The sequence below is a fragment of the Chiloscyllium punctatum genome, chromosome 8, assembly GCF_047496795.1.
Source record: "Chiloscyllium punctatum isolate Juve2018m chromosome 8, sChiPun1.3, whole genome shotgun sequence".
Classification (NCBI taxonomy): Eukaryota; Metazoa; Chordata; class Chondrichthyes; order Orectolobiformes; family Hemiscylliidae; genus Chiloscyllium; species Chiloscyllium punctatum.
In genome coordinates, this window is record NC_092746.1 from 68307969 (window position 1) to 68380057 (window position 72089).

A 72089-nucleotide genomic window follows, 5' to 3' on the forward strand; every position below is an offset into this window, starting at 1 on the left:
TGTGAGGTCAGGTCCTTGAGGAAAATCTATTGCTCAACATAGATGAGGGGTTAAACTTGACGACCTCCTGGTCTCTAGCTTATTTTTGCATCATACACTATATTTAACATGGCGAATTCCAGACACCAGATATGTCTGAAAATAAGGTAAAACAGAATGAAAGTGGCTTGTTTGGAAGGCAAAGAACAAAATTCAAGGGGAAGTCACTGGGGGCAAAATTAAAGTACTGTTATCAATGCAGGCAGATCAACATTGCCGGCAGGAGGGCAATTTTACACTGCCTGTATTTCTGAAGGCAAGGCACATAGTTGCTGCAGTGGTCTTGTGATTATTCTGAATATTATGCTGTGGCAGAATCACTGATACCTAACCATGAACGAGTACAGAAAACAAGGTTTTCAAAATCCACAAGTGGAGATCTTGATGGAAGAGGTGGAAAGGAGAGATTTCTTTTATTCTTAGGGACTGGTAGCAGAGGTGCTGCAGAAACATGTCAATGCTGAGAAGATAATGGGAAGCGAGAAGGTCAATGCCAGGATTGTTACCCCCAAGGACCTGGATGCAGTGAAGGAAGAAGTTTTTAATGTGAGTTGTTGAGGTCAGGAAAGCATCTTTAAGTGCCATATTTTAACAACAGCACCATTAACTTCATCCATTACTCAATTCACTGCACCTCCATCACTCAGCCACCAGAAAACTGTAGCACTTCTCAAAACCTTAAGTTCATATGCTTTATTTCACCCACACACACCTAGAACTGTTGCTACCTCACATCTCACAGCTTGTACACACTGGCAACTATTCAATCAGAATCGTCACATCACTCAACCATTCTCCATTGATGGGAGAAGTTGGAACTGTCTTTCTTGCAGAAAAATAGAGATTTGACTGAGGTATTTAAAATCATGGGGAACCTGGACACAACAGAAAGTGCTAGGGATAAATATTTATATTTAATAACCGTGTGAAAGACAGGAAGATGTAGAATTATTTGGGCATTTTCTGGAAAGTAAAGTGGTTTTGGAAATGAAGTCAACATTTTAATGTGTGGTGCAAGCTATCTGTTGTTTACAGAATTCAGGCAAATTTGGAGAAAAGGAGAGTAATGTATTAAATGTGATAAGAGGTTGTGTTCATGGTCCTTACTGTAAAGACTGGTTTTGAAAAGACTATGCATCCCCATGCTAATAAGAGTATAAAAACGTAGAGCAGGAATAGGCAAGCAGCCCCTTGAGTCTGCACCGCCACTTGATATGATGCACGGCGGCACGGTGGCACAGTGGTTAGCACTGCTGCCTCACAGCGCCAGAGACCTGGGTTCAATTCTTGCCTCAGGCGACTGACTGTGTGGAGTTTGCACATTCTCCCCGTGTCTGCGTGGGTTTCCTCCGGGTGCTCGGGTTTCCTCCCACAGTCCAAAGATGTGCAGGTCAGGTGAATTGGCCATGCTAAATTGCCCATAGTGTTAGGTAAGGGGTATGGGTGGGTTGCGCTTCGGTGGGGCGGTGTGGACTTGTTGGGCCGAAGGGCCTGTTTCCACACTGTAAGTAATCTAATCTAATCTAATGATCATAGTTGTTTCCATCTCAGCCACAACTCCACTTTCTTGCCAACTCTTCAACTCACTACTAATTAAAAATATCTCTATCTCTTCCTTAAATTGACTCAATGTTCCAGTATCCACACACTCTCCAGTCGTGATTTTCACAGATTCACAACCCTTTCAGAGAGGTAATTTCTCCTCATCTCTGTTTTAAATCTGCTACCCCTTATCCTAAAGCTATATCTTCTCATTCTAGATTTCCCAACATGAGGAAACATCCGTTCTATTTCTACTTTGTTAATCCCCTTTAGCATCTTACACACCACAAATAGACCTCCACTCATTATTCTAAGCTCCAGACAGTATAGGCCTAAACATCTCAAACTCTGTTCTTAAAACAAACCCCTTATTTCTGGAATCAATCTAGTGAACCTTATCTAAACTGCCTCCAATAAAATTACATCCCTCCTCAAGTACAGGAACCAAAATTTTATGTATGGGGACCACAATTATATCTCTTCAGATGCGGTTCTCGCGAGTGCCTTGTACAATTGCAACAACAGTTCCCTACTCTGTTACTTTAACAATGAATGCCAAAATTCATTCACCTTCCTTATGACCTGCTGTACTTGCATACTAGTTTCAGCAATGCACGCATGAGGACACCTGAATCCATCTGCACCTAAGCACTCTGTTTTTCTCTATTTAGATAATAGAATTTTCTCCATTTAGTTGCCTTTCCAAAAGTTGCCAAGAAAGCCCTTTTGAACTTAATCAGTCAGTAATGAAGACAGCCTAGAATCTGCAAGTCTCTCACCTTCTCTCCACACAAATGCCTGGAATTCTGATAAAATTTTCAAATACAGTAGTTTGACTACATCAGAAAACCTTAAACAATGCACAGTGACTGTCTTTAAAGACTTGCATCCAGGTTGGTTGCAATCAGAACTGAAATTGTTCCATCAGTCTACATTTCTCAAATTCATCAACAGGAGATCTGATGGACCACAGGAAATCATCCTTTATTAGAAAACCATTGACGAACAGGAGTGGATCACCATCCACCCCCCCCCCGCCCTCCCCCGCCCCCCCCCCCCCCCCCCCACCCCCGGCCCACGTTTGAAATCATCACCTGTAAAAATACTGTTGTCTTTTGTGTTGTGCAAATGTATCTGCTTGGAAATAAGGGACTATAATTTTAATTCTGGATTATAGCTTAGATGTTAGCCAGTGTTTGCCACTTATTTTAAGAATATTATCTTAAATTGATTGTTTTAAGTCTCTTTTAAAAAGCATGGTGGGAGTCTCTTTAATTCTGGATAGTATTCAGAGAGTAGCAGATAATCCTTTTATTTATTGGATCAAAGCTCAGCAGATCTCGCAGTATCTATGGAAAGAAATCAAAAGAGTTAACGTTTCAGGTGGAGTGACCCTTCCTCAGTGATTTAAGGTAGTTGGCAAAAGAAGCAATCGGACAAACGTCACATGTGGCAAGTGATTGAATTCTAGAATGCATTGCCTGAGAATCTACTGAAAGCAGGCTGAATCCAGGTATTCAAGAGAGTCATTATTTGAAACAGCAGAATGTGCAGGGTTCCAGGGAGAAGGGAGGGCAAATGACAAATGATGCATAGCTTGTTAGGAGAGCTGCTGCAGGCACAATGGCCTGGATGCCTCCTTATATGCTGTCCAATTCTGTATGAATTGCACCACCCACCAACATACTTCCATCTTTCTTGCAACTAGAACATGGCATACAATAAGTGACAACAGAAATTAATGGAAGAGGGAGAGACATGCCTTTATATCTTAACTTCTGGAATGAAAAGTACTGATCTTTTATAGGGATGAGAATTGTTGTGAAGCTTCCTTATCCTCTTCCTTCTTCTGGCAACTTGCTGTCTTGTGCGTGGCCTCTGCTCATTCTTACAGTCATCCTCAGTTCCAAAGGCAAGCCTACTGCACCCATGTCTGGACACAATTGTTCGGGCAAAAACCAGGAAGGCAGCAAAAAAATATTTCAGTACCTGCCAAGCCACACACTGTAGACTCCTGCATCTTGAAAGAATGAAAACCACAAAACATTTATACAAAATAGCAAGTGCCAAAATAAAAGAAATTCAATAACTAACCTCCAAGTCATTCATGGTTCCTTTAAATAGTATTCATTTGGGGTTGGTGCAGTAGACCTTCACTCTTTTGAATGTGTTCAGTTGTTTGAGGTTCCAAGAATATTAGCTGGAGTTTTGAACTCCAAAATGGCATTTCTAATGTCAAATGTGAAGGAGCTGATAACCTACCAGTATTATCACTAGATTATTAACCCAGTTAATGTTCTGGAGACCTGGGTTTGATCCTTCTCCAGTAGATGCTTGAATTTGAGTTAAATAAAATATGTCTGGAATTAAGCATCTATTGATGATCATAAAACCATTGTCAATTGTTGGGAAAACCCATCTGGCTCACTGTTGTTCTTTAGGGAAGGAAATCTGCCATCCTCACCTGGTCTGGCCAACAATTGTGGTTGCCTCTCAATTGCTGGATGAAATGGTCTCGCAAGCCATTCAGTTGTATCAATCGCTACAAAGTCTCGAAGAAACTTGAAAGGGTTCAGAAAAGACTTACAAGGATGTTGCCAGGGTTGGAGGATCTGAACTACAGGGAGAGGCTGAACAGACTGGGGCTGTTTTCCTTGGAGCGTCGGAGGCTGAGGGGTGACCTTATAGAGGTTTATAGAGGGGCATGGATAGGATAAATAGACAAAGTCTTTTCCCTGGGGTCGGGGAGTCCAGAACTAGAGGGCATAGGTTTAGGGTGAGAGGGGAAAGACATAAAAGAGACCTAAGGGGCAACTTTTTCACGCAGAGGGTGGTACGTGTATGGAATGAGCTGCCAGAGGATGTGGTGGAGTCTGGTACAATTGCAACATTTGAGAGGCATTTGGATGGGTATATGAATAGGAAGGGTTTGGAGGGATATGGGCCGGGTGCTGGCAGATGGGACTAGATTGGATTGGGATACTGGTCGGCACGCAGTACATCTCTATGACTCTATGATTCTAAATGAAACCGGACAGATCACCTGGTAACGATTTAGGCACCAGAAAAGACAATAATAGAAACGGCCCTATTGACCCTGCAAAACCCTCCTTATTAACATGTGGGGCTGGTGCCAACATTGGGAGAGCTGTCTCACAGACTAGATTCAAGATTAGAATGGTGCTGGAAAGGCGCAGCAGACCAGGCAGCATCATCCGCTTTTTGCAAAGACCGTTCCCTCCGTGACTACCTGGTCAGGTCCACGCCCCCCAACAACCCACCCTCCCCTCCCTGGCACCTTCCCCTGCCACCGCAGGAATTGCAAAACCTGCACCCACACCTCCTCCCTCACTTCCGTCCAAGGTCCCAAAGGAGCCTTCCATATCCATCAAAGTTTCACCTGCACTTCCACACACGTCATTTACTGTATCCGTTGCTCCCTTTTATACTAGGGAGACTGGATGCCTTCTCGTAGAGCACTTTAGGGAACATCTCCGGGACAAATGCACCAATCAACCCCACCCTCCCGTGGCCGAACATTTCAACTCCCCCTCCCACTCTGCCGAGGCCTCGCAGGTCCTCCATCACCAATTCCTCACCACTTGATACCTGGGGGAAGAACACCTCATCTTCCGCCTTGGAATCCTTCAACCCCAGGGCATCAATGTGGACTTCACCAGTTTCCTTATTTACCCTGCCCCCACCTTACTCCAGTTAACCTTCTAGCTCGGCACCATTCTCATGACCTGTCCTACCTGCCAATCTTCCTTCCCACCTATCCGCTCCACCGTCCTCTCTGACCTATCACCTTTACCCCCACCTCCATCCACCTATTGCACTCTTAGCTACCTTCTCCACAGCGCCACCGCACCCCTCCGCCCATTTATGTCTCCACCCCAGAGGCTCCCAGCCTCATTCCTGATGAAGGAATCTTGCCCGAAATGTCAATTTTCCTGCTCCTCAGATGCTGCCTGACCTGATGTGCTTTTCCAGCACCACTCTAATATTGACTCTGATCTCTAGCATCTGCAGTCCTCACTTTCGCCTGTCTCACAGACTAGTCAAGTAACAGCCTGACAAAGTCATACTCACAGAATCCCACTTTACAGACAATGTCCCAGCCACCACCATCACCATCCCTGGGTATGTCTTGTCTCACTGGCAGGACAGACCCAGCAGAGATGGTGGCACAGTGAGGGAGTCCTCAACATTGACTCTAGACACCATGAAGTCTCATGGTTTCAAGTTAGACATGGGCAAGGAAATTTCTTTCTAATTACCACGTACCATCTTCCCTCAGCTGATGAATCAGTACTCCTTCATGTTGAACAGCACTTGGAAGTCAGAACTAAGTGTGGCAAGGGGGCAAGATGAAGTCTGCGTGGGGGTGGGGGTGGGGGTGGGGGTGCAGATTTCAATGTCTACCACCAAAAGCAGCTTGGCAGCAGCACGACTGATTGAGCTGGTCAGCTGCTAAAGGATATAATTGCTAGACTAGGTCTGTGGCAAATGGTGAGGGAAACATTAAGAGGGGAAACACATACTTGACCACATCCTTATTAATCTGCTGGCTGCAGATGCATAAGTCCATGGCAATATTGGTAAGAGTGATCACTGTACAGTCCTTGTGAAGGCAAAATCCTGTCTTTACATTGAGGATATCCGGCATTGCGTTGTGTGGCACAATCACCATGCTAAATGGCTCAGGCTTCGAACAGAATGAGCAACTCAAGTCTGGGCATCGATGCGATGCTGTGAGCCATTAATAGCAGCAGAATTGTACACCAGCACAATCTGAAACCTCATGGTCCAGCATACCGCCCATCCAAACATTAGCATCAAGCCAAGGGATCGACTGTGGTTCAATCGAAAATTCGGGAGGGAATGCTAGAACCAGCACCTACATACCCGAAGATAAGCTGTCAACCTGGTGAAGCTATAAAGCAGGACTACTTGCATGCTGAACAGCATAAGCAGCAAATAATAGTCAGAGCTAAGCAATCCCACAACCAATGGATCAGACTGAAGCTCTGCAGGCCTGTACATCCAGTTGTAAATGGTGGTGGACAATTATAAAACTCACAGGAGGAGGAGGGTCCACAATATCCCCATTCTCAATGATGGAAGAGCCCAACACAAGTCCAAAAGGTAAGGTTGAAGCATTCACAGTAATTTTCACCAAAGCTACTGAATGCATGATCTATCTGAGCCTCCTCCAGTTGGCCCCAGCATTACAGACACCAGTCTTCAGCCAATTTGATATACTCTATGTGACATCAAGAAACGGTTGGAGACACTGGATACTGCAAAGGCTGTGGGCCCTGACAACATTCTGGCAATAGTGCTGAAGACTTGTGATCCAGAACTTGCCCCTTGCCAGGTATAGTTACAACACTAGCACCTAACCAACAAAGTGGCATATTGCCAAGTATATCCTGAAGACAAAAAAAAAGAACAAATCTAACCAAGCCAATTACTGCCCCATCAGACTACTCTTGATCATCAGTAATGTGATGGAAGGTGTCATCACCATTGATATCATGCAGCACCTGTTCAGCAATAACCTACTCAGTGATACCCAGTTTGTGTTAGACCACTCAGCTCCTGACCCCATTACAGCCTTGGTTCAAACATGGAGAAAAGTGATGAATTCCAGAGGTGAGGTGAGAGTGGCTTCCCCTGCCATCAAGGCTGCATTCGATCAAGTGTGACATCAAGGAGCCTGAGCAAAACTGGAATCAATGAGTATTAGGAGGCAAACTCTTGATTGGTTGGAGTCATACCTGACACACAGGAAGATGGTTACGGTGTTGACAGTCATTTCAGGTCCAGGACACCTCGGCAGGAGTTCCTCAGGATAGTGCCTAAGGCTCAACCATCTTCAACTGCTTCATCAATAACCTTCCGTCCATCCACCTTTTCAGGAATTAAGGTTAGACTTTCTTCTGAGAACATGGTTGTTGAATTGGGTTCAAATTGTAGCTCTTTTGAAAAGTATTTTCATTCTGTAAGGTTCTGATCCAACTATTTGCACAGTATCTGCAAATGCACAGAGTAAGCACAGAATTGTCATATGGGGAGCGCATCATAAATAGATTGCAGAACTTTGGTATCTGGTAAGAATAAGCATTTTCTAATAAGCGATGAGTAAATCTGAAACTAAAATTTGGTTTAGTAATTTACTTAAATAGAATTTTAAAATATTCAGAAGGAACTTCAAAGTAGTCCATAGAAGCTGCCAGTAGGTTATTGTTAGTCAGCTGTGATTGCCTGAATAGAAATGAATTACTTTGTACAGAAATTAGAGAGATGAGAAAGAGAAGGTATAAAATACAGAGTATCTGCTGATACATGTGGTAAATAGAGCACAAAAGAAGTGAAGCAAAATGCTGTGATTGGAGATTTGAAGAGAAAAAAAGGCAAGTGTTGGAGAAACTCATCAGGTCTGGCAGAACCTGTGGAGAGAGAAATAATTAATGTTTTAACATGGTGACTCTTCTTCAGAATGATTCTATTCAAAACTTTAACCCTGTTTCTATTTTTTCATTTCAGATTTCCAGCATCAACAGTGTTTTGTGTTTAAGGAAATGGATTCTTCGGTTACTTTAAGAAACTAAACTGAATGAAGTCTCTGTCACATTCTGTTTGTATTGCAAGAGAAGGGAATGTCACACTTCATGTAAACTTGAGACAGAATGTATTAAAAATCTGTGTTCTGGTGTTTCTGTGCCTAGTGCAAATTTGTGTAGGAAAATAAAGAAAAATTACAAACAAATAATATAGATGAAGGCAATAAAATTGCTCTGGACAAAGATATGGTTGAGCAGGTGGTGTGGCTGGACCACAGCAGAAGGTGTTGGACAGAGAGATTGTTCTGAACAAACAAACCTGCACTTGGCATCTCTATCTCAAAGTTTGAGTGGTCATGATACCATAAGAAATAGGAACAGAACCAAGTCATTGAGGCGATTGGGTCTGCTCTGCCATTCAAGGAGATTGTGGCTGATCTGATTATTCTCAATTTCACTTTCCTGCCTTTGCCCCATAACCTTTGATTCCTTTCTGATTAATCGTTTGTCTGACTCCTTTTTCATATTTCTTCTGGAATTTCTTCTAGAATCCCGACAGTGTGGAAACTCAGCCTTCAATGTACTTAACAACCCAACCTCCTCTGGTGGTATTGAATTCCGCAGATTCACTTAGGTAAATGCAAAATACTGTAAATGCTGGAAATCTGAAATGTACACAGAGAATGTTGGAGAATCACAGCAGGTCTGGCTGCATCTGTGGAGACAGAACCAGAAATAATGTTTTGAGTCCAGGATGACAGGGTCAGGGCCATGGATCTAGGTTCGATTCTGGCATCAGCCGATTGTCTGTGTGGAGTTTGCACATTATCTCAATGTCTGTGTGGGTTTCCACTCGGTGCTCCAGTTTCATCCCACAGTCCAAAGATGCGCAGGTTAGATGGATTGGCCATGCTAAATTGTCCATTGTTGGTAGGCATTACAGGCTAGGTGGGTTAATCACAATAGAAGTGGAGTTACAGGGCTAAAGTTGGGGGCTGGGTCTGGGTGGGATGTTCCTCAGAGAGTTGATGCTCTACTCAATGGGCTGAATGGCAACTTTCTGCACTATAGGGATTCTATAATTCTATGATATTGTTGGTCACTGCATAAGGTGCACAAGCAGAATTTTAAGTTTGCAGATGTGTGTAATTTCTGGTCTATGAGTACCTGATTAATATAATCACTACTAGAAGATGCTTACATGGCCCACATCTGGAGCACAGTTCAAGTCCAAACAGACAATGAAATGCCACTCAGGGAGCTGCACAGAAATCAGCCAGGGGGCTGATAGGAGGATAACCCCAACTGAAGACCTAAGTGAGTCCAGGATGTGGCTTATGGTCAGTCTTGGGGGTTTGTACACATGACATCCAGGGGATTAACATGGGGCAGTGCTATGTTGGAAAAGTCAGGGAAATTAAGTGTGGGGATTGAAGCTCTGTGACACAGAGAGGATAATCACTGTGAAAGATGACAACTTTATATCGAAGGATGGGAGCAAATATAACATAGCAAGTTTGAGGTACTGCAAGAGATGGGTATCAAATGTTACTACCGCTCGGTTTCAAAGAGGGGACACTGCATTATGATTATGGATATGGCTACACATGAGGCCTGGAGCACTGGGTGACAATTAGAGATATTAATAAGAGGATGGGGTGGGAACACGGGAAGCTCAAACTAGATGGGGTTGACAGGGACACTTTAGAATCTTTGACCAGTTTAATGTATCGAAAATACTTTACCCAGGTGTACTTGTCAGTGAAGTGGACAAAGGGACACTGAATTCAGTTTGTGGTTCAACTCCATTTTATTAACAGAACATTTCTTATTAAAACACTATGCAAATTTCCATTATCTTTCCTCTGTTTCTAGTTCTATCTGCATGAGAAATGATATTACCTACAATAACTCATGTGTCAGAGTTGGAATCTCCTTCCTCTCTAATGTAGAGCTGGCTGGCTTCCAAGAAGGTGCGTCGCTCAGGTCAGGTCTCCTGGGTCTTCCTGGCCTTCTGCCATGAGTTTTGCTGCAAATCCTCACTGTGAGTCTTCACTGAGGGGTTGGTTTCCAAGTGTGTTTATGCCCTTCGCCCTAGACCTTCTAGAATATCCTGTAGCCTTTGACAATAGAGTAATGGAGTTCAAAAAATCCAATGAGGTCGGACTAACACCCTTCACTGTTGCCATGCTGGGAGGTGTAAAGTCCATTTCCTCAGGTGCTGATTGGAAGGCAAGGTGTCAGAAAGTCTGATCAACATGCCTCCAATGCACATCCTTTCAGCTGGTTGTTGCTGGTTCTGCCTGAATCGTTTTGACCTCTTTGACCTTGATTTTCACTGTTCTCTGTAGCTGACAGCTGCTGGCTACTGAATAGTTTAGTTAATTTTCAGTGAGGCCTGATTTCTCCAGCCGTCGATCAATTCGAATGCTCAATTTTGGATTCATGGTCATTTGATCTCAGACTGCAATGTAGAAAGGAGCATTAAAGTTAGTAGGAGGACACCTAGAATACTTGGTGAAGACTGTGACACAATCACTCAAGCATGATCTGGCAAGCCTTCCATCTTCATCCAAGTCACAGCAGTACAATGACAGGAAGAGTGGCTGCATGACAAGCCTCATCAGCACAATGTTTTCCACTCGTTCAATATATCGTGTTAATGATAATATTGATCACTCACTGGAGAATTATTAATTCCACGTTTTAGTTTATTCAAAACAGTAAAACAAATGATAAGTTCTGAAGCAGACATTACAGACAATTAACTGATTTCATGTGAGCAAGGAGCTTGTCGACCTATAGCAAACTAACTGCAAGGCAGAGTATACCCATGGCACATTGAGTTATTAAAGGTGAATTCTCTTGAATGGGAGGTACTCTTACAACAGCAATCAGTATGGATGTAAGCACTATATCACAAAACATTGTAGATTAAGTGAATGTACAGACTGAGGCAAATGGATTTCAATGTCGGTAAATATGAGTTCTTTTTATTTGCTCTCAGAATGAGGATGCCAATGGCTAAGCCAGCGTTTATTGACCATACCTCATTACACAGGAAAAGGTGAAGGTGATGTGGTTCTGTTCGCCGAGCTGGAAATTTGTGTTGCAGATGTTTCGTCCCCTGTCTAGGTGACATCCTCAGTGCTTGGGAGGCTCCTGTGAAGCACTTCTGTGATGTTTCCTCCGGCATTTATAGTGGTTTGTCTCTGCCGCTTCCGGTTGTCAGTTCCAGCTGTCCGCTGCAATGGCTGGTATATTGGGTCCAGGTCGATGTGTTTGTTGATAGAATCTGTGGATGAGTGCCATGCCTCTAGGAACTCCCTGGCTGCTCTCTGTTTGGCTTGTCCCATAATAGTAGTGTTGTCCCAGTCAAACTCATGTTGCTTGTCATCTGTGTGTGTGGCTACTAAGGGTAGCTGGTCGTGTCGTTTCATGGCTAGTTGGTGTTCATGGATACGGATCATTAGCTGTCTTCCTGTTTGTCCTATGTAGTGTTTTGTAGGTTTGCTTTTGGATATAGGTTTCCTGAACATTATAAAATTAGCATTGCTAAACTAACTAAAGTGACTATCTTCATGGATTTCATTCACATCAAACTTGCTAAGATAAAGGAAGAGAAAAAGCTTGATTCCTGACCCCCATCCTGAATGTCTTCTAGTGAAGGAAGTCCCTTTGAGCTCCCAAATAAAGATAGCATTTTGAATGAAAAACATCCAATTTTGATGTGGCAGCCTCGGTGTCAAAATAATACATTGTGGCAAAGTGCAGATAAAATAGAGAACTTTTTTCAAATATCATGTTTAAATTATCCACAACCCTGATTTTGCGATTAGATTAGAATTTAATTCTCCTTTATCACAGATGCCACCAGTCTGCATATTTTGCAGTTTGTTTCCAATTATTTAATCCATACAGGATGGTACTCCTATTACTTTCTGGTTTAGGAGACACATATGCCAACAGACTTCCATTATTTGGTAATAGCTCTGAATATTCAGTCTGTGACACTTCAGAGACCAAATCAAAACCAAGATGTTGCAGCCGTGCTCCTAACTATTGTACCTTATAGCTCACTAAAGTCCATAAAGGGATATTGAAGCAGCAAGTGGAGCAACCATAAGGCAGTAATTGTGGAACTTTACTGCTTCAATTCAACAAGAAAAAGAAGCATTTATTTTCTGAACAATAAAGGTACTTACTCATGGGTCTGAAGAATTTGGTTTTACATACGGCATTGTAACTGGAATGGTCCTCAGCATCATTCTAATGATGGTGGGGAATCAGGATCTCTTTATTTGTTTATTTCTGTAACCATCGTTAAATTTAGATGCTGAACTAGCTTCAAATTTTATTCTTTATTGTTTTTGTCAATTAATCATATTCCTCATATGATTTGTAAAATGGAAAAAAAATAGCAGAAATAAACAAAAGTAGTCTGTTATGTGAGAATGGAAACTTCCAAAATACAGTAACTTTCTGCAAATGTGCAAAAACTGCACCAGTTGACGCTCTTCAGAAAGGATGGCTAAATCATCTGATCCATTCTGAAAAATATTTGATTTAGTAAGCTAAACATTATTAGCAATTTCTAAATAATTGTTCATTCTTCTCAAATGTACACACCTTAAACATTCACTGGATGAAGTCTACATGGAAAGGTAAGTCCACTTTATCCCTAAAGAGCATGTGGAACAGAACTCTGGTATTTCTATAAAATGCAATCTTCCTCACTTGTATGTTTGCCAACTTGCATCACACTGTGTTTTGGAAGATAATATGGTTTGAGTCAGACAAACTCATAACTGCTAATAAAATGATTTAAATGCTGGATAATAGCACAGTAATAACCTGATTTGTGCTAAGGCCCTTGTTAGATTTCCATCCTCCCCATCCAGTTATTTACATATAATATTGGAATCGGAGTGCCTTTGATGTCAATAAAAGCATCTCATATCAGCAGGTTTCTGTAATTTCATTTTCTCATTCTAAATGTTGTGCTGCCTCTTATACTAACTGCAAAAATTTGTTTGCAAAAAATTAAAACAATTACTGTTAAGCTAGAAAATGTAACAGGTGCAGACTCACCCACTCTGCACATATCAGATATAATCTTTGGCAGACATCAGAAGACAGATGCACTTGACAAGTCTGCACATAACTAAAGCTTATGATGGGAGAAACCAAGATAAAGACCCTAACCTCTTTTAGGGACCCACTTGAGAGAAGAGTGTGTCTTATAACTGCAATTCTCAGTACAACAAACAGTTGACAGAGTGATGAATTTTCTAATGTTGTAGTGTCATGATATGTGTTAAACAACATGCATGATCTTTTATAAATAACAAGAACAAAGAATAGCTTTAGAAGTGCAATACAAGACTACATAAAATCCTTGGATGGCGGCAGTTAGAATATTTCTTTGTTTTTTTTTTGTCCTGTCAACACCAGAAACGTAAAGAGAATGAAATAAGCTGCAAACATTTTTTTGAACTGCATACATATGGTGAAATATCTTAAACTACAAAAATAAACAATCAGCATTCTTTATTCCTTCGTTTCAACCCAAAGATGTGCAAAGCAAATTGGTTCACAGGCAAGGTTAAAAAATGTGAAAAACACATGGTTTAGTGGCTCAGAATTTATCTTGGTGAATGCAAGTTTGGGGATTCACATCAGTCACAAAGGATGAGAATGGCAGCAACGGAAGTAATCTCAAATCAGCTCCTAATGAATTTAATTCCTGTGCACAATTCCACACAAAATAAGCAAACTAACTTTGAAAAGGCTGTCGGATTATGTCGGAAGTTTGTAAAAAATCATGTGAATGATGTGGAGGTGCATTTCTGAGGTTGGAGCGAATATATGTTCCTGGGATAGAGAAAGGATTGCCTTGCTTTGCCTTTACCTTGTATTATCAATCATCACATCAAACAAATGTGAAATTAACTGGGTGAATAAAAAACTAAAACTATTTAAGAAATAAAATTAACTTACACACAACCTTAGGAAAACTATAGGTAGGGGTTCAAAGGAATAAGATAATAAGCAGAAACATATTAAACAGACAATCAAGGGTTAATAAGGGAATTGAGAAATAATATAGCAACAGAAGGGAAACATGATAAGGTATTATTTCCATTTTATGTTTATTACAGGATTGTTTCCATGGTACAAAAATTAAATGAAAGTCCAAGAAGGTGTATAATGTTAAAAGATGACAGTATACTTAAATGCAAAACTAAATGTTTTAATTCATTATTGTCTGACTATTTGCAGGGAAAAGCATGAAGAACCTTCTATTCCAAATCAAAAATAACCTGAGCAAAATGAATTCCTCTGGAATTAATGAGGATAAGAACCTAGACAGGCTCCAACAACTCAACAAAATCAATACATGTTGATAACAATTATACTAGAGTTTGGAAAAGACTAAGGAAGAGTTTTGCAAAGCACTGACAAGCTTTATGACAGTCAAAGGAAACCGGAGAGGTATCAGTAGAATAGGAAATCTAACATGGAGGTGATGAGTGTCTGAGTGACCTGCATTGCCTCTTTTTGGCAAGGCTTGCTGGTATTATGTGTCAATAAAGCAGTTGAGAGATCATTGTCTTTGGGATCAGTGCCATGGGGGTGTGTCATCATGCCTACTGAGAACTGCTGGCCAATCAGAGACTGGCAGCTCTTCTGCTCAAGATGTCCAATCAGGGAAGGCAGAGGCTATTTAAGGAAAGACACCCCCTGAAGCCTGGAACATTGCTCTAGCCTTGGACTCAAGTGAGTGATGGCAGGCAAAGCTTTACAGAGGACCGGCCTCTAGGAGGTTCAGCAGTGAGAACAGGGTGATTAATCTCAGTGTCCTTTCATCCCTTCAATATATATTGTTCAGGCACTCAATGCTTTTTAATGAGGGACACCTCCTAGAACATAAATCATCTGCACTGACTTGTTAATTGTGCTTTAATGTGATGACAGGCTGCCTCTACAGATTTAATGCCACAATTGGTGTGATGAGGTCCCTAACTGGGTGTTAATTGCCTTTGAGGATGTCAATTAACACAATGTAAGAAGAATAGCCATGAGCCTTGCCCCCCCCAAGAATTTAACTGGGATGGAGCCATGAAAGTGGTGGTGTCTCTGCTTGCCATTATTCTGCCAAATTAAATGCACTCCTTGCCTTCCAATGTGCCACAGGAATGTTCCAAGTGATGTGTATTTGATGGCTGCTACTGACTGCATACAAAGGCATTTACAGGAAATGTAGGAGTCACGTAAATACAGCAAGCTTGTATACAATAAACTAAAGACTGTTAAGGATATAAAAACTGAAAGAATTGCAGATGCTGTAAATAAGAAACAAAAAAACTTGCTGCAAAAGCTCAGCACGTCTGGCAGCATCTGTGAAGAGAAAGCAGAGTTGATATTTTGGTCCAGTCACTCTCAGAATTTCCACCTCCCTCCCCTTCTTTACAATCAATCTCTAAATCCATTTTTAAAGCACTTTAGTTCTACTTCAAATTGTTTATTTTCTCTGTTAACAGCACTGTGCAGATTTGTTAAGATTCAGAAAACTGAAATCATTCCTTAAAGGAAAAACATGCACAGCACAAATGTCAACAAACAGAAGATAACTCAGAAGGGTAGGGGTGAAGGGGTTTTTTTAGGGAGGGAAGAAATTTGTTCATGTAATGGCTGACTTGGCTCACATCAAAGTCTTCAAAAAAGGCCTTGTGGAATTCATGTCCACAAAATTTGGATTGATTTTCATTCTTCATCTTGTGTAAGACCAAAAGAACTAAATATTTATTTGCATTTAAATAGAAATGTGCATGACTTCAGAACATCTTTACACTTCCTTTTACAACTAATAAAGTAGCTTTCAAAGTGTGGTAATTCATCCAGTGAAGGAAATGAAGAAATCAATTTGTGCACGGAAAGCTCCCACAAACAACAGTATGGAAAAGACCAATTAATCTTTTTGTGATGTTGATTGTTGGATAAATAATGACCTATAGCAGGGAATGTAGCATCAAAGGTAATCAATGATCTTCAGCGTGCTGCTTGTTAATTTGATCTGGCATGTAGAGTGTTTAATTTTTATAATCTTAAACTGATAAGGGATACTGATTTATCCAATTCAAGGTTCTGTTCAGAGTTACTGGCAAGGTTTTGGACTACGTTCTTGTTATCACCAATCTCATTATCATAAGTAGCAGAGCACATATACATTGGTTCTAACAGTGCAGAATCAGATCTTCATTAAATTTACTTTGGAATTGTAATCGGCACAAACAGCTCAGGATGTTCAGAACGTGGCTAATTTGAACTTGCCTTCCCACACAGCAACATTGGCAGATTCATGGCTGTGGTAATGATTTAAATTTCCCTCCCTCAGGGATTTAATTGGAATTGAGTCACAGGGAGGATAAAGTAGCAAGAGGATGTCCAGCACAATGCATCATTGCACTGATAAGATATGATTTGGAGAAAGAGCTGAAACCAACATGGTCATTCTAAAAGATGAGAGACTTAACAAACAATCCAGGTCTTTTTCAATTTATAATTTCAGTTACATCACTCTGTAAACTTTTGCTATAAATTCTGTGTCTTACAATCTTAGTCTCCACAACTACCTGATGAAGGAACAGCGCTCTGAAAGCTAGTGCTTCCAAATAAACCTGTTGAACTATAACCTGGTGTTGTGTAATTTTTAGCTGATAAGACATGTAGTGGCCTTAGTCTAATTAATACTTTTCTTGTCAATGGCACAAATGAAAATGGCACAGAATCACAGAATTATTACAACACAGAAGGAGGCCAATTGGTCCGTCATGTCAGCACTAGCTCTTCAAATAAACATCATTATTTAGTGCCAATCTCTGGCAAGCCCTTGCACACTATTTCTATCCAAATAATCTTCCAAGGCTTTCTTGAATGCTTCAAGTGAACAAATGTGATTAAATATAAGTTGATTTCAGAGTAAGGTTTAAGTGTAATTTAGTTATTTTTCAACGATGCTGCACAAATGGTACTGCTGTTGTCAGGAGACTCATATATCCTCATGTATATTTTGTAGCATGCTTGAACAGTAATATTTTATTGTCACCTTTGTAGGACTGGTGTTTAATTTGCTATAATAAGTCCTGGGGAAAGACAGGTTGGAAAGAAAGGAGTTGAAATGAAACTGTTTCCTGGTGTAAAGTTAAAATGATCTAATCCATACTAATAAATGCAACTTTCATAAACTTGGAAACAAAACTGAATTGGCAACAATACAAAGTGCTAATTGGCTCTCATCATTCTGGTTGATCTACTAAATATTGCAGTTAAAACTGAAAAACCACTGGGGGTATTTTTATGAAAGGTGGAAAATGTTAAGAAGTGCTGTGGTGCAACATGAATCATGAATAGGTATTTGATGCTGTCGATGTTAATAAGGTGGTCATAAGTTGTCTAATTCTTCAGGAACTATCAATCGGAGGTTCACTTTGTGCTGTCATATTGGGAATAGAGTTCTAGCTGGTGAAGTTGTGAAATAAGAGCTGGAATGACTCACTGGCCAACTTATGGTTGTGAAGCAGAGAACATTAGAGGAGTAAAAGTATGTTTGAACTCCTGGCTACCAGAAAACCTGACTCCCTGCCAAACCTCACCATGCACTAACCCCCTGTACCTCAGCTAATCCTCAATGGTAATCTAAACCCTGTCAACATTACAGCCCAGCTACCGATTCCTGCCTGAGCTTCCTTCAACCTAACCCAGTTCCCATGACATGACCTCCTCTGAACGTTTATCCCTCCCATTTCACCCCCACTTAACCCAACTTCTCAAATCTCCCTGAGCTGTCACTGAACTGACACACTAATCCCTGTGACTGAACCCCTAGATGGATCCAATGGGTCCCCTGACTCACAACTCCCTCCTTAAGCCCTCCCCAACTCCCTACAAACCCAATTTGCCCCACAGATTGTCACCAGATCCCTTTCCTGATCATCTAGGACACAACAATCCCTGACTGTCGGTACTCTCCAACCCTGTTAAGGCTGAACTGCTCCCTTGACCTCTCACCCTTTGTCACCTGCCATGGACACATGCCCTTCCCCCAGTGACTCCCTTCTTTGACATCCATCACCCGACACCTCCTGCTTCCTTCCTAATCAAACCATACCACTCCCACCCATCCATCTCTCCTTCCCTCTCCACTCACTCCATGACTTGTTAAGTATGTCCAAGAAAACTTTCTGAATCAGTAGGTGGATGTACCTACCAGAGAAAGTGCAAAACTAGACCTACTCTTGGAAAATAAAGCTGGGCAGGTGACTGAAGTTTCAGTGGGGGAACACTTATGGGCCAGTGACCAGAATTCTATTAGTTTTAAAATAGTGATGGAAAAGGATAGACCAGATCTAAAAGTTGTAGTTTTAAATTGCAGGAAGGCCAATTTTAACTGTATTATGCAAGAACTTTCAAAAGTTGTTTTGGGACAGATGTTCATAGGTAAAGGGACAGCTGGAAAATGGGAAGCTTTCAGAAAAGAGATAATGAGAGTCCAGAGACAGTATATTCCTGTTAGGGTGAAAGGAAAGGCTGGTATTGGAGGGAATGCTGGATGACTAAAGAAATTGAGGGTTTGATTAAGAAAAAGAAGGAAGCATATGTCAGGTATTGACAACAAATCAAGTGAGTCCTTAGAAGAGTATAAAGACAGTAGGAGTATACTTGAGAGAGAAATCAGGAGGGCAAAAAGAGGACATGTGTTAGCTTTGGCAAATAGAGTTAAGGAGATTCCAAAAAGATTTTATAAATACATTAAGGACAAAAAGGTAACTAGGGAGAAAATAGCTTTGGGAAGAACACTTCACCTTCTGCCTTAAGACCCTGCAACCACATGGGATTAATGTGGATTTCACCAGCTTCTTCAATTCCTGTCCCCCCACCTTATCCCAGTACCATGCCTCCAACTTGGCACCACCCTCTTGACCTAACCACTGTCTTTCCCATCTATCCGCTCCACCCTCCTCTCCAACCTATCACCTTCTCCCCCATCTTTGTCCACCTATTGCATTTCCAACTACTTCCCCCCCAGCCCCACACCCCTCCCATTTATCTATCAGCCCCACCCTCACCACCCCGGCCCACAAGCCTCATTCCTGATGAGGGGCTCATGCCCAAAACATCAATTCTTATGCTCCTCAGATGCTGCCTGACTTGCCGTGCTTTCCAGCACCCCACTCTCGACATTCAAAGATCAACAAGGCAGTCTATGTGTGGGACCGCAGGAGATGGAGGAGATACTAAATGAGTATTTTGCATCAGTGTTTACTGTGCAGAAGGATATGGAAGATACAGAATGTGGGGAAATAGATGATAACGTCTTGAAAAATGTCCATATTACAAAGGAGGAGGTGCTGGATGTCTTCAAATGCTTAAAAGTGGATAAATCCCCAGGATTTGATCAGGTGTATCCTAGAATTCTGTGGGAAGCTACAGAAGTGATTGCTTGGCACCTTCCTGAGATATTTGTATCATCAATAGTCACAGGTGAGGTGCTGGAAGACTGGACATTGACAAATGTTGTGCCACTATTTAAGAAGGGTGGTAAGGAAAAGCCAGGGAACTATTCACCAGTGATATTGGTGGTGGGCAAGTTGTTGGAGAGAATCCTGAGGGACAGGATTTACATATATTTGGAAAGGCAAAGACTGATTAGGGATAGTCAACATGGCTTTGTGCATGGAAAATCATGTCTCATGAATTTAATTGAGTTTTTTGAAGAAGTAACAAGAGGATTGATGAGGACAGAGCAGTGGACGTGATCTATATCAGTAGGGCATTCGATAAGGCTCCCCATGGGAGACTGGTTCGCAAGGTTAGATCTCATGAAACACAGGGAGAACTAGACATTTGGATACAGAACTGGCTCAAAGGTAGAAGACAGAGGATGGTGGCGGAGAGTTTCTTTTCAGTGGTAACCAGTGGTGTGCACAAGGATTAGTGCTGGGTCCACTGCTTTTTGTCATTAATGTAAATGACTGGGATGTGAACATAGGAGGTATGCAGATGACACCAAAATTGGAGGTGTAATAGATGGCAAAGAAGGTACAATGGGATCTTGATCAGATGGGCCAATGGGCTGAGGAGTGGCAGATGGAGTTTAATTTAAATAAATGCGAGGTGCTACATTTTGGAAAGAGAAATCAGAGCAGGACTTATACATTAATGGTAAGGTCCTGGGGAGTGTTGCTGAACAAAGAGACCTTGGAGTGCAGGTTCATAGCTCCTTGGAGGTGGAGTTGCAGGCAGATAGGATAGTGAAGAAGGTGTTTGGTATGCTTTCCTTTATTGTCTGAGCACTGAGCATGGGAGTTGAGAGGTCATATTGCAGCTGTACAGGGCATTGGTTCAGCCACTTTTGGAATATTGCGTGTAATTCTGGTCTCCTTCCTAACGGAAGGTTGTTGTGAAACTTGAAAGGGTTCAGAAAAGGTTTACAAGGATGTTGCCAGCGTTGGAGGATTTGAGTTATTGGGAGAGACTGAATAAACAGGCTCTACTTTCCCATGAGCTTCGGAGGCTGAGGGGTGACTGTATAGAGGTTTATAAAATCATGAGGGGCATGGATAAGGTAAATAGACAAGGTATTTTCCCTGGACTGAGGGAGTCCAGAACCAGAGGGTATAGGTCTAAGGTGAGAGGGGAAAGATATAAAAGGGACCTAAGGGGCAATTTTTTCACACAGATGGTGGTGCATGTACAGAATGAGCTGCCAGAGGAAGTGGTATGGGTGGATAGGTATATGAACAGGAGAGATTTAGAGGGATATGGGCCAAGTGCTGGCAAAAGGAACTAGATTTGGTCGGCCTGGACGAGTTGGACTGAAGGGTCTGTTTCCATGCTGTACATCTCTATGACTCTATGACTGGAGTTGTCCATTGACCTAACCTCAGCCCTCACCCACGTACCTGACATCCTAACTGTTCAGCCACCTGGCATCTGCACCCATCACCCACCTGACACCCTATCTCTACACACAAATGCAAATCAACATTCCCACTCATCTGACACCCAATCCTCAACCCCACTTTATGCCCTCACCCAACTAACACCCTCCCCCCACCTACCTGCCCTATCATTTACCTTCCACACTTACTGTATCAGTAGCTGTCAAAGTGGCTTTAAGACTTCTTAACCATAGATTACATTAGTTATTGCTGAAAAAGGGATGTGTAGTTTCATCGCTGATACTCTCAGCTGCTTTCTGCTGTTTTCATCCCAACTTCTGGTTATGCTGGATTAGTCAGATTCCATAATGGAACCTGGCTTGTTGGATCTTTATTTTTCTGTTTAGTTAATTAACTTGGTGGTTAGTAACTGAAAAGTATTCATATGAGGCTGCAGAACAACGAAACTAAAGTTTATTCACAAACAAAAAATAAAATACCCAAGTTACTTAAACATACAAGATACTTGGAATGATTTTAAAACCTATACTGCAAACCAAAGTTTCAACCTGTTTACCAACACTATCTGTAATGCTAAACTAACATGACATTTGCCTACTTAGAAGGATGTAAAATATCCCATGGCAATATTGCAATATTCCTGGTGAATAATTATCCATTGACCAACATCCCTAAACAGATTATCTGATCATTACAATATTGTTTGTGGGATATTGCTGTGTTTAAATTAGCTGCATTTCCGATATTACAATGGTGACTAAACTTCAAAGGTACAGTATTAACTGTTCAGTGCTTTGCAATTTTGATTTGTTGCAAGTCTTAAAACAAATGCAAGTCTTTTCTGATTTACCATTTTCAGGAGTTGTCACGCAATTTCAGCTGTGCAGAAAATTGGAAATGCTCTCCTATTGAGCTTCTAATCTTAGCTCTGCTCTGCAGGAAGTATCTGCTATTGGCAATCATGGGTCACTCCATTGTGAACAAGGGAGGAAAGCTAATACTGAGTCTTCTTTCATACCTACTGTTGATAGCTTTCACAAGCACATTAAAAAGTGATGGCAAGCAATGGAGCAATTTAATCTACCCAACATTATCAATTTAATTACTGGCTTCAGAATGTGCCCAGTCTGCAACTTTGGAGTAATCCTTCATTGTGGTGCCTACTTGTTCTGGTGGCAGTACTGGAACTAGGCTGTAAGAAATTTCTTCTCACTTTTTCAGCTTGGACTAATGGACCACTTTAAAGATTCTCTAGTCCACTAGGTCATTAAGCTTTACTCTCAGAATTTCTGATGCCTGTGCATTCACCTCTGAACTCCACCTTGGATCACTTCCACAGACCAATGCAGCTTACATCAGCGTTGGAGTTGCAAATTTTACAGAGAGTTGCTAATATTCCTGTTGCAATGTATCTCCTAACAAGTCTGAATGGCTTTTAGCATTCACTGGAGAATTCTTCCATCTTGAGGATTGCCAAGAAGGTTTCTTTGGTAGGATTCTTAAATCTTCAGCTCCTCCCTGCTGCTGAATGAGATAGAATAATAAGTAATGGGATGTCCTACTTGGAACAAAAGATAGAGACAGGAAAATTACATAGCAACAAATGGGGGTGGGAATAAGTCACCTTCGGTGTATTTCAATGGAATATGGAAGGAAAATGTAGATGTGACCAGTTAACTGCCTGTTTTCTCCAGGGGGAATGTGTCCTATAACTTTTTTTAAAAATTGGACAATCTAATTGGGATGTTTCCGGTGGTGGCCATTGATGGTGTGGCTTGGACATGTATAAATGGAGCATTTCAGTCCAAACCGAAATCTTCATTACTTTTGAAGGTTATCCAAATGTTCACATGAACATATTTAAGAGAATTAGGACCACGTTTTCCATTTAATGGCGCATATATGTTACACAATTAAAACATTAGGTAATATGATTCATCCATACCATTTTGGTTACAAGTTGGCATGTTTATTTGTCAGATAAACCACATGTACTACTTACCAAATTAGAAGGCATTGGTCCCAAGCCAGGATTTGAGGGTTTACTTATCACTAGGTGTCTTTAATATCTTAGTCAGAAGTAGTATGCCTAATACAAGACCCATTGTTGAAATTAATCAGCACTTGGTCCCCATTGCAGGACAATATAGAAGCTCCCTGTTGTTGAAAAAATTTATGGAAACCTTTAAATTTATTTCTTAAGAATCTCTTCCTGTTGAGCCAGTAGAGGTATGAGTGCACATTGACCGACAACTTCATGAATAAAAACCTTCCATCACTATACCACTCTAAACCTCTCACAGGGCTTCTCAATGAACATCCACCTGCCAGTGCAGACATGACCAGTACTAACAGCTTTCTCTCAGTATGTTGATGAGTGACAAGGATCAATTCTCAGTATTTCTCAGGCTTCTTGATTTTGGCATGCAGACTTGTGCAGAACTGGGGTTGAGAGTGTGGTGCTGGAAAAACACAGCAGGTCAGGCACCATCCGAGGGGCAGGAGAATCTATGTTTCGGGCAAAAGCCCTTCATCAGTTGTGCAGAACTGGGTCCATTTTTTTTTACCTGTTTTGCTCTAAATGTGAACTTGACTGCGTCTTTTGACTGGCTGTAGTTGAGCACTTCTGAGAGGGAAGAAGAGAAACGAAAAGTGGTGTTTGATTGCCTTTACCATAAAATGTTTCAGCATTTAGGAAATGGCCTTATTCTCTTTCAGGAGAAGGAGGTGGTTAATTGGTGAGTATCTGGTAAGTGATTAAGGATTATTCTATTCTGAATGCTCAATATTTTGAGTGAGAAGTGAACGAGAGAGGATAAAAGTCTCAGAGCGAGAGGCCTTGCAGCGAGATCAATGGCAAAGTGACTTCATGTACAGCAGGGAAAACAGTTGATGGGACAGGGGAATTGGTAAATATTTCTAGTCTTTAAACTAAAAGTAAAGTCTTTAGTTCATGTTTTTGACTTTTCTCTTTTCCTTAAATCTTGATGAAGTATGGGATTAATATTGGTGTAAAGAAATTAACTACAATACAAATGTAAAGAGTGAGAGATTCTTCAAGTGTCAAGATGCTGATGCAATTAATGAATAAATTAAATAAGGTACAATAGTTTTGGCACGATCTGTTGCTGCTGCAGCATGTGGGAACTGCTAGACACCAAGGTGATCTAGGGCGAGCACATCTGTTGTAAATGTTTACAGCTTAAGGAACTTTGGATCTGAGTTGTGGAGCTGGACTCCAAGTTGCAGATTTTGTGCCACATTTGGGAAGATGAAAGTTACCTGGGGAGGGGGGGGTGTGGAGCACACCCCTCAAATTAGGCAATTCAAATTGGGGCTGTGATCAGGATTGGGAAGGTGGGGCTGCAGGTGAAGTGGGTATAGGGACCCTCTCGATGAGCCTCAGATCTCTTTAGTTATTACTCAGCCCTGCAACTAACCAACATTTGCAAGGTTCTTGCAAGCTGTGTGGATGAGACCGAGGATTGGAGGGAGTATGAGTAAACCAACAATGGCATGGCGGTACAGGGAGTCATTCAAGTGAGAAGAGAGGAAATAGGAACACTGTATAATTAGTGCTGTGTTTTCTGCCTGGTTCCAGAGTTAAGGACATCTCCTCAGGGCTGGAGAGGTACTTGGAGTGGGAGGAAACAGATCCAGTTTATGTCAACCATGTGGGTACCAATGACACTGATGGGACTAGAAAGTTTAGGAACAATTAGGAGTCAAAGATCAGAGGGCCAATGATTTAAGATAGAAATCAGGAGGTTTTTTTTTTCTCAGAGAGTAGTGATTCTGTGAAATTATTTACCATAGACAGCTGTTAAGGCTGGTTTGTTAAGTACAGAGGAACCTCGATTATCTGAATATCAATTATCCAAATATCAGATTATGCGAAGGGGATCTCAAGCTCCTGACAGAAACATTACATCAAAGAACTGTTTCAACCCTGACTGCGTCTTTTGTTTACAGGTACAATGATTAAAAACAAACTCGACTCACTGAAATGCTGCTGGGAACGGTCCTGGACAGTCCAGGGACCGTCTGCAAATGACTGGACTCCTGCCCTCTCTCTCTCTCTCTCCCCCCAACACTTTCCCTGGAGTTCTACACAGGGGTGAACCCTGAACCCCACTTCCCCAGATAATCTCTCCAACATTGTGTTGTACGGGGCACAAGTGAAACCTGTTCAAAAGTTGCAGTAAAAGTGTGTGTGTGTGTGTGAAAAAGGCAGCAGCAGTCTTACTGTTGTCCACTCCACTGCCTGGGTGGGGGTGGGGGGGGGGTAGGTTTGGGGTAGGCAGAGGTTGAGGGGCAGGGTTGGGGTTGGGGGCAGACAGGGGTTGGTTTGGAGTGTGATGGGGGCGGACTGGGTTGGGGGCAGACAGGGGTTTGGAGTGTGATGGGGGCGGACTGGGTTGGGGGCAGACAGGAGTTTGGGGTGGGGTTGGGGGCCAGGGTTGGTGAGGGTGGGATGGGGGTGGGGGCAGACTGGGTTGGGGGCAGGATTGGGGAGAGTGAGGTTGGGGGCAGACAGGGGCTTGGGGTGTGGTTGGGGTGGATGGGGTTGGGGGCAGTCTGGGCGGGGTTGGGAGTGGGGGTCTGGGATCTCACATGCGGTATGCTGCTACCTAGTCTCTTGAACGGGGAACAGACTTCATAGAAAACTCCGAGCCCCAAAGGAAATCAATTAAGTGAATAATCAATTATCTGAATGAAATAGTGCCCACCCATCTCGTTCGGATAATCAAGTTCCTCTGTATATTCAAGGCTGAGAAGAAAAGATTTTTAATCTTGAAGGGAATCAAAGGTTATGGGGAAAAGGCTGGAAAGTGGAAATGAAGATGATCAGATCAGCCCTGATCTCATGGAATGGTGGAGCAGATCCAATGGGCCAAATGGTCTACTTATGTTCCTATGTCTTATGGTCTTATGTTCTGTTTAAAGAGGTTTCTGGTAGATGCCAAAGATGCACAGCAGAATAGTGATGCATATTGTCACCTCGCCTCCTGTTCCTGATCTCTGTGCCTGCTGAACAGTAGAACAGAAACATCCAAGCCTGACTTGCTGATTCTCCCAGCTGATGAAGCATGGAATGAAAAGTCTATGGGGAGCAAAGAGTTTGTGGAGTGGGAAAAATCTAAATAGTAAAACAAAGATGCTAGTGCATTGTGGGAATTTGATACCATGCCCAGTCATTTGTTGCTATGGAGAGAGTAAATTCCCATAAGGCTTAGCATCAGTTGAATATGATCTGTTGAATAATAAAATAATTCTTATGCATCATTACTGCACCTGCATGTGTAGTTTAGAAAACTGATGAAATAAGTAGTGTCAAGGCTCCTATTACACGTATGTGGAAGTAAGTATACAAATCTGCCTTTGCGGATATAACAACTACTTTGCTCAGTATCGCATTTAACCCATTCCTTCCCACAAATTTTGAGCATTTTCTGTACTTTTCAATAAGAATTGATTAAGTATAATGGGCTGCTTCAGTGACCTTGGAATTGAAATTGCACTGAACACTGCACTTGTATAAAATTTGTATCTGCTATACAGTAATGGATTCAGGTCTTTGCTAAAAGAATACAGATAGGAATTCTCTACAAGTACTGAAATGAGTGGGATTTTAAACTTGAAAGAGTGTATAATGGCACATTTTGATGTGATCTTTGTTCTTCGTGACTATTATATAACCTTGGAGATGGAATACCGGTAATAACTTTGCTCTAAGGTTTGTTGTTGCAGGTTCCATCTGGTTTCCTAGTCTGATATGCTTTTTTTTTGCCTTTTTTAACCAGCCCACTCCAACTCCTCCTCGATTTGCATTTAATTGGTGTTCGGTGCCTGACTCCTTCTTACACAGCAGATCACCTCTCACTGTGAAACCACCGCCTGTCACCTGCCGGGAGTGGTCATAACAGATAAACCATGCACCGTCTGTATGCTCATATCACAGGGAATATATATACAGGTAAATTGCCCTTGTAACAGCCCTAATAGCCCACCTGCTTCTACTGGACAGGTAGCCACTGCCACTGGGAATGCATCTCTGGCAAAAGCACATGTAGGCAGGAACTTGTCAAAGAGTCAATCCAGAAAGCAACTATCTCTAAATGTCTCTGGCCTCCCTGCAACCCTCTGAGCCACCTCCGACAGTCCATAATGGTCACCTTCAAATATTTTTGTCATCTTCTATTTCCAAAATACTCATTGTATGGTCTAAAAAAAAATTCCCAACTATTTTGAAGAACAAACTGAGATTAAGATTGGCCCTTAATCAATTATTGGCTATGAGTGAGCAAAGGATTCACCTCCCCCGTATTAGCTTCCAACTCTGTTCACTTCCCAGTTTTGCTCTTGAAATTCCTGTTTCAAACAAAATTGCTTGCTTGGAGCAGAGTGGAACTTCAGCAATGAGCTGCATTTCTCAGCTCTATTCACCAGTGGAGGGACATCCCAGAAAATAAGAAAAGGGTAAACATGATGACAAGTTTTAATATGATGACTGTTATTCTGAACTTTTTAATTTCTTTATTTTTCTAATTTATTCTAATGATCGGTCATATTGGACTTCTTATTTCTTTAATTTTCTCATTTTTTCCCCTAAGGATCCGTACTTAAGAATCTGTAACTAGGTACCTTTGTACCTAAGATGGCATTGTAGGTGGCGACTTATAAACTTTTCATTCATTTGGGTACATGTGACAATAAAGCTAATTCTAATTCTAAATGTTGTTGGTCTGCTGAAGTGCCTGAGGGCAAGTCATAGAAATGAATGAGAACATATTGGAGGGAAAACCCATTGAATTGAATTTGTTCAGATGTTAGAGATCCCTAATTGTGGTGCCATTTCTGCTCTAGTAAACATGTGGCACCCAGTGAGTTAAAGAATGGGAAGCAAGGAAATAGTCATTTTAAATACCGAAGGCTGATAACAAGTGAAAGCAAAACATATGCAGATGCTAGAAGTCTGAAACAAACACAGAAAATGCTGGAGAAACCCCAGTGGCACAGTGGCTTAGTAGTTAGCACTGCTACCTCACAGGGCCAGGCACTCAGGTTCAATTACAGCCTCAGCTGACTGTCTGTGTGGAATTTGCACGTTCTGTCTGTGTTTGCATGGGTTTCCTCTGGGTGCTCCAGTTTCCTCCCACAATCCAAAGATGTGCAGGTCAGTTGAACTGGCCGCGCTAAATTGCCCATAGTGTTCAGGATGTGTATGTTAGGCGCATTAGTCAGGGGTAAATCTAGGGTAGGGGAATGGGTCTGGGTGGGTTACACTTCAGAGTTGGTGTGGACTCATTGGGCTGAAGGATGTGTTTCCACACTGTAGGGATTCTATTTCTATGAAGTCAGCATGTCTAGCAGCATCTGTGGACAGAGAAACAGAGTTAATGCTTCAGGTCTGATACAACTCCTCTTTAGAACTAACATATATTGGAAATTTGATTTAAAAAAAACTACTTTGGACAGAGGAGGAGGTCCCATGTAAAAGACAAAAGGGTTGTCAATGGTCGAGAAAAAAAATGTCAAATGGGTGTAAATTAAGGAGTGAAAGGGAGAGAATTGGTCCTCTCTACTAAGTGCAACTAAGATGCAAAATAGACAAAGCATGAACTGGGGGTTGGGGCCAAGGGTTGGGAGTGAGCTAGGTGGGGAGGGAGGGAGGGACCACCCAATCAATAGCAGGGCATTGAGGCTGCAGCTTATCCTGTTAGAATCTTGATGATTGCACCCACTGCCTGGCCCTGGGGACACACATATGGAGGCAGCTTTCGGGAAACCCCATCATTTGCCAAAGGGCTGACACCTCCATTAATGCTGCTAGTCTTTGGGAAGCACTAACTGTGTTCCTCTTGGTTCTTGCAGGAGGCCTATAATAATAAACAAAAAGCCAAGACCAGTGGAGGCCTGCCAGACTTTCCTATTCTAACTGCAGCAGAGAATGGGGCCCTAAGATTCACTAACCAGGCAATGGCATTGTTGAGCAAATGCTAATGAAATAGGAATATCATGGCAAGACAGCGGTTGAATGACTGCGGGGCTATGAAGGTGCATCTGGGCCAGACATGCAGCACAGACATGTATCCACCAATGAGCAAATAGAAGTCCATGTCACACATGGTTGGGATGTGACAGCCTTAACTCTGTTTGTGTTCTCTCTTGCACGTTGGGATCATCACAAAAGATGCATGACTGGACATGCCAAGCTCCAAACAGCTAGCTTTGAGGAGAATTAGAAGAAGGGATTCTTAGAGGGTGTACATCCCATTATTCCCTCATACCCTGCAGCAGTGGACTTACCATGGGCTCCAGCAACTTTCTGAGTGACAAGTTGGTGAGCACATTCTAGATTGATCTGAGCTGCTGGAGGGACTGTGACGGGCAGGGCTAGTGATAGAGTATAGTCACAGGCAGGGCTAGTGATAGTCAGAGTACTGGATCAGAAAAGGCTAGTGATAGGCAGGAGGCTGTGACAGGCAGGGAAGCCAGAGGACAACTACCAAGATCATGTCAAGCCAAAGGGCAGCATAATCAGCACTGCCTCCACCACAGCTGGTAATACAGAGCTAACATCTTACTGAAGCACATGTAAGTGTGTTCAGGGGAGTGCCTGATTGCACCTTGAGTTCACAAGTATTAGTATTTTTACATTTTAAGTGTTTGTTACAAAGTATCATTCAGTAAACATTATACAGATGGTAGTTGGCCATCTTTTCCATTCTGGCAAGCTTGTTACATGTTGTTGATGCTTTGCTCCTCAGTGGGCTGCTAATGTTACAGTGGTGTCTGTCTGGACAGCACCTTAGCTTAGTCAGTGTGCACGATGAATCCGGAGGCTGGAGTGTCAGATGAAGGAGATGATGGCAGATCCACAATGAAGGTAAATCTCCATTGCAGTGACAGTGAAAGGACAGTTGGATCTACCCTTAGTCATTCAGTGTACCTCAGGTATAAAGTTTCTGGTTGGTGTGGATAGATCTACCTTGAATGGGTAGACCTTATGTCTGTCGGTGCTGTTGGTATTGCAGATCTGCCCCACTGTGTCCAGACTCGCTAAGCAAGATCCTGGCCCTCTTGCTTCTCCTGGGGTTCCTCCTATATCCCTGCTTTCACATTCAGATAGACACACACAAACAGACAACACATGCGTACTAAGGCTGGGAAAAGAAGAAAGAAAATCAAGAGTAAATAGTTCGATATCTTCAGTTTGGGCAAGCAGACTTTGAATTATTTTCTTTCACTTTCTTTCACAGAGTCATAGAGTTGTACAGCATGGAAACAGACCCGTTGGTCCATGCCGATCAGATATCCTAAATTAATCTAGTCCCATTTGCCAGCATTTGGCCCATAATACTCTAAAACCTTTTGATTCATTTACCCATCCAGATGTCTATTAATGTTGTAATTGTATCAGCTTTTGCAACTTCCTCTGGTAGCTTATTCCATACATGGAACACCCTCTGCATGAAAAGGTTGTCTGCTAGGTCCCTTTTAAATCTTTCCCATCTTACTTTAAACCTTTGTCCTCTATCTTTGGACACCTCTACCCTGGGAAAAGATCTCATCTACTTACCTTATCCATGCCGCTCATGATTTTATAAACTTCCATAAGGTCACCCCTCAGCCTCTGATGCTCCAGGAAAAAAAACCCAGCCTATTCAACCTCTCTCTATAGCTCAAACCCTTCAACCCTGGCAATATCCTTGTAAATCTTTTCTGAACCCTTTCAAATTTCACAACATCCTTCCTATAGCAGGGAGAGCAAAATTGGATGCAATATTCCAAAAGTGGCCTAACCAATGTCCTGTACAGCCGCAACATGACCTCCCAACTCCTGTACTCAATACTCTAACCAATAAAGGAAAGCATACCAAATGCCTTATCCACTATTCTATTTACCTGATTCTGCACTTTCAAGGAACTATGAATCTGCACTCCAAAATCTCTTTATTCAGCAACAGTTCCCAGGACCTTACACTTTAGTGTATAAGTCATGCCCTGATTTGCCTTTCCAAAATGCACCACCTCACATTTATCTAAATTAATCCACCTGCCACTCCTCGGCCCATCAGCCCATTTGATCAAGATCCTGTCATATTTTGAGGTAACCTTCTTCGCTGTCCACTGCACCTCCAATTTTGGTGTCATCTGCAAACTTACTAACTAACCTCCTATGTGCACATCCACATCATTTATATAAATGAAGGAAAACAATGAACCCAACACCAACTCTTGTAGCCCACTGCTGGTCACAGGCCTCCAGTCCAAAAAGTCACCACTACCACTGTCTCCTTTCAATTCATTTTAGAATCTTGTTGTCAACCAGTTGATTTTTAATTCAGGACCTTGACTCTGTGGTATCTGATTTTGCTGTCTCATTTCCAGGAAAAAAGCAAAATTATATATAATTCACAATCTACTCCAGGAAACCGGATTTTTATATCTGCAGCCATTCCTTTGCAGTCTTGTTGGTTAAAGCAGTGCACAGTCAAAAATTAAAGGAAATAAAAAGATGTGGATTTTACAAAACATTTAGGAACTCTAGTGACAGCTTGGTTTATAAGTCATTGGAAAATAGCTGGAACACCAAATGGAATGATTCAGCATTGATATTATCCATTTGTGGAATAAAATCTGTTACTTCCTTGTCTCTCGATATGAATGTATTTGCGAGTGTACATTCAATAAATCAGCCTTAATAAAAAAAGAGGCACTGCCACCTCTGTCAGTAAAATCTTACCACCAAAGAATTGTGTATGAATCTGTTTTTGTTATTACATTTAATTAGCTATAATCTGTTCAGAATCTTGTAAACCCATTAGGTTTGGGAGTTAATACTGCTGAAGAACTCCAACTACTTTGTCTGGGTTCAATCAAATAATTTTATATTAGAGTCTAGGGGGTTGAGGATAAAATCATAAGGGGCATAGATAAGGTGAATTTCAAAGGGCTTTTCCTAAGAATGGGAGAGTTCAAACCTAGAGGACGTATGTTTAAAGGGAGAGAAGAAAGATTTAACAGGGACTGTGGACGATGTGCATGCTAAATTGCCCATAGTGTTAGGTAAGGGGTAAATGTAGACGTAGGGGTATGGGTGGGTTACGCTTCGGCGGGGCGGTGTGGACTTGTTGGGCCGAAGGGCCTGTTTCCACACTGTAAGTAATCTAATCTAATCTAATCTAGGATATGGTAGATGCATAGGCAAACGTGAGGACTGCAGATGTATAAATCAGAGTCTAGATTAGAGTGGTGCTGGAAAAGCATAGCAGGTCAGGCAACATCCGAGGGGTAGGAAAATTGAAGTTTCGGGTAAAAGCCCTTCATCACGAATGAAGGCAGGGAGCCTCCAGGGTGGAGAGATAAATGGGGGTGGGGTGGGGCTGGGGAGAAGGTAGCAAAGAGTAGAATAGGTGAATGGAAGTGGGGATGAAGGTGATAGGTCAGAGAGGAGGGTGGACTGGATAGGTGGGAAGGAAGATTGGCAGGTAGGACAGGTCATGAGGATGGGGCTGAGCTGGAAGGTTGGAACTGGGGTAAGGAGGGGAAATGAGGGAACTGATGAAGTCTAAATGAGCCTCCCATTTATCTCTCCACCCTGGAAGCTCCTTGCCTTCAGTCCTGATGAAGGGCTTTTGCCCAAAACATCGATTTTCCTACTCCTCAGATGCTGCCTGACATGCTGTGCTTTTCCAGCACCACTCTATGATAGATGTATGTCCAGTTGCAACATTTAAAAGACAGTTGGACAGGTACATGAATAGGAAAGGTTTAAAGGATATATGCCAAAATGTAGGCAAGTGGGACTAGTTGAGTTTGGAGACTTGGTCATGAGTTGGACAGAGGGTCTGTTTCCTGTTGTATGACTCAAATGAGGGCAGGACTTATTCAGTTAATGATAAGGCTCTGAGGAGAGTTGTTGAACAGAGATATCGAGGAATGCAGGCACTAATTCCTGAAAGTGGCCTCACAGGCAGATCAGATAGTAAAGAGGGCATTTGGAATGCTTGCCTTCATCAGTCTGAGCTTTGAGTACAGGAGTTGGGACGGCATGTTACAGCCAAATAGACATTGGTAAGGCCACATTTGGAGTACTACTAAAAGGTGCAAGAACAATTTACAAGGATCTTACTGGAGGGTTTGAGTTATAAGGGGGGATATTCTTATATTTTTTTCCCTTGAATGTAGGAGCCGAAAGGATGATCTTATAGAACTTTATAAAATCATGAGGAGCATAGATAAAGCGTACAGCCAAGGTCTTTTTTCCTGGGGTGTCCAGAACGAGAGGGCTTGGGTTTAAGGCAATTCAGGGAAAGTTTTAAAAGGGACCTGAGGGGCACGTTTTCAGACAGAAGGTAGTGCGTATATGGAATGAGCTGCCAGAAGAACTGGAAGAGGCAGGTACAATTACAACATTTAAAAGACATTTGGACCTGTGAATGGGTAGGGAAGGTTTAGAGGAATATGAGCCAAATGCAGGCAAATGGGATAGTTCAGTTTAGGAAACCTGGTTGGTGTGGACAATTTGGGCCAAAAGGTTGGTTTCTGCTGTATGTAGACTCTGATTCCATGACTAAAGGACTAGCTCTTCAACTGTGACCTTCACAGCATGCTAACACTTGAATCCAGGCCGGAACACACAAGAAGCTCAGATGATTTAAAACTGACTTTTTAACCTCTGTTCTTGTGTATTCTCCAAAAGGAAAACACAAAGTCTGTCTTCTGTTTGTGATTTAATCTGCAGGTATTGGTTTGCTGTTGAACAAGAGACCATCAGCCCCTCTTTATCTTTTAGTCATGCCACTTTTTTAACTTACCTTTTCCTCCTGTTGAAGGGCTACTGTTCCAAGGGCCTACTGCGAATCCTCTTGCAAGGATGCCTGCCTTGAAGAAGTTTTCCTCCTCTCTCTACAAGAATCTCAGGGAGTCCCTCTCCCACTGCAACTCCCAGGTCATTTCCTCTGCTCTGAAGCTCTTCAACCATGTTGTGAAACAAACTTGGTACCACAGCCACATTTGCTTCCTCAGTGCATGCCTCCGTAACCAACTCATCCCACACGGACTCCAGACCACCTTTAAACCAGCAGAGTTCGGACCCGAACAGGACAAACAGTACAGACTACAGATTCAAAAACACCAGCAACAGTTCTCCTTCAGGATCCTCCGCTCCACGCTTGCAGCAATGCGCCGTCACCTAACCTCTCTCCTGTCATCCCTGCCTCAGCTGAGGGCCACACTCTCTCAGAATTGCAAAGGACCCACTCTGTACTACATCCTCAGGAGAATTCATACTCTCAACAAACAGTATTTCAATTCCATCTCAAACATCAAAAACTGTAAGTACAACAAACTTTTATCTTCCCACCTCCATAACCAGCGCTCCTCAAACATTCCAGAAGATTCCCCTGGCCTCGGAAACACCATTAGCCATGTGGCTGACGCAGCTACCACCCCCACGCTGAGTGATGATGTCACTTCCGCCCACATCATGGCCACTCCCACAGCCACTTCCGGCCCTCACATCATCGCTGATGCCACACGCTCAGTGACTTCCCCTACTGCCATGATCACCACCACTTCCACCTCCACCAGCGCCACTCACCTGCATTCTGCTGACACGCCCCCCACAGACCCCACTGTCACTATCCCCACACCCCAGAACCCTGAGGGCAACATTACCCCAGCTCATACCTCCACCCCCATTTCCCCCACCATCACACCCACTCCAGGTACTGGCTCCGCCCCCACTCCCAGCTCCACACCCGCACCAGATCCCAGCTCCCAAACCTGCTGCGTTTTCACCATCCCTCCAGACCTCCCACTCACTGAGGACGAACGATCAGTCCTCAGCAAAGGACTCTCCTTCATCCCCCTCCGTCCACGCATCAATGAATTTAATACACGACGTGACATCGAACAATTCTTCCGTCGCCTCCCCCTCTGAGCTTACTTTCACAATCAGGACTCCCGCCCACCTTCCGAGGACCCTTTCACCCACCTCCAACACACTGCATCCACCTGGACACCCCGCGCTGGCCTATTACCTGCCCTCGACCTCTTCATTTCCAACTGCCGCCAGGACATTAACCGCCTCAACCTGTCGTCCCCCCTCCCCCACTCCAACCTCTCACCCTCACAACGCGCAGCCCTCCAATCCCTCTGCTCCAATCCCAACCTCACCATTAAGCCAGCGGATAAAGGGGGCGCAGTGGTAGTCTGGCGCACTGACCTCTACACCGCTGAAGCCAAACGCCAACTCGAGGACACCTCTTCCTACTGCTCCCTCGACCATGACCCCACCCCCCATCACCAAACCATCATCTCCCAGACCATACAGAACCTCATCACCTCAGGAGATCTCCCACCCACAGCTTCCAACCTCATAGTCCGGGAACCCCGCACTGCCCGGTTCTACCTCCTTCCCAAGATCCACAAGCCTGACCACCCTGGCCGACCCATTGTCTCAGCATGCTCCTGCCCCACTGAACTCATCTCTACCTACCTTGACACTGTCCTATCCCCCCTAGTCCAGGAACCCCCCACATACGTTCGAGACACCACCCAGGCCCTCTACCTCCTCCAAGACTTCCGTTTCCCCGGCCCCCAACGCCTTATCTTCACCATGGATATCCAATCCCTCTACACCTCCATTCGCCATGACCAGGGCCTCCAAGCCGTCCGTTTTTTCCTCTCCAGACGTTCCCAACAGTACCCTTCCACTGACACTCTCATTCATTTGGCCGAACTGGTCCTCACACTTAACAATTTCTCCTTTGAATCCACCCACTTCCTCCAGACCAAAGGCGTAGCCATGGGCACACGTATGGGCCCCAGCTATGCCTGTCTCTTTGTTGGCTATGTAGAACAGTTGATCTTCCGTAATTACACTGGCACCACTCCCCACCTCTTCCTCCGCTACATTGATGACTGCATTGGCGCCACCTCGTGCTCCCGCGAGTAGGTTGAGCAATTCATCAACTTCACAAACACATTCCACCCTGACCTTAAATTTACCTGGACTATCTCTGACACCTCGCTCCCCTTCCTGGACCTCTCCATCTCCATTAGTGACGACCAACTTGACACTGACATTTTTTACAAACCCACCGACTCCCATAGCTACCTGGATTACACCTCTTCCCACCCTATCTCTTGCAAAAATGCCATCCCGTACTCCCAATTTCTCCGCCTCCGCCGTATCTGCTCCCAGGAGGACCAGTTCCACCATAGGACACACCAGATGGCCTCCTTCTTTAGAGACCGCAATTTCCCTTCCCACGTGGTTAAAGATGCCCTCCAACGCATCTCGTCCACATCCCGCACCTCCGCCCTCAGACCCCACCCCTCCAACCGTAACAAGGACAGAACGCCCCTGGTGCTCACCTTCCACCCTACAAACCTTCGCATCAACCAAATCATCCACCGACATTTCCGCTACCTCCAAAAAGACCCCACCACCAGGGATATATTTCCCTCCCCACCCCTTTCCACCTTCCGCAAAGACCGTTCCCTCCGTGACTACCTGGTCAGGTCCACACCCCCCTACGACCCACCCTCCCATTCTGGCACTTTCCCCTGCCACCGCAGGAACTGTAAAACCTGTGCCCACACCTCCTCCCTCACCTCTATCCAAGCCCCTAAAGGAGCCTTCCACATCCATCAAAGTTTCACCTGCACATCCACCAATATCATTTATTGTATCCGTTGCTCCCGATGTGGTCTCCTCTACATTAGGGAGACTGGGCGCCTCCTAGCAGAGCGCTTTAGGGAACATCTCCAAGACACCCGCACCAATCAACCAAACCGCCCTGTGGCCCAACATTTCAACTCCCCCTCCCACTCTGCCGAGGACATGGAGGTCCTGGGCCTCCTTCACCGCCGCTCCCTCACCACCAGACGCCTGGAGGAAGAACGCCTCATCTTCCGCCTCGGAACACTTCAACCCCAGGGCATCAATGTGGACTTCAACAGCTTCCTCATTTCCCCTTCCCCCACCTCATCCTAGTTTCAAACTTCCAGCTCAGTTACTGTCTCCTTGACTTGTCCGACCTGCCTATCTTCTTTTCCACCTATCCACTCCACCCTCTCCTCCTTGACCGATCACCTTCATCTCCTCCCCCACTCACCCATTGTACTCTATGCTGCTCTCTCCCCACCCCCACCCTCCTCTAGCTTATCTCTCCACGCTTCAGGCTTACTGCCTTTATTCCTGATGAAGGGCTTTTGCCCGAAACGTCGATTTCGCTGCTCGTTGGATGCTGCCTGAACTGCTGTGCTCTTCCAGCACCACTAATCCAGTATACTGTTCCAAGGGTTCAACCATAGGTGTGACATTACTCTGTCATTCTCTCCAGTTGCTTAATTTACATCCATAGGCATTTTTGGCTTTATCAGCCTCTTTTAAAAAACACATTTTGGAGTAACAAGTCCACAGTACTTAGGGGTTCTGCCCCATGGTCATCACAACTGTACAATTTTTACATATCTATCTCATCCCTTTTCATACCTACTTTCCGATCATTAGATCAGGAAAGTCAATGACCAGATATAAAAGCATTTGAAATGAAGTTGGTGACTTTGCTTGTTCTCTGCAGGTTCCCATTAGTTTGCTAAAGGAACTGGCGATGATGTAACTACAGAAATCTGAGAATTCTGAGACTTATAGAAACCCTCAAAATTCTATCAGGACTAGATAGTGTAAGTGCAGGAAGGATTCTCCCAATGACTGGAGAGTCCAGAACCATGGGTCACAGTCTGAGGACATAGGATAGCCATTTAGATCTAAGATGAGAAGAAATTTCTTCACCTTGGGAGTGATGAGTCTGATCCCTTCTCTTAAGGGATCAAAAGGTATGGGGAGAAAGAGGAACAGGGTACTGAGTTGGATAATCATTCATGATTATTTTGAAAGGTGGAGTAGGCTCAAAAAACCAAGTGGGCTACTCCTGTTCCTATTTTCTGATAAACTCTTCTACTCTATTATTAACATTGGTTAATATTATTAATTTCCCTTTGATACCTACTCCTAGAGAACTATCCCCAACTCCTTCATGAACACATTCAAAGCTGCGGTATCAACTGCCTTCTGTAGCAGAGAATACCAGACTTATCACTGCCTGGGTAAAGAAGTTTCTCCTCATCCTACTGCTAAATGATGTACCCCATATTTTTCAACTGTGACCCATGGCTGTGGACTTCCTTATCACAAGGCGCACTACTCCTGCATTTATCCTGTCTCAACATGTTAGACATTTATAGATTTCTATGAGAATTCTCTCATTCTTCTAAATACCAGTGAATATTGTCCTAACCAACTCAATCTCTCTTCATATGTCAGTCTTGCGATTCCAGGAATCAGTCTGGTAAACCATTGTTGCACCCTCTCCATAACCAGAACATCCCTCCCGAGATAAGGAGACTAAAACTGCACACAAAACAAAGCTGAGGTATCACCAAGGCCCCGTACAACTGCAGCAAGAGATCCTTGCTCCTGTACTTGAGTTTTCTTGCTAGGAAGACCAATATACCATTTGCTTTCTTCACCACCTGTTGCACCTGCATTCTTACTGTAAAGTTTCATATTGATGAAAAGCTGTTAAGATCAAACATAATGTTTCTTATCAATCTTTTGTCTATGTGACATATTTTCTTTTTGTTTCTCATGTAATGCAGACTTTACTGGCTGCTGATCCCTAGTTCCACCAGATAGGAATTAAGAGTCAACCACATTACCACATGTAGGTCAAACCAGGATATTAATGAACCAGATGGGTTTTTATACATTGACAGTGGATACATGGTTGCTATTAGACTATCTTTTCATTCCAGACTTTTATTGAATGCATATATCACCATCTGCCATAATGGGATTTGAAATCATGTTCTTAGAACATTTACCTGGGTTTCTGGATTACTAGTCCACTACTTTATATGCTGATACTTTAAATTGCAATCATGATTTTTATTCACAATTCTTTATTTCCCTTTTTCAATCAATTTTCTTCAATGTTGTACTTTAGGAATTATATTGTTAAATGTAGCACCGAGTTAATCATTGAAAAGTTTGTAAACTTACTATTAGAAGTCTTATCTGTGTTCCTTAGCCTAGGTTTTCAGGTAGAAATCAAACTTTCTTGTCAATTCCCTGAGAGTATCATATTTGCTTTGTGTAGCTGGTATCCAGACTCATTTTTCAGGTACTCAATTTAGATTTATCCTTATTGTTGCTAGAGCGCCTTTACTACTCTCACTTCTTTTTTAAAGTCTTATTTCCTTTATTACTGACTGTAAAAGGCTTTTTGACATTTGCAGTGTTCTGGTGATTTCTCTACAGGAATGTTACGTTTAGAGGTGTATTCAGCTCTATGGCTTTCTTTGCTGCTCACTGGTCTTAAAGCTGTACAGATGATTTGCTGAAAGGATGATTTTTTTGAATTTTTCTCCAGATTATCTCAGGTCTCTTTGTTGACCTTCACTGTTGAAACAACTTTGTGTAGTGCATTCTGTTGCTGTCACCAGCTTTTATTGTGTAGCTTCATAACACACTGAGGTTTGGATTAAGACAGAGTAGTCAAGGAGAAGGCAAAAGTGAGGACTGCAGATGCTGGAAACCAGAGTTTTGATCAGAGTGGTGCTGGAAAAGCACAGCAGGCCAGGCGGCATCTGAGGAGCACAAAAATCAACGAGTCGGGCAAAAGCTGAGCTGGAAAATGAGGACAGCTCAGCACTGTCCTGATGACCTGTCCTACCTGCCAATCTCCCTTCCCACCTATCTGCTCCACCCTCCCCTCTGATTTATCACCTCCATCCCCACCCCTATTCACCTATTGTACTTTTTGCTACCTTCCCCCACCCTCCTCTCTGACCTATCACCTCCATCCCCATCCCCATTCATCTATTGTACTCTTTGCTACCTTCTCCCCAGCCCCAACCCCACCCCCCTCTCATTTATCTCCCCACCCTGGAGACTTGCTGCCTCTATTCCTGATGAAGGGCTTTTACCCGAAACATTGATTTTCCTGCTCCTCGGATGCTGCCTGACCTGCTGTGCTTTTCCAGCACCACACTGATCGAAACTCTGGTCAAGGAGAAGGCATAGTCAGGTATGGTGTTCAGGATTCAACTTTATATTTATGCATAAATATGATATGCTGCAATACATAATGCCATAGCTATACCACCTCCTGACTAATAGTTATATTATGCAATGATTGACACATCTTTTTCATCGGTTCAGGTATATATGTTCATGTCCATGTGCTCATCTGAGTCCAGAAGGTAGTCTAGTTTTAGTCAATCTAGTCCACCCCAACTTTGCTATTTATACACAGTGAGGTGCTATTCTGTGACATCATTCCAAAATTGCTCCAGTTTTCTAAAGACCCTACCTAACAATTCATAAAAGTGAAACTGTGGTTTTCTGGTCAAGCTGTGGGTTTTTGGAATACTACATAATAGCTGGATTATACAGGCCAATCTTTCATTCTGTAAAGAGAAGTCTGTGAAAGCCACCTATCGCTACTCCTCAAAACCAAAGCAACTTGAAGAAAGGAATCCATTATCACAGAGATAGAAGACAAGAAGGGCCAAGGGAAATGAGTTCCCAGCAGCTATTGAAAGATTGTAATAATACAATGCTATGCAGAAAGGATGCCTGTCTCATTGTCCACATGCACTTTTTTTGATTTGTGATGTTGTTGAGGTTAGTGCATGCATTAGGCAGGAGCACTTTTATGTGTTTTTTTATAGATATTTTTATTAGAAATTTAACATTTTTACAAGTTTACAAAAATAAACAAAACTCTCATATACAAACATTGATATACAATTAAATCAAATATACAATAGCCAAAATTTAACAAAAGAAAAAAATACCGAAAAGAAAAAAAAAACAAAACTCATCTGTCTAATAATCTAACCTACAACTAACCAGAGTGTATATTTAAATCTCTTACATGCTCGGAATGTGTTAACATCAGATGTAATAAAACCCGTATTAGTGCCGGATTCCTCTCCTAAGGGGCCCCGGACCAGCCAGGTTTATAATCTCAATTAAATAAAAGCCCTTGTTAGGATAGCCAAAATATCTGTATTTATGTAATTCAAGAAGGGCTGCCATATTTTATAAAATAATTCGGTCTTTTGGTGCACCATATTTGTAAGGAAGTCAAGGGGAATACATTCCATAATTAATCTGTGCCAATTTGAAAGTCCAGGGGGGCCCTCAGCCACCCAGTTCACCAAAATATTTTTCCTTGCACAGAAAGAGAGAAAAGAAAATAATCTCTTCCCGTACATGTCCAGGGAGAAAAAGTTTGAAAAGCCCAAAAGGAGAGATACAGGGTCCACTTTAATTTCTGTTCCTAAAATTTCTGTCAGGGTACTTGCTACTTTAGTCCAATATCTACGGATCTTATGACAGGTCCATAGACAATGTTCAAGAGTGCCCACCTCTATTTTGCATTTGGGACACATTGGAGATGCTCCTGCCTTAAATTTTGCCAATCGAACCGGTGCTATATGGGCCCTATGAAGTATCTTCAGCTGGATAGCCTGGGTTCTGTTACAGATAGTAATTCTTCTAGCGTTTTCCCAAATATCATTCCACGTTTCTATAGAGATTTCTAGTCCCAAATCCTGATCCCATGTTTTAAGCAGATTGTCCATATCTCCCGATACTTCATCATGTAGTAAATGGTAAATAGTACTGACAGAAGATACCCCCACTGGTTGTAGGACACTGCATTCTCTATCTGATTTATAAAGTCTATCTAATAACGTAGTCTTCTTCTGTATATAGTCTCGAATTTGGAAGTATCGAAAGAGGTCTCTATTAGGTAATCCAAATTTCTGACGCAGCTGTTTAAAAGACATCAGGACCCCATCCTGAAATAGGTCCCCTAGACATGAGATACCCCTGGATCTCCAGAGTTTATAAAGTGGCATCTGTAAACCCCGGTTGGAATCCCCATGCTCCCACTATCGGTGCATAGGGGGGTGTTTTATGTGAATTACCCTCATTTTGCCGCATTATATACCAAGCCTTAATTGTGTTTTAGTATTGTAGGGTTTTTACAGTGATCTGTAATGATTTTCCTCTAGTTTGAAAATAAAAGGTTAATAAGTGGGTATTTTACTTGAGAGGCCTCGATGTCCAACCAGATTGATTGTGGGTCAGACAAGACCCAATCAGCTATATAACTTAATAGGGAACTTAACTGATATTTCCTAAAATCTGGGAAGTCCAATCCTCCCCTTGTCTGTGGAAGCTGTAGCTTCTTCAGCTTAATTGATTTTGATATCCAGATAAAGGAACCCAGCCAGCCATATAATTTATGTAGAGCCAGCCTCGGCAGCATCACCGGAAGCATTCTCGTAGGATATAGGAGACGGGGCAGGACATTCATTTTAATTAGTGCTATTCTACCCAACCAGGAAATTGGAAGGTCTCCCCATCGCTGGAGGTCCTGCCTTATCCTTTCCAGTAAATGCACAAAATTAGCCTTGTATAACTGAGCAAATACTGGGGTAATAAAAATGCCTAAATATAAGAAGCCCTCCAGGGACCAATGAAAGGGAAAAAGGGATCTGTCCTCTAAGTGGGGTGGCATAGCAAGGCCACCCATTGGCATAGCCTCCGATTTTGAAAAATTAATTTTATAGCCTGAGAATGCGCTAAATGTATTAATAACTTGGATTAGGCGAGGTACGGACATCAGAGGATTACTGAGGAATAGAAGAACATCATCTGCATAAAGGGTAATTTTATGTTTACCTGTACCAATCCTTGGGGCCGTTATATTAGGATCAGCTCGTAAAGCTTCTGCTAGTGGTTCAATTATTAGAGTAAATAACAATGGCGAAAGAGGACATCCCTGACGGCAGCCCCTACCCACACTGAAGCTATCCGAGCCTAATCCATTGGTAACCACAACTGCTTTGGGATCACTATACAATGTTGATATCCATTTGGTAAACACCTTTCCATCGCCAAACCTTTCCAATGTGTAAAACAAATATCACCATTCAACCCTATCGAATGCCTTTTCCGCATCTAATGAAACTACTACTCCTGGTATCTTTCCCTGATGACAGGCTTGAGTCATATTCAAAACCCTTCTAATATTATTGGATGATCTACGGCCCTTAATAAACCCCGTCTGATCCTCCTTTATAATATGTGGCAGTACGCTTTCTAGTCTCAGTTTTAGAAAGGATTTTAAAATCTACATTTAGCAAGGATATTGGTCTGTATGACGTACAATCTTCTGGATCCTTTCCTTTTTTAAGGATAAGAGAGATATTTGCCTCTTTCAGCGAAGGTGGGAGACAGCCCTGACTATATGCATAGTTATACATGTCCATAAGTGGACCAGCCAATATTTCTGTAAATTCTTTATAGAATTCAGCTTGAAAACCATCTGGGCCTGGTGCCTTACTGCTCTGAAGTTGCCTAATTGCATCAAGTATTTCTTGGACTGTTAGAGGAGCATTTAGGACCGATACCTGTTCTGGAGTTAGGCCCGGAAAGGTCAAAGTTTTAAAAAATGACTGCATCTTCCTAGTCCTATCTTCACAATCCTGTAATTTATATAATTCAGAATAAAATTCTCTGAAGATCGCATTAATCTTTTTATGATCATGAGTCAAAATACCCGTACTTTCCTTGATAGATGTAATAGTCTGAGGGGCCTTTTTTTTCTTTGCAAGAAATGCTAAGTATCTACCCGGTTTGTCGCCATATTCATATAACCTTTGTTTTGTAAATAATATTTCCCTCTTAGCCGTTTGAGTAAGCGTAATGTTTAGAGCTGTCCTAAGAGCCGTAATCCTTTGCAATTTAATAATAGAAGGTCTATCAGTGTATGCTGTTTCAGCTGCTTTTAAGCGAGCTTCAAGCAGACGCTGCTGTTCTCCCTTCAATTTTTTCTGGGTCACTGAGTAGGAGATGATCAAACCTCGCGTGTAAGCTTTGATGGTCTCCCACATCACTGATGGGTTGCTAGCCGTACCTGAATTAATTTCTAAAAAATTTTTAAATTCTTGAGAGAAGTACTTTACAAATTTACTATCTTTCATTCGGAAGGGGTCCATACGCCAGTGCAGAAGGGATGTCCCATTGTTCCTCACCTTAGTTTCTATATATACAGCAGCGTGGTCGGAAATTGCTATACTACCTATTTTACAGGATGATATGGAATTTAAAAAAATCGAGGGGACAAAAAACATATCAATTCTGATATGACATTTATGTGGATTTGAGTAGAAAGAAAAATCTCTGCCCTGTGGATGAAGACATCTCCATACATCTACTAATCTTAATTCTTTGTTCAGATCCACCAATTGTCTAGATCTGGGAGATACTCCTGCAGTACTCTTGGGAATCCTATCTATTTCTGGATCCATAATACAATTAAAGTCTCCCCCTATAATTGTATGACGGGCACCAAAAGCCATCAATTTTGAAAAGGCTTCCGTTATAAATTTAAAGGGGTGTACCGGGGGGCAGTACAAATTTAAAATCCCATATTCTTCTCCATTTATGAGGGCTTTAATCAAAATATATTGTCCAGATTCGTCTTTTATCTGATTTAGGATTTTGAAAGGGAAATTCTTCTGAACAAGAATAACAACTCCCCTGATTTTTGAGCTAAAAGAAGAAAAAAAGGCCAGATCAAATCCACCCTGTCTTAACTTCAAGTGTTCTTTATACCTGTAGGAGAGCTATATCAACTCTTTCTTCCTTAAGATTTGATAATATTTTCTTCCTTTTGACTGGCGAATTACTCCCCTTGACATTCCAGGTGCACCACTTAATCGATTGATCAACCATAATCATCTGGGCAAATCCGAGACCCCTTGGGAGGGGAAACCCTATCCAGAACATCCCGAGCATAGAGTATATAAAATTTACAAAAATAAAGGCTCTCTAATACACTCACAACAGAAAAATTAAAAACTATTTCTAAATAAAAAATATATAAAACGTATCTAAGTGGAGATTTTCCCGCTTGTTCCCAGGGGGTGTCACTTCCTCCCCAAAAGTCCATCATATCCTCTCCCAACCAATGTCCCACCCTTGACCCAGGCGCTCCTCAATAAAATGAGGAGAATTCAGATATAATACAAGGCTAGAATTAACACTGAGCACCCTACCCCCACCCATACCAACACCTGGATATATTTGGTAATGTTAATACCATATATAAACATATAACTATAAAATTACAACCTCAACAAATAATAATTAAATATAATAATACAAAATAACAAGGGAGAAACAACCCCACTCCTAAAGACAGACGTAAAATAGAATAAGGTAACCACCTCCCCCCACTAACACCAACCAAACCCCCCAGCTTATATATATATATATATATATATATACATACACATATACACACATACATATACATACATACACACACACGTATATATATATACACACATACATACATATACACACACATACATACATACCCACATATATACATAAAATAATAAAAGAAAACAACCCCAAGGCAGGGGAGAAAATCAAATCCCTCTCTCCACCCCCCATGATAATATTAAACAGTAAGATAAGAAAAAAGGAAAAAAAGGGGGGATATAAACCAAAGCGGGGGGGGGGGGGAAGGCAAACCAACATCTATTATCTCTTACAGTTTATCTAAGAGAGTCCAAGAATTCCTTAGCCTTTTCTGGATCCTTATACACGGATCCTTCATGGTTAAAGCGTAGCGTCGCTGGGTAGCGTAAGGACTACTGAGTATTTAAGTATTTAAGTATTTAAGAATAATACTTAAACGCTTCTTCGCCTCGTCGTATGCCTTCCTCTTTCGGACCAGAACTGGAGAAAAGTCCTGGAATAACATGATCTTGGATCCTTTATAGATTATAGCTTGGGGTCTTTTCCAAGATTTCTAGAAGCTTCTAGGAGTATCTCCCTCTCCCTATGCTCTGCAGCCGGAACAGGACTGGGCGGGGGCGCTGGTTCGAGCCGGGCCCGCGTATTGCGACCCGGTAGGCCCATTCTACCCTTACCTGGCCTGATCCAGCCTTCAGATTTAAAAGCTGTGGCAGCCACTGTTCGAGGAATGCTGTAAGCTGGCCTTCCACTTCCCGTTCGGGAAGGCCCAGCAAACGAATATTTTTTCGATGACGTCGATTATCGAGGTCATCAATGTAATTCTCTAAGGTCCAGACTCACTGTTTGAGAGTCTGGACCTGATCTACGGCTGATTGAGCTGTAGTTTCGGAGGTCACGGCCTTTAACTCCGCCCCTCCAACTCGGTGCTTGATTTCCTGGATGTCTCGGTCATGCTTCTGCAGCGCGGCCAAGAGTGAGTCCCATCGATTTCGGGATTCTTCAATAAAAGCGTCGATCTTCGCATCCAGTTTGGAGATAATTTCCACAAGGCTTGTCACTGTAGGTAAGTCCCCCGGGGCGGCTATGGACGCCTCTGCTGCAGCTGGAGAGATTGGGGGAGGGGGTCCTGTTTGCTCAGAGCTGTGGGCTCCCTTCCCTTTGGTCATTTTTACTAAATATTAGATTGTTTAAATTTAATATTAAACAACTAATTAAATTAAACAGCTATTATAAATGATTTGGTGAGTGTGGTGGGGGTGGGTGACCCACTTTACCCAAGTCTTGGGAGGAGCACTATAGACTCAGACTTGCTGGGTCGCCACCATCTTAGCACCCCCCCCCCCCCCCCCCCCCGCCCCCCCTACTTTTATGTGTTTAATTGGTGGACAGTTTCTCGTGAACAGAAACTATTCCATATCTTGGTTAGAGTCATGAAAGTATTCAGTTCCAGAGATAGAACTGCTTTTCTGTTGCTATCGCCAGGCAAAAGGATTATGTAATAATGTTCAGTTTAAAAATCCTTTGAACATTCTTGAGAAGTTAGGTTTTAACGTGGAACCATGGCTGTTTAATTGATGGCTTGTATCCTCAACTAACTTGAATATTGTAGATAACTCCAAGTCCTCAGTGAACAAGTATTTCTTCAATTTGCTTTATAATCAGATTGTACCTTTTGAAACAGACTGCGAGAAAAAAGGAAAAAGAGGAAGCAAGCCTTCCTGTTACAATCCATCTTTCTCTTTGTTGAGCTGCAAAAGCAGCTGCTCAAAATCTGGCTTATTTGTGTATTTCCATATCTGAGTTCATGGCTGACCAAGCTAAATAATTTGCAGTCCACTCTTTTACCTTCAGTACATGAAACATACTCACAAAAATCTAAGTCAAATAGGAGATAGGGATCTGAGTTTCAATGCCTTTTGAAAGTGTTAATTGATGCTCAGAATTTCCTTGTCTCTCTTACATTGGTTTCAAAAAACTGGAATATTCTGTGGTCAGCTGAATACTGTGGCGGTTTTAAGTTGGTGTTTTATCTTTGTTAAAAATGTGCATGTTGCACACAACTTTCAGGCCCAGTGACATTTTGTGATGGTGGAATAGCAATTTGGCAATGAGTTGATTTGGAAAATATCTTTACTTGAGTTTAATCTGAGAACTCACAAACAAATAAAGACTCACAGAGTGCCTTTCAGAAGCATAACACCTTCCAAAGTACTTTACAGCTCATGAAGTGAAGGGAATGAAGGGCTGCTATATGAGGAGTGGCTGAGGACTCTGGGTTTTGACTCAGTGGAGTTGAGAAGGATAAAGGGGGATCTTATTGAAACTTACAGAATACTCAGTCACCTGGATAGAGTGGACATGGAGAAGATGTTTCCACTAGAAGGAGAGACTTGGACCCAAGGGCACAGCATCAGAATGAAGAGACAACCCTTTAGAATTGAGATGAGGAGGAATTTATAAGCCAGAAGGTGGTGAATCTGGGAACTAATTGTGACAGAAGGCTGTGGAGGCCAAATCATTGACTGCATTTAATTCCAAGATAGTCGGGTTCTGCATTATTTAGTGAGTATGAGGAGAACAATGGGATTGAGAAATAGAGACACCGGAGATTAAATGAATCCTTTGAAGAGTATAAAGACAGTAGGAATATTTAAGAGGGAAATCAGGAGGGCAAAAAGAAGGCATGAGAGAGTTTTGACAAATAGGGTGAAGGAGAATCCAAAGGGATTTTATAAATATATTAAATACAAAAGGGTAAGTAGGGAGAGAATAGGGCCCCTCAAAGATCAGCAAGGCAGCCTATGTGTAGAACCGCAGGAGACGGGGGAGATACGAAATGAGTATTTTGCATCAGTGTTTATTATGGAGAAGGATGTGGAAGATACAGAAGATAGTGACATCTTGGAATATGTCCGTATTACACAGGAGGTGGTGCTGGATGTCTTAAAATATGTAAAGGTAGATATATCACCAGGACCTGATCAGGTGTACCCTAGAGCTCTGTGGGAAACTAGGGAAGTGATTGCTGGACCTCTTGCTGAGATATTTACATCATTGATAGTCACAGGTGAGGTGCCAGAAGACTGGAGGTTGGCTAATGTGGTGCCACTATTTAAGAAAGGTGGGAAGGCAAAGCCAGGGAACAATAGACCGGCGAGCCTGACATTGTTGGTCAGCAAGTTTTTGGAAAGATTTACATGTATTTGGAAAGGCAAGAACTGATTAGGTATTGTCAACATGGCTTTGTGCGTGGGAAATCATGTCTATCAAAATTGATTGAGTTTTTTGAAGAAGTAACAAAGAGGATTTCACACAAAGGCTGGTGAGTGTATGGAAAGAGCTGCCAGAGGAAATGGTGGAGGCCAGTACAATTACAACATTTAAAAAGCATCTGGAAGGGTATGGGAATAGGAAGTGTTTGGGGGATATGAGACAAGTGCTGGCAAATGGAACTAGATTAATTTAGGATAGCTGATCGGAATGGATGAGTTGGACTGAACGGTCTGTTCTGTGTTATACGTCTCTGTGAGTCTATGATTCTATATCAGCTATGATCGAATAGCGGAGCAGACTCAATGGGCCAAATGGCCTTGTTCTGTTCCTGTATCTGATGTCTTATGGAACTATTTCATGAAACGTTGTCACTATAATAATGTAGGAGACACTGCGGGCAATTTTTGCATTGTGATATGATAATAGCTAATATTCTGTGTTCATGTAGCTGTTTTTGTGATTTTGAATGAGGGATAAATGTTTGCCCAGACTCCAAGGATAAATCCATTGTCATTCTTTGAAATAGGGACATGGAATCTTTTACATTCACTGAAAAGAGCAGATAAAGTCTGACTCAACTTTTCATCCAACATTTCCAATAGCACACTATGCCTTAATGCTGCAATCAAGTTTCAGTCTAGATTTTGTTTTCAAATTGTAATTTGAACTAACAACCTTTTGATTGGGGATTGAATGCAACACACAAAGTTTTCAACTTTTTAAGAGCTTACATTTGAAAAATTTCTTTGTTTCTTAGTCGCACAATATCTCCTTCCTGTCTAACATTTCTAATAGGAAACATCATTTGACTGCTTAGTTTTACATCTCTTAGTAAATCTAACAGATTTTCAATTGGTCAGTATGTTGTCCTCTTACTGGAAGCTGCTTGATTAATCTTTGTTGTTTTTTAATAACATTACTCCAGGACCAATAATGCAATCTTTGACAGTCGGCTACCAGCTGCTGTATTAACAGATACCGATCAATGGTTCCCATAAAGTGGATATTGAAGTCTTGGGTCTACTTCAGTCTTGACTTTCTCAGTACCCCACCAAGGGGCATATAGTTTATGGTTGGTACATTGTTCCTGCAGGCGGAATGTGCACAAGTCTCATTAAGCTCCCAGGAGCTCACCATATACCCATCAAGCATCAACTTTCACTAATTGTATAAAAGTCCCAGGCCAAATAAAAATCCTGTCTTAATCCTATTGAACATATTTAATGTGAGTTAATGAGAGGCCACACAGAACATGCATCTGTTCTGTGCCAGCATCTTTAAGTTTGCCCCATAAATAATTACAACCTTGGATGCGATGCTAAGTCTTTTTTGAACCCTGTCATACCCAGATTGACTCTGAATTTGTTGTTTAAACTACATCATTGGATCTTGTATTGTGGTATTAGTCTTAACAGATGTTATTGACATAGTGACTTGACTGGAAGCTAAAATAATATTTAGCTTGTGCGCACTTGTGTGTTTTTGATTATGTGAGGTAGTTGGGGAGTGGTAGGGAGTGTGGTGGAAGAGGAAGAAGTTGTAATTAAAACACTGCAGTCTAATATGAGGTTAAGCAGTCTTTCATGTAATCAGAGATATCTTGCTTTCTATTTAGTTCAAAAGCAAACTTACTCACATCGTTATGACCTAAGTTATCTTTAGTATGAAAGCGCCTGACTTTGCTGTGAAGTCAGACCCATCTAGGCTCATGTGTGACTACGAATCTTGCCCTAATAATAACTAAAAGAAAATATTAAAATGGAAATAAATTCTATAATTGAGATAACAATGCATTTAACAGAAAATGCACTGCTTTAGAAAGTAATTTTCCTGTTTTCGCTTAATTAACTGGAAGGAGAAAGAGCACTGGGCAGAAAGATTTCCTTTGTTCACTGCATCAAATAATATTGTAACTGTTCTTTATAAATAAATTTATGATTTATTGCACTTTTTGCAAAGAGAATACTCCCTCCCCATTTGAACCACCTTTCACTGATTACAAATATGACATTTCAATTGCATTCAAATAATATTGTAAATGCATGCAATATGGAGAAATTACAACATGATCCACTGGTTTCATTCCACAAGTGAAGCACAATTGAGAAAGAATTAATGTTTAAATGGATTACAATTCCAAATAAAAAATAACTTCAAAATGTCAATATGTCAATATTCTTCTTGGAGTGTATTTTACTTTCCATAACAAAATGAATCTATATATTGTGGTACTTGTGTAGGAAAGGGAGCAAGTGATTTCCTCTGAGAGTTCAGTAGACTGGGTAACATCACATGCATATGTAAATAAGATGTCATGTCTTAGGCACTTTTAATCACATGTAAGGATAAAAATATATTACAAAGACCATTTTGAAAATTCTAAATGAAAATAAGTGTTACCAAAAGCTGAATACTATATTTCTGAAACTTCACTCATCACAGCACAAAATATTTAGGCCATCTATTAAGATATTTGCCACCTTGCCTGCAGCAAAGGCATCTCCTGTCCGCTGAGTGGAGAAGACATTGAAGTTGGAAAGAAACTCATGACTCACTTGATGATTGCGCCAGCTGATGGGAGCATTGTGGAGCTGGGAAAGGGAGGGGAGTGGAAGAATATTGTAAATACTGCAATAATAAATGGCAAACTGCTTTGTGAGAATGTGTTCCCTTGATCAAATTATTTGTTGCCATGGTGAAAGTACATTCCCAAGACGCCCAGAATCAGCCAAATATAATCTGTTGAATAATAAGATAATCCCATTGGACCGTTCGTGCATCTGGACCTGTGCTTGAGAAAATGTTTAGGCTTAACAGTGGCAGTGGGGGTGGGGGAGTGGATATTGTTGGTCAGTAGAGGGGCAAGACACAGTGGAAACCTCCCACTGTACAATATACACCTGCCATTTTTAATGCAGTTTTTGGCAAAGCTACCTTAATTTCATTAAGTAATGAGAACACCTTATTGAGTAGGAGGATAAATTAAGATATGTGTAATTTTATAGGTGCACAAACCATTTTTGATTTAATTTATGTTCTATATTTTGATAATTATCTCAAAATGAAATAAACAGGTTAAAAGCATGGGTAGACTTTTTCAAAGTAATTTTGCAAAGTACAAAGTGATACATTTTTGTGCAGGCAGAAAATTCAATCATTGTTGTCCAACTTGGTCTATCAACACCATTGGGAACCAATTCAACAACGAAATTAGAACAGGGAGGGTATCCAAGTTTAGTTGCTAGATTTGTTATCAGAGAGACTATCAAAGTTGCACAAAAGTTCAAACAGAAGCACCAACGTCACTTGCACAGGATATCCTGAACATTGCTGATAATGAACATTACTGAACATTACTAATTAGTAAGTTGGGGCCATTCAATGCATACAATTTTCTTAAAATCATTGAAGCTGGTTAAATGACTGAAATACAATGCAGGTGAATTCACAATTATATTTGTGATTTTACTTAGATTATTCCAGTGGCAAAGGGAAGTGAAGGTACAAATCTGTTTCGAGAGTGAGTTGTGAAAAAGATGGAGATTAATTTGGAAAATAGCCACCCAGCCACGGTGGGAACCCTGGTCCAGCCAGTCTCGTGATATCTAAGTAGGCACACTGCTCAGTGGGACCATTATGAAAAAGGCAGCAATACCTGACAGCCATCAAGTATAAAGAAATATTGAAATGATATGGGATAACCTGTGATCCACTTAGCATGGCCTTAAATAAAGCAATAAATTTATCTTCTGTGAATCTTATTTAGATCACACTTGCACCATTGTGTACAACTCTGATCATCATATTATGAAAAGGATAAACTGTAAAGTAATCAGAAAGGGTGAAGACAATATACAAGGGTGATGCCCGATTATAGTGTTATTCAGAAAGGATGAACAGACTGGATTGCTTTTATTTGGAATGAGGCTGAGCAGTGATTTATTCAAGATCTTTAAAATTATGAAAGGATTTGTTAGGGGAGGTGAATACTTCCATTGCAGGGGAGTTCAAAACTGTGGAAACACAAAGGGTTGGATTTTATGTGTGTGCAACAATGCTAGAATCTCGCAACCTAGTGACCTTTTGACATCTTATAAAGACCATGTATTTTTATTTTTCTGAACTTTTGATTGTAGATTAAGACGGGAAAAGCATTGGTTTTAAAATTCAAGGATTATTGAATATTTGCTGCACTTTGTAAAAACAAGAAACCTAACATACATTGTATGGACTGTGAAAGAGTCAGCAATGGAGAATCTGTGTAGGAGACTATGAACTGGACACAGAAAATCCTTTGACAGCAGCTTCCAAGCCCATGACCATTTTTATCTGGAAGTACAAGAGCAGCAGATACAGTATATGGAAACACCACTCACAGATTCCCTTCCAAACCACTCACCATTCTAACTTGGAAATACATCACCATTTCTTCACTGTTACTGGGTCAAAATTGCTGGAATTCCCTACCTAAGGGCATTTTGGGTCAATCTACAGCACATGGACTGCAGCCAGTTCAACAAGTCACTTCACCACCACCTTCTCAAAAATGACTAGGATGGGCAATGAATGCTGACCCAGCCAACAATGACATCCCAAGAGTGGATACAAAAGAAACCCTGAAAGTTGAGGGCTGTGAATGAAGTAGGTTCTTCTGGAACAGTAGCAGAGCATATAGGAGTCACTTGCAAAGAGATGAGAAGAGTCTATCTCAGGCATAAGTGGCATGATAGTATACAGTTCTGGCACCACATTGTAGGAAGGATGTGAATGATTGGAGACAGTGCCCAAGATGTTTACAAACATGGTTCCAGGGACCATTCAGCATTGTTTTTCTTAGAGAAAGCTGAGGTGGGATTTGATAGAGGTTTTCAATTTCATCAGGCATCTAGACAGAATAGATAGGGAGAATTAGTCCCAGCTTATGAGTTATGGATGGTGCTGAACATTGAGTAATTATCAGTGAGCATCCCTATTTCTGACCTTATGGTGGAAAGATGGTCATTGTTGAAACAGCAGATGATGGTCGTGCTCCCACAGTGTCATAATAGGACCGAGATGTTTGAGCCCCAACAACCACAACCTTTATGTTAGGTATGAGTCCAGGCAGTGGAGAGTTTTCCCTTGAATGCACACTCAATCTGAACTTACCTCTGGAGTTCAGCTCTTTCATCCAATGTCTTGGACCAAGGTTGTATTTAGGTAAGGAGCTTGGTGGCTGCGGCAGAATTCAAACTGATCATCAGTGAGCAAGATTTTCCTTTGCTAGTGCTGCTTGTTAGCTCTGTTGACTCGCCTATCCACTGCTTTATTGATGATCGAGAGTAGATGGCGAGGGTGGTAACTGAGGTTGGATTTTTCCTGTTTTTAGTGAATTGTACATACTGGACATTTTTCCACATTGTGGCTGAAAATGCCAGTGTTGTAGCTGTATTGAAACTAGTGTTGTAGCCACAGTGGAACAACTTGGTTAAATGTGGGGCTAGCTCTGGACCACAAACGTTCACTGCCATTACTGGAATGTTGTCAGGACTTACATGAATAGAAAGAAGCTACTTCTTTTATTTTAAAATATACTTTATTTATAAAAAAGTATCTTTATATGCATACATAGTCACAAACAAAGTTTGATTCTGAGCAGTAGCATATTGAGGAAACAAAATCAGTGGTGTTTGACTAACCTACAAATCAAAGATTTGTCTTACACATACAACACTATATTTATATACATTTAAGGCACCAAGACAGTCTGATAACTCAACGGACCCCCATTTCACTTCGGCAGAAAGACCTCAGAAAGTGGTTTTTCCCCACTGCACCTTGGCGGCAGCTGCCCCAAGATTTAGTGTGTCCCTCAACACATAGTCCTGCACCTTGGAACGTGCCAGTCTGTAACATTCAGTTGGTGCACACTCCTTCTTCTGGAAGACCAACAAGTTTGAGCAGACCAAAGAGCATCTTCCACTGATTTGATATTCCTCTAGGTACAGTCAATTTTTGTCTTGGTGTGTGTCCTTTGGAACAGACCACAGAGCACAAAGTCATGCATCATGGAGCTGCTGGGGATAAACCTCGACAAAAACTGTTGCATCTCTCTCTAGACTTACTTGGCAAAGACCCATTCTAGAAGGAGACATGTGACAGTCTCTACCCCCTCCCTGCAGGGTAGCGTGTGGTGGCACAGACCAACTGGGGGTTCATAAAGGATCTCACCAGCAGCCAAGTGATATATTGGTGCCTGTTAGAATGTTTTGATGATGAGGCATTTGACATCAGCAAACTTACTAACCCACCCTTCCACCTCTTCATCCAATTCATTTATAAAAACTACAAACAGCAGAGGCCCGAGTCTGCTCAGGGAACCATGTGACAGGATCCACCCTTTCCTTTTCACACAGGGTCTCAAGGATGCTATGTGCTGACCCCTTCCTGATGGACTTGTGGTCAAAGGTGTTTCTTTTTGCAACTTTCTCCACAAAGGACAGATGATATGGGATGGTCCATCTACTTGCAGCGTTCCATGGCAATGAGGCCAGTCCCATCCTTCACAACACCGGGACAGGTTATAGAGTCATAGAGATGTACAGCCTTTGGTCCAACTTGTCCATGCTGACCAGATATCCCAACCTAATCTAGTCCCACCTGCCAGCACCTGGCCCATATCCCTCCAAACCCTTCCTATTCACACACCCATCCAAATACCTCTTAAATGTTGCAATTGTATGAGCCTTCACCACTTTCTCTGGCAGCTCATTCTGTAAATGCACCACCCTGTGTGTGAAAAAGTTGCCCCTTAGGTCTCTTTTATATCTTTCTCCTCTTAGCCTAAACCTATGCCCTCCAGTTCTGGACTCCCCCACCCAAGAGAAAAGACCTTGTCCATTTAGCCAATCCATGCCCCTCATGATTTTATTAACATGTATAAGGTCACCCCTCAGCCTCCGACGCTTCAGGGAAAATAGCCCCAGCCTGTTCAACCTCTCCCTAGAGCTCAAACCCTCCAATCCTGGCAACATCCTTGTAAATCTTTTCTGGACCCTCGAGTTTCACAACATCCTTCTGATAGGGAAGGAGACCAGAATTGCATGCAGTGTTCCAAAAGTGGCCTAATCAATGTCGTGCACAGCTGCAACATGACCTCCCAACTCCTGTAGTCAATATTCTGACCAATAAAGGAAAATTTACCAAACGCTTTCTTCACAATCCTATCTACCTGCGACTCTACTTTCAAGGAGCACTCCAAGGTCTCTTCATTCAGCAACACTCCCTAATATCATACCATTAAATGTAAAAGTCCTGCTAAGATTTGCTTTCCCAAAATACAGCACCTTGCATTTATCTGAATTAAACTCCATCTGCTACTTCTCAGCCCATTGGCCATCTGATCAAGATCCTGTTGTAATCTGAGGTATCCACTCAGATTACTTTGCTGTCCACTACACCTCCAATTTTGGTGTCATCTGCAAATTTACTGACTATACCTCTTATGCTCACATCCAAATCATTTATATAAATGACAAAAAGCAGTGGACCTAGCACTGATCCTTGTGGCACTCCACTGGTCATAGGCCTCCAGTCTGAAAATACAGCCCTCCACTCCCACTCTCTGTCTTCTACCTTTGAGCCAGTTCTGTATCTAAATAGCTAGTTCTCCCTGTATTCCACGTGACCTAACCTTGATAACCAGAGTCTAGATTAGAGTGGTGCTGGAAAAGCACAGCAGGTCAGGCAGCATCCGAGAAGCAGGAAAATCATCATTTCGGGCAAAAGCCCTTCATTAGGAATAGAAGCTGGGTGCCTGCAGAGTGGAGAGATAAATGAGAGGGGGGTGGGGGTGGGGAGAAAGTAGTATAGAGTACAATAGGTGAATGGGGGTGGGGGTGGAGGTGATAGGTCAGAGAGGAGGGTGGAGTGGATAGGTGGAAAGGAAGATAGGCAGGTGGGACAGGTCATGAGGGCGGTGCTGAGCTGGAAGGTTGGAGCTGGGTGAGGTGTGGGAAGGGGAAATGAGGAAACTGGTGAAATCCACATTGATGCCATGGGGTTGAAGTGTTCCAAGGCAGAAGATGAGGCGTTCTTCCTCCAGGCGTCTGGTGGTGAGGGAGCGGCGGTGGAGGAGGCCCAGGACCTCGGCATGAGGGGGTGTTGAAATGTTGGGCCACAGGGCGGTGTGTTGATTGATGTGGGTGTCCCGGAGATGTTCCCTCAAGTGCTCTGCTAGGACGCGTCCAGTCTTCTCAATGTAGAGGAGCCCGCATCGGGAACAACGCATACAATAAATGATATTGGTGGATGTGCAGATAAAACTTTGGTGGATGTGGAAGGCTCCTTTGGGGCCTTGGATGGAGGTGAGGGAGGAGGTGTGGGCGCAGGTTTTGCAATTCCTGCGGTGGCAGGGGAAGGTGCCAGGATGGGAGGGTGGGTTGTTGGGGGCGTGGACCTGACCAGGTATTCACAGAGGGAACGGTCTTTGCGGAAAGTGGAAAGGGGTGGGGAGGGAAATATATCCCTGGTGGTGGGGTCCGTTTGGAGGTGGCAGAAATGTCGGTGGATGATGTGTTTTTACCCAACCTTGCTGACCAGTCTACCAGGAGGAACATTGTCGAACACCTTTCTGAAGTTCACATAGATCACATCTACTGCTCTGACCTCATCAATTCTCTTTATTACTCCTTCAAGACACTCAATCAAGTTTGTGAGACATGATTTCCCACGCACAAAGCCATGTTGACTATCCTTAATCAGTCCTTGCCTTTCCAAATACATGTACGTCCTGTCCCTCAGGATTCCCTCCAACAACTTGCCCACCAACCACATCAGGCTCACCGGTCTACAGTTCCCTGGCTTGTCTTTACCGCCCATCTTAAACAGTGGCACCACGTTTGCCAACCTCCAGTCTTCCGGCACCTCACCTGTGACTATTGATGATACAAATATCTCAGCAAGAGGCCCAGCAATCACTTCTCTAGCTTCCCACAGTGTTCTAGGGTACACCTGATCAGATCCCGGGGATTTACCTACTTTTATGCGTTTCAAGATATCCAGCACTTCCTCCTCTGTTATATGGACATTTTTCAAGATGTCACCATTTATTTCCCTACATTCCATATCTTCCATGACCTTTTCCACAGTAAACACCGATGGAAAATACTCGCTTAGTATCTCCCCCATCTCCTGCAGCTCCACACAAAGGCCGCTTTGCTGATCTTTGAGGGGCCCTATTCTCTCCCGAGTTACCCTTTCGTCCTTAATGTTTTTGTAAAAGCCCTTTGGATTCTCCTTAATTCTATTTGCCAAAGCTATCGCATGCCCCCATTTTGCCCTCCTGATTTCCCTCTTTAGTATACTCCTACTGCCTTTATACTCTTGTAAAGATTCACTCGATCTATCCTGTCTATACCTGACATATGCTTCCTTCTTTTTCTTAAACAAACTCTCAATTTCTTTAGTCATCCAGCATTCCCTATCCCTACCAGCCTTTCCTTTCACCCTAATAGGAACATACTGTCTCTGGACTCTCGTTATTTAATTTCTGAAGGCTTCCCATTTTCCAGCCATCCCTTTACCTGCAAACATCTGCCTCCAATCAGCTTTTGAAAGTTATTACCTAATACCGTCAAAATTAACCTCCCTCCATTTTAGAACTTCAACTTTTAGATCTGGTCTATCCTTTTCCATCACTATTTTAAAACTAGTAGAATTATGGTCGCTAGCCCCAAAGTGCTCCCCCACTGACACCTCAGTCACCTGCCCTGCCTTATTTCCCAAGAGTAGGTCAAATTTTGTACCTTCTCTAGTAGGTCCATCCATATACTGAATCAGAAAATTGTCTTGTACACACTTAACAAATTCCTCTCCATCTAAACACTATGGCAGTCCCAGTCTATGTTTGGAAAGTTAAAATCCCCTACCATAACCACCCTGTTATTCTTACAAGTAACTGATCTCCTTACAAATTTCTTTCTCAATTTCCTGCTGACTATTAGGGGGTCTGTAATACAATCCTAATAAGGTATTCATCCCCTTCTTATTTCTCACTTCCACACAAAGAACTTCCCTGGATGTATTTCTGGGAATATCCTCCCTCAGTACAGTTGTAATGTTTTCTCTTATCAAAACCATCACTCCCCCTTCTCTCTTGCCTCCATTTCTATCCTTCCTGTAGCATTTGTATCCTGGAACATTAAGCTGCCAGTCGTAGAATCATAGAGTCATAGTTTCTGCTATTGCTATGATATCCCAGTCCCATGCTCCTAAACTTTCCTTAAGTTCATCTGTCTTCCCTGTTAGGCGTCTTGCATTGAAATAAATGACGAAGGGCTTTTGCCCGAAGTGTTGATTTTCCTGCTCCTCTGCTGTGCTTTTCCAGCACCACTCTAATCTAGTTTAATTTATCAGTCCTACCTTGTTGTCTGCTTTGTCCTTGCCTGCCATGATTGTTTGACTCGCCTTTGTTCTCAACTGTACCAGTCTCAAATTAATCTCTTTCTTCACCATCTCCCTGGATCTCACCACCTCCCCACCTTATTAGTTTAAATCTTCCCAAGCAGCTCGAGCAAATCTCCCTGCCAGTATATTAGACCCCTTTCAATTCAAGTGCAATCCGTCCTTCTTGTACAGGTCACTTCTACCCCAGAAGAGATTCCAATGATCCAAAAATCTGAATCCTTCTCCCATACACTAGCTCCTCAGCCATGCATTAATCTGCTCTATCCTCCTATTTCTATCCTCACTAGCTTGTAGCATTAGGAGTAATCGAAACTTACTACCTTTGAGGACCTCCTTTTTAAACTCCTGCCTATCTCTCTGTATTCTCCCTCCAGAATCTCATCCTTTTCCCTTCCTATGCCATTGGTTCCAATAATGTACAATGACCTCCTGCTGGGCCTTCTCTCCCTTGAGAACATTCTGCATCCTCTCTAAAGCATCCTTGATCCTATCACCAGGGAGGCAACACACCATTCTGATTCTTTGCTGATGGCCACAGAAATGTCTGTCTGTGCCTTGGACTAGAGAGTCCCCTAACACAATTGATCTCTTGGAATCCGACGTACCCCTCATTACATTGGAGCCTGTCTCAATACCAGAAACTTGGCTGGTCATGCTACATTCCCCTGAGGATCCATCACCCTCTACATTTTCCAAAACAGCATACTTCTTTGAAATGGGGATAGCCACAGAAGACTCCTGTACTACCTGCCTACATCTCTTACCTTTCCTGGAGTTAATCCATCTATATGACTGTATCCCGCAACTTTTCCCCTTTCTATAACTGCCTTCCACCATACCGCCTTGTTCTTATAAAGTCCTCATTGCCTCTATCTTTCACTCCAATAGATCCACTCGATCTGAGAGAATTCACAACCAATGGCATTTATTGCTGATATAATCCTCAGTAACATGTAAACTCTCCCTAAACTCCCACATCTGACAAGAAGAGCATATCACTCTACTAAGGGCCATTTTTGCTTCTTCCAATCTGCAGACCCAGAAAATCCCTCTACAAAACACTGCTCCCAGCTAACCTAATACTTATGACTTTAATTTTCAAGTTTAATCAACAGACATATCTCAATAAAACATATAATCAAGAAAGCACCCACTCTACTCACTACTGCAGACTGACAGCAAGGCCACGCTTAAAACTATTTACTTATCTGTTTCTGTGCTGTGACCTCTGTTAAACAGGTTTCTTCATTATCAGTTGTGAATTTCACTGTTTGTTAATTTTCCCAAATGCACTCCGATGTCCAGCGATACATGAATTCAAACAGCAAAGGCAGTAACTGTGCAGGTTCACTGCCCTATCAGTTAGCAGAGTGGGTTTCTTTCTCTCTCTCTCTCCCTCCTGCACAGACCATGTGCCGCCTTTGTCTGTCCCTCTCCCTTCTAAAAGAGCCATTATTTTGACTTCTTTTTTCTCCAAAGTTCCAAAACAATGCAACAGCATATATAACAGTAATTGCTGGGATTTAAGGGAATCACCCCCAACACCTAAGATACCTCAAAAAAGGAGCAGCTTGTTACAGCCATAAATTTTTCCTGTCCTCCATATTTCCATGTATTCAATAACCAAGGAATGTGGATTTCAAGCAATCAGTCGAAGATTAGATGGAAGTGGAGGAGAAATGTTTTCACCAAAGGATAAGGGTTGGAACCTGAATCTTAATGTCTGAAGGGGTGGTAGAGTGAGAAGGACCGCACCAGAATTAAAAAAAAACACTTGGATATAACCAGCAAAAGCCATTCCCAAAGCTGAATGGTGATATTGGTCTTTAGTTACAATCAATGGTCTAAAATGCAGATTAAGTCTTCAAAATGTGTAAACTAACCTCTGCATACGTATTGTGAACAAACCCTTTCATAGAAATTGATAAGAAAGCAACAGGCTGTATTGAATGCTGATTGACAAATTCTCTGTCATGGTTTCTATCCCCCAGTTATTGCTGATGTCTCACCTTTTTTTGGGGGGGCGGGGGTAAATTTCAGGCAGCCTGTGAAAGCAGTGTTAAACCGCAAAGCCCAAAGTTAGTACTTTTAATGATAACTCACTTCTCTTGAAGGGAGGTTTGCACATTAACAGAGCCTACAGTGTGTAATTCTGATGTTAGTGACTGGAACTGCTTTCCTGATGCACTCACATATTCCTGGATTTCACCACTACCTGCAATCAAACCTAAATCCACAAACACTAAATCCTCTCCCCGCCACACTCTTCCCTTGTGGGAATAGAAGCCTTCATCATAGTAGTCTCTAAGAAACCAAATGAATTTGAATGAAACTGCCTTACCAAAACCTCAGAGTCATAATGACACAGAAAGCGTACTGGTCTCTATTGGGCAATCCAATCAGTGCCCATTCGCCTTCTCTATCGATATACAAGTTTATTTCATCATGCGCCCATTCAGTTTCCTTTTGAAATTGTTCAATGACTCCACTTCAACCCCTTTTGTAGATGGTGAGTTTCAGGTCATTAATAATTGCTGCATAAAAAAAGTTCTTCCTCACATCATTCCTGTATCTCTTATCCAAATTCTTAAAGCAACATCTCCCAGTCTTTTACTGTCAGCTAATGGCAAGACCTTTCCTGCACCTACCTTGTTGAAACCTGTTACAACCTTGTTCACATCTATCAATTCAGCCCTGAATTGCATTTGCTTCAAGAAATACAACTCAACCTATCCAAGTTATAAACTTGTAGCTAAAAATTCTTCATTTTTGGAATAATTCTGACAAATTGTCTCTGTTTCCTCTTTGAACCTTTACATCCTTCATAAAATGTGATGACATGGAAGAATATAATAATATTGAATATTTTAGTGTAGCTTAATTAGAGTTTTAAGGTTTAAGCATAACATGCCTGTTTTTGTACACATTTACAAAGCCCAAGGTCCCATATGCTTTGCTCATTACACTCACAGTATGTTCGGCCATATTCAAAGATCAATGCCTTTGAATCCATGGTTCTTTTAAGTCTGCACACTCTTTAAAACTGTACCATTTAGTCTATATTGCCTTTTGCTATTCCTTCTGCCAAAATGCATTACTCTCCTACTTCTCTCTATTGAATTTCTTCTATCATTTGTCTGTCTGTTTTGCTATATATTCCTGTCCTGTTACAATTAATTGCCGCACTGTTTACCACACTTGAAAGTTTAGTATTGTTACGACATTAGGTAAACCCTCCTGCTTAATTTACAACAGCAACGTAGAAAAGATTTATCCGTGCACTAATCTGTGAAAATTTGAGAGGCCAAGAACTATTTAAAGTAAAAATTAACAACTTTATTTCTTAAAGTATAACAGAGAATAATTAACTAACAACTATTTATATCTCCTTCCTCTAACCTATCTTTTGCTTTCCCTTCTATAATACTAGTCCGATAAAACTCCCAATTAAGATTTACCAAACAAAACTTCTTACCTCAAAATTAGACAGTTTTGGGTTCTTCTCTGTATTCCTGTCTTCTTTTCTTCTTCTTGGAGATTTTGCTTCACAGGTTACTGATCGATAGAGGTACCTTTAAGAGAGCTATTCTCTGGGAAGTTTGCAGATGTCATTGGCTTGGCAGTTCTCCTGTGAACTGTTCAATTTTCCCTAGTCTTATAACCCCAAAGTATTGGGTTGTGTCATTGACTTTCAAGATTGTCAATGTACTAAATTCAAACTTGATTGGAATTTGATATTTTTTAGGTGTATAATTTAAACTGATTGGCTGAATTCAAACTTCTTTTTGTCTCTTAGCAACTCAGCCAATGCTATCTGTTCTGAACCAAATGTTACTTTGTAAAATCTCCGGCACTCGGTATATTTGCCAAGTTCTTCACTCTCTTAAAGGTACAGTACACTTCTACACCTTCATAACAGTATCATTAACAAATTTGAAAGGAAATGTTAATCTGCATTCATTACGTATATCAAAAATGTACTATTCCTTGCACTGATCCTTAGGGAACACAATTGTCCTTCATTGTCCAGTTTGAAAAACAACCAGTTACCATGATTGAAAGAGAAAATGCTGGAAAATCTCGGCAGGTCTGGCAGCATCTGTAAGGAGAGAAAACAGCTGATGAAGTCTAACTAACACTTTGTCAAAGGGTTGAGCTTTGACAATGGGTCAGTTAGACTCGAAACATCAGCTCTTTTCTCTCCTTACAGATGCTGCCAGACCTGCTGAGATTTTCCAGCATTTTCTCTTTTGGTTTCAGATTCCAGCATCCGCAGTAATTTGCATTTACATTTACCATGATTGCCTGTTTTCTGTCCTTAAACTAATATTTACCTCAGCTGAACCTTGTATTCCATAAGGCTTAATTTAAACCAGTCTTTTATGCAGTACTTATTGAAAAGCTATTTTATGGTCTACATATGAGACATCTATCACATTCCTCTCATGAGGTTTCTGTAACTGCATCAAAAAATCAACTAAGTTAGTCAAGCATAATTTTACAAATGTGTGCTGGTTCCTTATAATTAATTTAAACCTTTCCTAATGCATGTTAATTCTTCCTATTGTTATTTTTCTGAACCCACCCAAAACAATGTTCACAATTTATGCTTATACTTAGCTGAAAATGTGTTGCTGGAAAAGTGCAGCAGGTCAGGCAGCATCCAAGGAGCAGCTACCTGACCTGCTGTGCTTTTCCAGCAACACATTTTCAGCTCTCCTGCTCCTTGGAAGCTGCCTGACCTGCTGCGCTTTTCCAGCAACACATTTTCAGCTCTGATCTCCAGCATCTGCAGTCCTCACTTTCTCCTATGCTTACACTTAGAACAAGTATTCTTGCAACCTTTCTTTAATAAGCCTGTTAAATTTTCCACTTTTCAATCTCTGGCACTTCTGCAGGTGTTTGCATGATTATGACAAGCCAGTTTTCCATTTCTACCCCACCTCAATTAGTAACATGGGAGACTTGCTCTACATACAAGTGATTTATATACCCTAGACAGGATTTACAGTGTATCTTGCCTCTCAGTTTTCATGTAAACCATTACATCTACCATTTTGGTTTTTACTGATAGTTTATCAGCACTCTTTGCCTTTGGAAACATTGATACAAATAATGTAAGGATTTTCCTCCAGCTGGTGTTCTACCAAATGTGGCAATACTTATTTTATCCCTTGGAGACAGGAACTACAGATGCTGGAAGGTCAGAGTGGATATAGTGTGGAGCTGAAAAAGCACAGCAGGTCAAGCAGCATCAGAGGAGTAGGGGAGGTGATGTTTCAGGTTGGAACCTTTCATCCCCTTTGATGCTGCTTGACCTCCTGTGCTTTATTCAGCTGCACTCCTTATGTTATCCCTTGTAACAAAGGAAATTGGCATAAATAATGTGGTATTGCAGAATCCAACAGTCATTTATTACCTCTACATATTATGTACAAGAATCACATTACTCAGAAGCCTGAATGAAAGAACAGCATGCTTCCATTTGTGTACCCTGCTTCATGTGAACTGATTTAAGATGAAGTATGTGACCTTTATATCCTTTGATCACATGCCTCAACACAGTGATGATATCATGAGCATATCTCTTAAGGTGTACTAACATACTGACTGTGAGACATGAAACAATATCCTCTTCTTTTCCTGAAGATAAGCAGCCTCATCCCAAATGAATGCAGCGGTATATAGGCTTATGTTGTCAATTTGATTATTATACAAACAGGTCAAACATAACTTATAAGGTTAACAATTCAAACCTCAAGGTAATGCCTTAGAGGTTTGCCAACTCACCCTGACCTGCTGATTATACACCCATCTGGATGGGCACACTTGTTTGACAACTTGGTCATTTTGCTGCTGGTTTCTATCATTTAAGATCACTGCAAATCATCATTATTGTAGCAATTTCCTTCACTCTCTTCATGTTTGAAAGGCATGCCATATATTGCTATAAACAGGCTTCTCTTGCTACAAAATATAGCACCCTGAGTAGTAATGACTTTATATAATCTAGATTTGTTGTATTTTTTCATAACTTTTGCTGGTATCAATTATTTCCTGTTATTTATATTTCCTGCCAACTGCACAGTTTTGTGCCAACTGCACAGTTTTGGTATTTCTCTGCCTACTCACTCATCATGTATCTCTTATTCTTTTCTACCTTAAAAGAAGAATGTCCTGTTTGTCAGAATGATTAGAGAATTGGTTACTGGACAAAGTTGCTTGCACTTAGCTTGTCAATGTAAGTTACCTTGGAGATAGTCCGTATTGTTGCAAAATATATGGCAATGCATTGTGAAAACCTTGTTTTGTTGCTCAAGACATAGTGATAATTGATTTGATAAAATACACCATACTTTCTGCCTAACTGTTTGATCATGGATAATACAGTGATGCTATGGTATGAATCACTCCTTGCTTGGTAGATGTGTCTTGAAATGGTTTGACAATGTATTGTGGTTCATTATCAGTTCTGGGATATTGAATAAATGAAAAATAGCACTCATTGTATCAGCAGCAATCATGCTCAGGTGTTGTTATCGAGCAATGGAAACTTTTGAGAGGTAAACCGTCACAAGGACACCATCTTTCTCACACTGAGAGTAGGTCTGTTTCTACTTTCTTCCAAGGAGTGGATAAACATCATGTGATGGATAAATACCCTCAGTCCCTGGGATTGATATGTTTAGTATGTGCCAAATGCACTCACAAATCATTGAATATCCTGATTTATCCCTGGCCAGTATATGGATTCAATAGTCAATTGTGTTGTGCTTTCAATGCACATGTTCCTGGTGTTACATGGGCATAGTCTCTTGGCATAATGTGATGCTATGGCTTTAAGAGGTGTGCTTTGTCCTGCTTTAACGTCTATCCTTGAATGGTATTCATTTACAGCTCTTATAGTTGCTCATTTTCAGCAGTTGCCTGTTGCAACTGTTCACACTGGCCCTGGCCAAAGTATAACAGATTAACCTTGAGAACATTTCAACTTCATGGTCAAGAGCGTCAAGGTACAATTCAAAAACAATACCTTGGTCTTTGTACTGGTTGGGTAATCAGCAATTCAGACATAATCATCTGGTGTCTGGCTGATGTTTCACTGCAAAGTCATGTCCTTGGAGAGATATTCTTCTAATCAACCTGTTTAGAGATATTGTTATACATTTCTGGAGTGGGTAGGACTCAAACCCAGGACTCTGAGCTCTTGGTAGTGACATTACCACTGCTCCATAAATCCCACCATGTGCTTGAAGATTTTTAATTCGTTTGCATCACGTGTGGACTACTCTGCCACAGTGTGTGGCTTGAATCTCATGAACTGTGACTATAATGAGATTTGTTAAAAATCATAATCCTGCCACTACTGGATGACTGCTACCCCGTAGACAGAAGGTTTTGGGAAATTAAGATGAGCTTGCATATTGACACTGTATTGCACTTCTTCCAATGTATGGAATTGGTGATCAGTTATATGCTGTGAGATGGTCTTTTGCAGGCTATATCACTTGCTGTGTTACACATCTTTCAGGATACTTAGTGGTAATATGCCTGCACTCACTCCTGTGTTCATTTCAGCTTTTAGCATGTGTTGGCCTGCTTTTTCAGTGGAAATGATGCTACTAGTGTAAAGGCTACTGACCCCCTTATATCTTCAACATAGTGTTTAAGGCTAAGTGGAAGGCTTGGTCATCTTCACTTGATTGCCATATTTGTGCTTGTGTATCTTAAGAATTTTCTTGCTGCCAGTGTTGTGATGTTGTACCATCTTGTTTGTTGCCTGCATTTTATTCTGAGGTCTGGTTTAGCTGTGGAATCCCATTTCATGCACCCATGTGCCCAATGTCCCTTGGTTTCACATGCTTTGTTAAGAAAAGGTGGACAGCTTTTGGGTAGGTGCAATGAACTCAACTTTGAATATCCTCGTCCCATACTTTAAATCTAAGGTTGATAAATTTCTTTTCTCGCCAAAAAGCTTAAGGGATATGGAGCAAGGGCAGTTTGGTCACAAACCAGCCATGATCTCACTAAGTGGCACAATAGGTTTGAGGTGTTAAATGACTTACTTCTATTCCTAATTCTTTCCAGCTGTTACATCAGTAACATTGCTGTCTATAATTAACAGGGTACACAGACTTACACTGGCTCTGAGGAAGACTACTACATTAGTAAATGCTGTATGCATCAGGTTCAGGACAATGTCCCAGTAGTATGGAGAGTCATTCATTATCTACTCCAAAGACATTATGGTAATACCCAGCATCCCATTAGCGAATTTACACCTATTATCAAGCTACTTATGTTATCCATGTAACTGCTTGTTCTATAATCCCTATCCCTTCAATACTTCCACAGTCTTTTTTATTTAATCAGGGATAAGGGCATCACTGGCTAGGTCACCAATTATCGCCCAAGGCTAGTTGCCCCTTAGAAAGTCCTGCAGTCAATTTAGTGTAGGTACATCTACAATCATTGGGAGGGAGTTCCAAGATTCTGGCCCAGCAACACTGAAGAAACAGCAATAGAGTTCCAAGCCTGAATGGTAAAAGGCTTTGAGGGTGTTTGCAGGTAGTTGTGTTCCCAGGTATCTGCTGCCCTTGACCATCTATATGGTAGTGCTTATGAGTTTGCAAGGCACCCTGTGAATTTATGCTTTGTATGCACTGCTGCTGCTACTGTGCTTTGGTGATGGAGGGGGTGATTGTTTGAAGATCTGGTGCAAATCAAAAGGGCTGCTTATCTTGGATAGTGTCAAGCTTCTTGAGCACTCTTGGAGCTACATCCATCCAGACCAGTGGGGCACATTCCAGTAGATTCCATCATACTCCTGCCTTGTGCTTTGTTGATAGTACACAGCCTTTGGGGAGTCAGGAGCTGAATTATTCACTGTAGGAATTCTTAGTCTTGACCTGCTCTTGTAGTCACAGTACTTAAATAGTCTGTCCAGTCAGTTTCTGGTCAATGGTAAGCTCTAGGATATTCACAGTAGGGGATTCTGTGAACTAATCACACAGAATATCAAGGGTTCATGATTAGATTCTCTCTTAACAGAGATGTCCAATTCCTGGTACTTGCATGCCATGAATGTTAATTGCCACACATTAGCCAAAGCCTGGATATCATCCAGATCTTGCTGCATTTGGACATGTACTGCCTCAATATTTGATAAGTCATGAATAGTGCAATCATTAGTTAACATCCCCAATTCTGATTTAATGATGGTGTTATGCCACAGGGATAGTAGTTGTGATCTTTCATTCACATGAGAGTGTCATTGGGGCATGGAGACTTCCATTTCAATGTGCCAAGGAGATCACCTCCAATCTACTCGTGGTCTATGCTTAGAGTGGGAGCCATTTGCCAGTGGAAAAGTTCTGTGTCAAAATCACTCCTAATTGGGGCATTTTCCAACTCTGTTGGCTGCCTGTTCTCAAGGAAAATTAATGCCTTAATTTATAAAATCCTCAAGTCTCAGCAACAACATTTCTAGTTTTAATGACCAGAAAAAAATTAACTGTAGTTATGGAGTTTCACATTCTTTAACAACTTGGATATGTGAATTATTATACTTGAAAGCAAGACTATAATTAAAATGATCCTCTTTTGGCACAATTCACATGAGGTGACAGCTAATTTGTTAAATGCGAAAGTAAACTGACAACAATACGTTTTGCTTGCTGACACTTCACTTGCATATACAGCAACGGTATCTCTACAATTCCTTCAGTCATCTTCAGTACTTAGACGGATTGGCATTACTGCCATATTTATAACACTTCAAAGCTGACAATGTGTACAATAAGTCTGAGGAAAGGCTGGAAAATGGAACTGGATGAGAACAACATTGCAATCTTAGCGGACCAAATGACTTCATCTTTTGCTATACTTTCTTTGAGTCTCTGAACATTGGAATTAATAGCTTTTTTTTCTGAATAACATTTTGTGGTTGTTTCTAGTAAATATATATTAGCATTTCAGCTCCTATAGTGCAGTGGCTAAGTATTGAATACTTTTTCTAAAATTGAAGTTCTAAATATACTAAACATTTTTTTAAAGCCACTATCAAAATTGAGATAATTCTTATGACTCATGAACATAAAGTGTCCTAGCAGCTCCCACACAATAATAAACAGATTATTAGTTTACATCACAATCTATGTGCTTTCCTCTCTTTCATGACACCTATATTACATTATTTAGAGACATAACAAACCTATTTCATTTAAGAGAGTCAGTCTTATTATGAGACATTAATATCACAGTAAGTGGTTCAGGCTATAGTTCCCACTAAATAAAGGCACAATACATTCTTACTATCTGTAATTCTGTTATACATAAATCCAATCCATCAGTGCCAAGTGTATGCTTCTCAGCAAGCTTTATTCTGCCACAAGACAAATCATTTCATTGGGAAAAATGCACATTTTCATGTAGAAGGAACTGTTTTTTTATTGGCTTTAAGTCAATCCTATTTTGCCACACTGTTTTCAACTTGAAATGAAAAATTGTATTCAACATGTTTGTGCATCATATTCTGTTATATGGAATGTAGGTCAGCTTCCTGCACCATGGTAGATAAGGAACAACGAACAAGTGCTGTATGTACTTACAAGCAAATATCAGTCATAATGTACCTAGACAGATCTACTGCAGCATTTTGGCTAGGAAAATGTTTCTTGCCATTAGCATTTAATAAAAGCCTTGCAATGCAGGCCTATCAGCACCGATTCACAGCAAGCTTGGCTTGTACAGGTTGTTATCTGCTTGGTACAGAGGTATTCTTGAATTGCACGTGGATTTACAGATTTCTTGAGGAGGAAATGGAGAGAGGAAGAAAGGAAAAATTATCTGGTATTGAACCAACTCTACTGGCTGCAACATTTATACTCCTGTTATGTAATTGTGCTCTTGCCCTGCAGGTGAATTTTGCAGGATGCAGTTTTACTAAATGGTTACTTGATAACATGCTCCAGATGTAAATTATTTGCATTAGGTGTTAAGGAAGTTTGAAGCAAGAATGCTAAGAAGGAATACTGCAAATTAAATTAATTCAGAAAGTTTTAAACTGCAAGTCACTACCAAAGAATACAATTAAGCTAGTTCATTTAACAGAGTCAGTCTGATTATAAAACATCAATATCACAGGATGTTGCTTGCGCTATAATGATGTGGAGATGCCCTTGAGATCAAGGAAGCAAGTGGAAACTACTGGAGTGCTAATATCCTAAAAGAAGAATACAAGATGTACTTTATCATAGAAACATAGAAAATAGGAGCAGGAGTAGGCCATTCAGCTCTTTGAATCTGCTCCACCATTCAATATGATCTCGACTGAGTTTATATGGGTGCAGTTTTAGAACACAGGAGTAGGAGTCGGCCATTCAGACCCTCGAGTTTGTTCAGCCATTACATATCATGGCACATCGTCAACCACAACGCCATGTTTTGGTGCTATTCACATAAACATTGATGCCATTAGTAACTAGAAGTGTTTTGATCTCTGTCTTATTTTTTGACTGAGCTTCCACAGTTCTCTGGGGTAGGTAATTCCAAAGATTCACCACACTGAATGAAGATGTTCCTCCTCATTTCAATCCTAAATGTCTGGCTTTTCTTCTGAGACTCTATCCTTTGGTTATAGAACTATTCCTCCCCTTTATTGCACAGCCAAGGGAAATAGCTTTACTGCATTTACTGTCTATCCCTTTAACAACTTTGTAGGGTTCTAATAGATCAGCTCTTAATGTTCTAAACTCCAGAGGATACAGACCCAGATTCCATCATGTCCCCTCATAGGACAGTCCCAGGATCAGTCAGATAGATTGCTTTTAAATCAGCCTTTTCACACTATTCTAGAATTTGATCCTGATTGATTCTAAGACTTGTTTCAACTACTTTCCATTTTCATTTACAGATGTTCACTTACCATCCACAGATTTATTTTGATTCTGAATGAACTCCCTCTTTGGTTCTCATTCCCCTGACAAGGTAGATTAAACCTTCTGTAATAGCAGTAGCTACCACCACCAACTCCCAATACCCACCATGATGTTACTACTCCCAGTCCTACAAAATGTAATTCAGCCTCTTTGTACAGGTCCACCTGCCTAGAACTGGTCCCACTGCCCAAAAAATCTAAAGCGTCCCTCCTGCACAATTTGATGAATTGCATATTCATTTACTCAGTTTTCTTATTCCTATCTTCAAAGGCATGTGTTATTGGGACACTCCTGAGTAAACTGCCTTAAAGTTGCCACTTTGCGGTCACTTGCCTAGCTTTTTTTCAGGTCCTCTTCTCTCTTTTTGCCTGTCATTTATATTAATGTGCACCATGACCTCTGACTCTTTGCCCTCCCCAACAGCATGTCCTGCAGCCATTCAATGGCATCCTTGAATCTGGCATCAAGGAGGCAGCATTCCATCCTGGAGTTATGTCGACAACTATGGAAATACCTGTCTGCTCCCTTAACTATGAAATTGTCTATCTTTGATTCCACACCTTTAACTGAGGCAGGATTAAGTGATGCTATTGGGTTTCAGAGAGTGAGGTGCTGTCACAGGGATTTTTAAGTATGCCACCTCGAAGTTGGAGCCTGGAAAGTCCTGACAGGTGCAGAACAACATTCCTATAAAATGTGGCATTTTCCCATGTATGCATCTGAAAAGAACCGATAAGAACGTAATCACCTGAATAAACCCAACTTGAGTGTGAGAAGAAGTCAGACCTTTTGGGCCTGATGGCACAGACTCAAGCAAGACCAAATATGTGATCCTAAATCAGAACTGGAAAGATATCAAAGATTCGTTTGAAAACTTCAGAAAACTTCAGAAAACACGGTGGCACAGTGGTTAGCACTGCTGCCTCACAGCGCCAGAGACTGG